A 61902-nucleotide genomic window follows, 5' to 3' on the forward strand; every position below is an offset into this window, starting at 1 on the left:
AATGTTCCAAACCACCTTTCCAAATTCTAAAAAAAAGCGTATTTAAAGTTTATCAACTTTTCGAGTAAGCTTTATGCCCCTCGTTCATGTTCAGTCTCCTCTTCCAAGTGTTCAAAAATATATTCTAGAGGCCTTAACACATTCCACACTGCAAGACTCAAACAGCTTCGCCTTGGACAGACATCCTCATCACACTCACACTCTCGAAAGAAAAATGCAAGCTCGGCCAACCTGAAAAGAAAACCTGTAACAGATACAACACCTTTAGGCAGGGGCAGCGGGTGACAAGGGAAGGAAATACCCGAGGTGACTCCTGATTGCAGCTATAATATTTGATTTTTGCAAATTTGCAAAAACGAATGGCCATGGGAACACATTTGTCCCCTCCCAGTCCTTGGAAGGACCCTGAAACAGAATCTACAGGTTATCCCAACAAGGGGATAACATCGACAGAGGCCCCAGGGGCTTGAGAGGCCACGACAGGGTTCACAGGACCGCGGCAGATGGGCCCTGCCAGCTCAGGGACACTGACAGAGGGGGAGCTGTGGGTGATGCGATGCTCAGGAGTGTTCGGTGTTTTTTTCAAATGGATGGGGGAAGGGAGAAGGGGAGCTTAGTAATAAATGGGTACAGAGTGAGTTGGGGAAGATGCATAAGGTCTGGATGGACAGTGGGGACAGTGCACAACAACGTGAATGTACTTAATGCCCCAGAACTGTCCACTGAAAAACAGTTATAGTGGTAAATTTCACGGTATGTATATTTCGCCACGCCAAAATAAATTTTAAAACACGTACACGTTCAAACGTTATCAATTTTTTTCGAAAACGTAGTCTGAAGACAGCTGCAAAGGACCCGCCCATCCACACGCACACCAAACATTTTCCAAAGCACGGGACACACTCACACACCTACCTGTTATTTTGCAGTTATGCGTAGATTTGCTTATTATTTCCCAAACCCGTTTAAAGGTGTTGATTTTCAGATTTTGCCACAATGACTACCTTTCAATCAGATAATAAAAGCAGCCAAACGCCTGTAAAAGCGTGCAGAATGGTTCACCATCTGGAAGTGGCCCTGACTTCTGGCTAGCTCGTCTTCCCAGGGACGAGGGGTGTCTGTCGCGCTTAAGTGCCGGCTCTCGGGTCCCCCGGATATTCTTTCATTGAAGGCACTCTTCCACCTGCTGTCTTCCTGGGAGATTCCCTGCCTTCCGCCTGCCCCCGGGTCCCCCCACCCCCAACCAATTCCTCTGCAGGTAACAGGTGGCTGCAGTTCTTCCCGCTGAATTCGAGAATCTCCTTCCTACCAGCCCAAGAGCTGATCCCCTCTAACCCCCCCAAGCTGTGCCTGGACCCCCTCCACGGGGCATCCATCACCGGGCCCCGGCCCTCTGGGGCAGACAGCGCTGACCGTGCACCCCAGTGTGGTCAGCACTCCTATGAGATCTCCTTTGCTCCCTTTACAAAGATTACAAAATTACATTTTCTAAGCCCTTCTGCTCTCCAAATGTACAACACCCGCACCCCAACCCTACCTCCATCCCCAGCTCTGGAATATGAAACCAAGCGAAGCCCCAAGATGGGCAAAAATGCAAACCACGGGGCCTCCCAAGGACGCCGTGCCGCTGGGAAGCACCCAGCTACGCCTTTCAACATCTAACACAGCACACAGTGGGGTATGAATGTGGACTCCAGCCTTGCCTCTGGTGTCTTACAAGATGGCTCCCTGAATATAATTCCAAGGAAATGGAGGTTATTCTTGGGAGGGAGGGAGAGAGGGAAGGAAGAGCAGGCTTGGCCTGTCCTACGACTGAATTGCACTCACCGTTCCTTTGTGGCACAGAAACCGTAGGTCAAATCCAGGACCTTCCTGCAGACCACAGGGAACTGTTCTCCCAGGAATATGAACCTGGCCTCTTACCTCATAATAATACCCCCCAAGTCTCCTGCACTGAGAATCAGCAGAGATGAGCACACAGGGACCCGGGCCCCCTGCCCGCCATCACTCTGCATCATTTAATTGACCGTGTACGTTTCCCAGCTCTGAGCTCCGAGGGCCCAATCGTGCTTTTTCCAACCACAGGAAAAATCACGAAGCTTCGTTTTCCTTAGGTTTATCCTTTTGCCTTATTTTTGGAGTTTTCTAAAATTAAAAAACCCAATGTCCAGACCCTGGCTATTTAAAAACAGGCAAGTTAACTTCCGCTGCAGAAAACGGCCCTTTAAATAATTTCCCTGGAGGCCCCGAGATTCCTAAAATGAAGCCATCTGAGGGAGCTGGGAGGTAGGAAAGGAAAGGGAGAGAAATGGTAATTGAGGAGATACTGCCCTCATTTCGCATCCTTGATTTTCCTTCCAGAATCTTCTCAGGCCTGTGTCAAAGGACCTCCCATTGCCACCGCCTCACCCTATACCACCTCCCACAGCTGTGGGTCTAGGGAGGCCCACCTGAGTTTAGCAGCACTGCCCCCTCCTTGGAGTGATGCCAGGGGAGCCCTATGCCCCACTGTGGGTAAGGAAGAGACCTTCCTAGCGTCTGACGTGAGTTGGTGTCATTATTTGGGGGCTCGCTGCAGAAAGGCCCCCCCAGGCTTCCCGTCAAAACAGAATGTCACAGCCACAATGACATGGAGATCCCATTACTGAAATCAGTAGATCCAATGATTTGGGGAGTTCACAGATTTTTTTTTTTTTAAACATGAAGAAATATATACACATTTGCTAACTTTTGATTGTGCCAAGAAAGGATATTTTTAAAACAACCACTTTCTACTAGCACTTTTTCAGAAGGAATCCTTTACCAATTAGATCTTCAGATTTACTTGAATTTTGTCTTTTAACACTTTCCTGGCAATTAAAACTATCTGAGAGTATTTGCTTTTTTGTCTAGCATATCTCCTGGGGACCTTGTCTTATTTCCAGCTTGTGTTCTAGTGCCTGGAATCGTGTCTGCCACGTTAATGTGCACAATAAATACTTGTTGAGGGGCGCCTGGGTGGCACAGTCGGTTAAGCGTCCGACTTCAGCCAGGTCACGATCTCGCGGTCCGTGAGTTCGAGCCCCGCGTCGGGCTCTGGGCTGATGGCTCAGAGCCTGGAGCCTGTTTCCGATTCTTGTCTCCCTCTCTCTCTCTCTCTGCCCCTTCTCCATTCATGCTCTGTCTCCCTCTGTCCCAAAAATAAATAAACGTTGAAAAAAAAAATTAAAAAAAAAAAGAAAAAAAAAAATAAATGCTTGTTGAATAAACAGAAGAAGAAGAAGAAGAAGAAGGCAGAGGAGGAGGGGAGGAGGAGGAGGGGCAGGAGGAGGGGAGGAGGAGGAGGAGGAGGAGGAATGCTTTAACTCACGCACATACATGCACGCCCACACGTGCAGAAAGAAACTCTCAGAGAAAAGAAGAGCCTGTGAGTTAACAATGAACCTGGAGCTTTCTGAAAAAGCCAACCCCTGTTGGAGAAGTCCTAATTTGGGGTACCAGCCCCCTCCCTTGGCAATGTGTGGGGACCTAGGCTACATCTCCGTCTAGCAAAGACGATGAGTGGGTTTGAGGGCCCGATGTTCTGCTGTGAACTTCTCCAAGAAATGTACCTAAGAATGAATCAACTCCCCCAAAAGTCATCCCCTCCCTGGAGAAAGAGCAGAAACATGAAAGACTAGTGACCAAAACGTGATGCCCATTCCTTACCCACCCCTCACCGCCCACCAGTGTGGGTTTCCAAGGTCGGCTTAAGTCTGAAGCTTCTGATTCCTGGAGATAGAGGCCTGTCCCGAGAGCGGGGCCAGCACTGTGGTGTGATCTGCTCCGGCATCAGCATGGAAGGAAGTGCACCTGCTTTCCTCCTACCGTAAGGCCCAAGTCACTCCAAATGCCCCCCTCAAAAGACCCCGGAAGGCATCTCTAGACCCCAACCAGTCTGCAAAACTTTGGGGGCTCAGTGGAGAGCAACAGCAGACCTGCAGAATGGAGAAATGGAAGCCTTCATTCTGATAAAGACGCTGACGCCCCAGCTTTGTGCCAGGCGGGGAGCCCCATCGTCACTCCAAAGCAATTTGTAAGGGATTGGAGGCCTTTGAAAGGGGGACGCACCGGTGACCAGGGTTGTACAATCCTGGCCTCTTAGTCACAGCTGACTTTTTTTCACAAATGCACCTTCCGAGCATAGGCACTGTCCAATTTATATTCTAACAGGAGGAAGGACAGGGCCCCTTGAGAGCTTGGCGTGAGCGGCAAGAATCAATTTCCCTTCTCCCTGCAAATATTCGCCCACCTGAATGTGTGCTTCTGAGGATGAAGGAGGAACCTGACGACCGGGAAATAACACATGAAGACAAAGCTCTTTTTAAAAGGGGAACAAGGAGATGAACAGGCCGTTAGAAAAAGACTAAAGACCTAAATGCAAATGGCCAACAAACCGATCTAAAATATTTAGCACCACTGGTAACTTTTTTTTTTTAGGGGGTTGGGTGGGGAGAGAAATCAAACAGGGGAGGGGCCGAGAAAGAGAGAGGGTCCCAAGCAGACTCTGAGCTGACAGCATGGAGCCAGACGCGGGGCTCCAACTCATAACATGACCTGAGCCGAAATCAAGAGACGGCCACCCAACCCGCGGAGCCACCCAGGGGCCCTACCAGTGGTAACTTTTTAAAAAATGTGAATCGATACAGTGAGTTACCATGTTTAGTACATCCTGCCTGCAAAATAATGTTACAATAGATCTTGTTTCCTGGGGTCTGAGGAAATCGACCCCACAGCAGGAAGAGAAACAATTACAGTCTTTCTGGAAGTCAGTTTTTCTCTACAGAGCAAACCTCAGAAACATGCCTATGCTTTGACTCCATGGTTTCACGTGCACAAATGTATTCTAGGAAATAATAAAGAACACACAAGATGTCTTTATGTAAGGGTGTTCCCTAAATATCCAACAACAGGGAGTTGTTTAAATCAGCTATGGTATACCTAAGTAATGGAACAGGGGAAGCTTACATGATATGGTAGCTGTGTATTTGTTGAAATGGAAAACAGCTAAGTTGTTAAGTTGTAAAAGAGTTTGAAAAATAGTAAGCTTACATTTTTTTTTGTTAACCCATTATTTCAATCAATAAATATTACTAAGCAAGAAGAATGCATCAAAGATCAAGATAGATAGTTCCTTGGTCTTCTAAAGATTGCGTTTACCAGGGCGAGGTGGGGGGGGCTGTCTGTGGGTTGGATAACAAAAAATAACTAAGTCGGTGAGACAATTATAGTATGAGAACTGCTATACAGGAGATTAGAGTAGGTGACATAGTGGGCCTGGGTGGCTCAGTTGGTTTGAGCATCTGACTCTTGATTTCGGTTCAGGTCATGATCCCGTGGTTGTGACATTGAGCCCTGAGTCGGGCTCCTGGCTCACAGCTCAGAACCTGCTTAAGATTCTCTCTCTCTCTCTCTCTCTCTCTCTCTCTCTCTGCCCCTCTCCCCTGCTCATGCACACTCTCTCCAAAATAAATAATAATAATAATAAAGTAGGTGACATAATAGAGATCTTTCTGAATTTTATACTGAGATCTGAATAACGAGAAGGAGGAAGCAATGAGAGTGTTCCAGACATAGAAAATAGCTCGTGCAAAGGTCTGAAGGCAAGATGGAGCTTTAGATGACATGTTTCGATATAGCCGGGACCTGTGGCTAAAGCAAAGTGAAAGAGCGGCAGAGTGGTAGGTGAGGCCAGAGAGGGGCTAGGGGCTGGATCATGTGGGGTTTGATAAACCAGGGTGAGGAGCTGGGATTTTATTCTATGTGCTATGGGAAGACATTGTAGGGCTCAAGCGGGAGGCATGATCTCATTAATGTCACTAAACGTCACTCTGGCCACCGTGTGAGAGAATGGATTTAAGAGCACAAACAATGGAGGCAGGGACACCAGTCACTGGAGCCTCTGCAATCATCCAAGCCAGGCTTAAGGCAGGAGGTGGATGTGGAGAGAAATGGACGCAGTCAGGATTTATTCTGGAGCGAGTACCAACTGTATCTGCCAGTGGGTGGATGACTCCAAGGACTTCCCCCTCATTCCTCCTGTTCCCCCTCGGATGCTCCCAGCTCTACACCCAGTCCTGTCCTGCCAAGGATCATCGTTACCTCCTGCCTTTGGCTTCTGTGGGGTTCCTTGCCCCATAAACGAAATCTCCCTTTCCTCAACCTACCTCAGGCCGGTCTTCACTTCTCGCAACCCTGACTGAGGCCATCGAACACCTGCTGGGTTCCAATCCTCCCGACAGCCCTTCAAGGACACTGCTTGTGTCCCCGGCACTGGACACAAGCAAAGCTCAGAGAGGTGAGGCAGCCTGCCCCTCTGCCGGCAAGGATTCAAACCCAGGTCTTCAGGGTCCAGGGCCAGCACATCCTCCTCTGTGCCACGCTGGATGACCAAGATGTACCCCGGTTGCTGGCTGACTACCAAATACCGCCAGCTGTGCCCTGAAATCTCAGCTCCTCTGTTCCCCCAAAGAAGAACAATGGCTGCCGCCGACATTAATTTCCCGGCCTCCCTTGCAGCTAGGTGTGGACGTGCTCCTTTCTCCAGTGAACTGTTAGGAGAAATGACATGCAAACAGAAACCTTGCTTCCTCCACCCGCTTTCCCCTCCCTGCAGGCAGCAAGCCAGGCTTGGCGGGAAGCCAGCTTCAATTATGCAGATCACAATAAGGCTTTGGGGGATTGTGGAACAATGACCTGGAAGGCAGCTGAAGCCCTTGAACGACCACACCGAGCTGAGTCTGCCCCCAGCCTGCAAAGCCCACCCGGACCTTTCCGTGAGACAGAAAGCATATAAGCTTTAATCTTTAAGTGATCCTACTGTCAGGTCTCTTTGTACAGCAGTCCTGCCTTACCTTAACCGATGCATCACCTCAACGTGATCTACATATTTTAAATACCAGCGACCTCTCTTGTTAAACAGTCATTGAGCCCCTCATTCAATACTTCTAGAAAACGCACAGATCCTTGAGTTTCCCCACTTCTGTCCATGCCTGAATTTCTCCAGTCTGTGCACTCAAGTCAATGCCTCATGCTCTCCAAAGAGTACCTTTCAAACCCAGTTTGAGTTGGAAACCAAAATTAATAAGACCTCCATCGCCATGCACGAGAAACAAATTTTTTACATATTATTTATAAACAAATAGTTGAAGTATTGTATTCTTTCTTAATAAATGCTCAACAATTGAAAGCAAAATTTAAAAGTCATGCATTCTAATATTAAATCTGCTAGAAAAAAGAGAGTTATTTTTTTTGTTTGTTTGTTTGTTTTGTTTTGTTTTGAATTGGGCTCGTTCCAGAGAGTCCAGCTCTTGGGGGAACGTGGGATCTGGTCTTCAAATGTCAATGAATCATTTCAGTTTTCAAAATTGTGGTGGGTTAGTCAGCGCGCAAGACAAAAACCCTGGTTGATCACGATGAGAATTTATTTATGTCAGCCAGTGAGTTTCTTCCCAAAGTGTCCAAATGGGGAAAGGACAGTAAGAAAAAGGGGGGCCACATGCTTAGTGGGAAATGTACCGGTTTGGGACTCGGATGGGTTTAGATCCCAATCCTGACTCGACTCTGTGCTCATCAACTCATTTAACTTCTTTGAACCTCAGTTCCCTATAAAATATCAGTACTTATACCCACCTCACAGAGTGTCATGGGGACTAAGGAAGCATCCATAACACAGATAGAATGTTCTGGCAGGCTCGGCCCTCGGGAAATGACCGAAAAATAAAACCCAAGCTCATCCTGCCTCGAGATAAGGAACTCAGCAAGCCTGGCCCCTTTGCCAAGTCGCCATGAAGGAACACGGCATGCCAGCTGGCCTCAAGGTCTCTAAATTGTCAAGGACGGGCTTCTGTGGGTGCTGTTGTGGGGCGGGCACATATGCTCACTGACCACATCCCAGCGCTGTCCTACAGCTGTGGCTGCCCAAACCTTCCAAGTATCCTCGTGGCTAAACCAGCCAGCAAAGCACAGCCAAGGCCTCATGGAAAAGTCTGCTTTCCAGTCACCTTATTCTGTTGTCCAAATTCATGAACAACAATGAGGGAAGGCCCTGTTTGCCTTCTACTCCTGAAGCTGATCATTCACTTTTTAACCAAAACAAGCAAAATCAAAACAAAACAAAAATCATGCATTTGCCTTCATTACGGTCCTCACCATTAGAAAACAAATGACTGGTGTCCGGGAAAGAGGCTAAAGAGAGACAATGGATTAATTAGGTCTGTTTTGTAATGGGCACAGGTACTGGGGTTTTAGCTTAAACAGATGTACATAATATCAAATATGGAAAAGCAAGTAATTTCCTCCGTATAGTTTTGAGGCTCCCCTCCCCCTATGCTGAGACCATGATGGTTGGTCTGATGGCCATCACCCCCACTCCTTCCAAGCTTCTCCTCATGACTCCCCAGCCTCTGCACTGAGCACTCACCGTCTCCAGCACCTCGATACCCCTCCATCTCCCGATGAAGCAGCCAGGTGTTCAATTAGCCACTGCTTCCATATGTGTCCTCAGCCCCTTGACTCATGCTCTCGATAACGTCATGCCAAGATTATTAGGGTCTTCTAGCTGGTCTCCACCTCCTGTTTCTCCAAACCATCTTCCATTGGCCTACCGAAAGTGCAGCTTCATTTACGTCATTCCCCCCACTCAATAACCTTCGACGGCTCCCTGTTGCTCATTCCGCAACCAAGATTTTCCAGCGTATGGCGCTAACCTGTCTTCTCAATCACATCTCTCCTCCGGCACCCACATTCCAACCAGACTTCATCACTCACTCCTTACTGAACTTGCCCACCTCTTGCCAACTCCATGCCTTTTTCATGTGATTCCTCTGCCTGGAGTCCTCAGCCTCCTTGCCATTCATTCACACCCCGAACTCAGAGCTAACCATCAGAGACCATCTCAAAGGATACGTCTTCCATAAGGACTTTCTCCATCCTTCCAACCTAACTTCTAAATCTCATGACATTGTATTTGCGCTTTTCTTCTGTCTCTTGTTCCCCTCTACCTTACAGTCAACTCCTAAATGCTTCTGAGCACCGTCTGGTTAGAAGGGAAGGCCTGGAGACTGGGCTTAAACCCCTACTTGAGAAAGCACTGGTTTTACTAGAATTACATGGGAAGGGAGAAGGTCAGACAGAGCGGCTCAGGCACAAACAACCCTCCCCCGCCCCCCGCCATGCCACACAGCTACTGAAGCCTTCTTGGCCTTCTTTTCTTTCTCCCACTGGTCTGCAAGTGCCTTTTTTTTTTTTTAAGTTTATTTCTTTTGAGAGAGAGCGTGCATGCAAGCTGGGGAGGGGCAGAGAGAGAGGAAGAGAGAGAATCCCAAGCAGGCTCCGCGCTGTCAGTGTGGAGCCCGACACAAGGCTCAAACTCATGAACCATGATATCATGACCTGAGCGGAAATCAAGAGTCCGCTGCTTAACCAACTGAGCCACCAGGTGCCCCTGGACTGCAAGCGGCTTACGGGTGGAGGCTGTGTTCCCTGAGGGGACACCTGCTGCAGGGTCGAGCACAAACACCAGCATCCTGACACCAATCGGGTTGGGATCGTAAGAGCAGACACGCCCCTGGGACGCGTCCAGCCTGTGCAGCTTCTTCGGTGCAAAACAAGCAGGTCCCCAGCACCCAGTCCCTCCTGGCGTCTCACCGAGCCCAAGCGGGGGACAGTCTTTCCCTCTTCCTCTAACAGGCTTCTGTGAGAGCTTGTGTCCCGCTCCTCCTTGAAGCTGCCCTTTTCCTTTTGAACCTACCTTTACCCAGAAAAACATACCGGCGTGGCCCCCAATCCAAAGAGACAGCCCCCGATGCCAGCCCCGAGTGAAGGGTCCCGCCAATGCACTCCACGTTGTTTTGTCAGCTGGGAAGAAATCCTTCATCACTTTCCCCAGGAATCCACCTTCTGAGGGTGTGCTCTAGGCCAGCAGGCGCCACCCTGTATTTGAAACAGCCAGAGACAGCAGATCAGCCCACACCCTGGTAGCACCGGTGGGTGTGGTGCCTCGTTCCACCAGCTGGAGCCCCAAGGGCTGGACTGATCACTGTGCCCTTCTCGGCACGCTAACGCTCTCCCCATGGAGTAAGGGCTTCCAGAAGCAGCCTGAAGATACATCCAGCCACTGCACATATCCCTAACCTAAAAAAAAAAAGAAAGAGAGAGAAAGACAGAGAGAGAGAGAGGCCAAGAAAGGGTGGAAGCCACAGCTCTCCCGTTTGCCTACAAAAATGTGAGCCCAGGGCTCATGAGTTCAAGCCCCGAGTCAGGATACCTGTGCGGACAGCTCAGAACCTGGAGCCTGCTTCGGATTCTGTAACTGTTTTTCTCTGCCTCTCCCCTGCTCTCTCTCTCTCTCTCTCTCAAAACACAAACATGGAAAAAATAACAAAAATAAATGTGAGGCCAGATTTTAACCTCTCCCTTGGCAACTCTGCATATGGGACAAGAGAGGAGCTGATACAGACATCACTCTTGTACTGCATTCCATACTCACTTCCCCCTACCCCTTGTTTCTTAATGGCCTTACTTTTTTTTTTCTTTTTCTTTTTTTTTTTAACACTTGAGCCCAGGTTAGCCTGTTTCCTGTTCATATTTGTAAGGAATCCAGGCCCTCGGCAGTAAAGAAAGACAAGCATCCCCTGGAGCTTTATATTAGGAATGTTTCTAGAGTGTTGGTGGAAAGCATGTACATTTGTTAATTTGCACCCTAAACACACCCCATGGCCTCATTTAACTCCGAGTGCTCATGTGTGTCTTGTAACTACCTATGCATGGTTCCAACTTAATCAAGTACTTAATGAGCAGCATTAATATTCGTTGTCATCTCCATGGGAGCCTACGCTCATCAAGGTAAATATCTGTGGGCTGTATCCACAGTCTGTGGTTGAACTAAGAATTGTCTGTCCCCATCCAGACAGCCAACTCTTTGTCCCCCAAGATGGGAAAACCCTGCTGGGTACTTTCCGAAGGTTTCTTTGTAAAAACGAGATGCTTCCACTTACGGATCTTTTGCAGATGCCAAGCGATTTGGAAGAGCGGTAAGAAATCCACTATCTGGGTGGTAGTCATTCGGGGAATCTCGTGGCATGCCTCTTAAGTGCCGGACACTGGGGGTGCGATGATGACCTACCCTCATGGTGCCTACAGTATGGTGGGAGACACCTACATTTATGGAAAGGTCACCGTAAGGAATAGGCGAGATCAGCGTTTGGCAGGAAACACGTGGGGTGCTGGGGGAGCCATTCCCTAAAGGAGAGATATTGGAGCTGAGCTGAAAGATGAACGTGGGGAGAAATTAGTTCTTCAACGGCTATTAGGGCCGGAGCGCGCATTTGCACACAAGTGCGCACGCACACCCACATCGAGTACAACTCCTCTATTTATAGCGGGAGAAACGGGGCCCAGCCAGAGCTAATTATAGAAACCGGCGATCCCAATATCTAATCCCTTCCTGCTAAATCACATGGATTTTATTTACATCCCAACCATAGATTATTTCAATACCTTTGGCCAATAAAACGCAGAATATTGAGTTAAAACCACATCCCTCAAGACCACAAGCATAAATAACGATCGTGTTTTAACGTGGATGGAACCTTTTCATTTTGCAAATCCAAGTTCTCATATCAAAATCCAAGGCAGTTTGTTTTCTGTACGAACGGGAAGGTCATAACCCTGTCTGAAACGCACTGGCAAAAATCTCTCTAACCGTGCAATGCTAATTTGGGCGTGAGCTGTGTGTTGAGGCTGACTTCATGGCCCAGCTGGGGTTTCAGATTCGCACATGGCGATTGGGTGGCTCTCTACCGTTGCACTGCAAGGGTCTCTCCCTGGACTCCGGAAGCCTCCGGAGATTTACCGCTGTTCTCGCCAGTGCGTGCCTGCGTTGCCGCAGGGTGAAACATCCTTTTGAAAGCCCGTGAGAATCCACTTGCAGTCTGTGCGTTTGCCTGTAAGAGCGCAGGGCAGGGACTGGAAGGAAGCACAGAGGAGCCCACACTGACCCGAGGTTACCCCTGGGGAGCTGCTGCCGTGGGGAGGGGATATGACACGGCCTGCTTTTCACTCTAGATATGCCCGAGTGGTGTAAACCTGTACACAAGAACGTGTTTGTGTATTGCACATTGAATGCATACGTATGCATTTTTTAAAAGAAAAAGCTTAGCCTAACATCTCAATAGAACAAAGGTGCGTCTCCGCAGAGAGAAGCGTTTTCTTCTGGATGTGACGGTCTATTCCAGAAACCTCAGAGCAACTCCCCCGCTGACCGGCACAGAGCTGAGGGTGGAAAACGTGCATTCCGCAGCATCCCCGAGGGAAATTTGGAAAGTTGGAGGCGCCTCGAGGGTCGCCGCACTTGCCGCCCGCGCCCCCCTTACCGGTGCATGCCCGCAAGCCTTGACTTTACCGCGTGCGCACCCCCCACCCACCCAGCGGGTGCGGGTGCGGGTGCGGGTGCGGGCGCCGGAGGGTGCGGCCGCTGCCGGGGCGGGGCCAGCCGAGCACGCGCCCCCACCTCCTCTCCCGCCCGCGCTCGCCCCCCGCCCGCGCCCGGGGCGCCCGGCCCGCCCCCTCCCCTAGCGCGCAAACGAACCTCTCGACGCCGCGCGCGGCGGCGGCGGCGGGCGGGGGCCGGGCGAGGGAGGGGGCGGGCCCGAGCAGCCCCGACTCCGCAGTTGTCTCCCGAGCGCGGGCTGCGCCGCCCGAGCCGCTGGGCTGGGGAAGCGCTAGCGGTTGGCTCCCGGGCCGGCTCCTCCAGGCGCTCGCAGGCATGCAGCCCGGGAGCAGGCGGCGCGCCCCGGGCCGGTGCTGAGCCGGCCGGGGCGGCGGGGACCAGCGCCTGCCGAGCCCCTCCCACCTTGCCCCGGGGCCCGCGAGCTGCGCTCCGGAACCCCCTCTTCGCCCGCAGCCCCGCCAGCGCCACCCCCCCCCACCCCCCGCGGGCCGCAGGGGCTCATGCAGCCGCCAAGGTAAGCGCGGGCCGGGAGCGGGGCGGACCCGGCCCTGACATCCCCGAGGCGCCGCCGGCACTTGCGGGTCCTCTCCAGCCCCGCGTCTCTTCTTGCTCCCGTCTTGTCCACAGTTGGAGCTTTGCTGCGCCTCGATCGCTTTAGCTCTTGGCAGCAGTAAAGTTTTTGTGGTTTAGTATTTGCTCTTTTTTCCTAAAATGCTCTCCCCGGGCAGCCGGCAGCGCGCGTGCTTGGACAGACCCGGCGAGCGTCTCTTCCACCGTGCGCGGGCTGGGGGCTCCCTTTCTCCGGCGCGGTCACCGCCCGGCCCGCGCACCCTGGGATGTCCCGCCGTGAACCCCCATTGGCCCGACTCACCCGGGTCCCCCTCCTCCAGCTCCGCGCCTGGCTGCCTAGGCCAGCTGCAGAGCCGCGGGACAAGCGCCGGCCCCCCGGGGGGGGGGAGGGGGGGCGTCGGTGCTGCACCTTCTGGGCTCGGGTCCCAGCGGTCCTTTGAACTGGGAGCATCTGTACGCAGGAAGGTGCGGGACTTGGGTTCAGTGCTAAGGGATCGGACTCCCGAGTGGCCCCGGCGTTCCTAAGTGGAGGGGTGGGCCCGACGGGCGGGGCACGGAGACGATTCCGCGCCCGGCTCGAGCCGTGGCTCACGCCGGAGAACTAGCTGAAACAGGGGGACAGGTGTATTTAGGGGGAGGACCGACGTGTGTTGGAGCGGGGGGCGGGGAGGGGCGCTCAGTTGCAATTCTTGATTGCATCCTGTTAATGTAATTGCATTAGATTTGCTCCGGGGCAGAATCAATTCCCCCAAATTGAGATTTTTAATGGGAGCCTGCGAGTTGCTATTATGTATGTGGTTTCGGAAGGCGTTGGGTTGTATTTATTTTACCATTCGGGTGTCTCGAGGGCGGAGTAGGGGAAATCGCGCCATCTAGCGGAAATGGTAAGCCGCGCGTTCCTTTTCGCCGCGAAGTTGGGTGTTTTCAAAGTACGGGACTCCAGCGCCAGGTAGAGAGGGGGCTGAGCCCTCCCAGGAAGGGTGGTTATCCTAGTTATCCGTGTGTCTACAGTCTGCGTGAGCGGGAGCGCCCCGACACCCCCAGCTCAGTGCGCCAAGCTCAAGGGACAGAATTACAGGTTGTACCGAGTGGCAGGCTGGCACCTCGAGGAGATCTGTCACCTTCTCCATCTGGCTTTAGGGTCCTCCAGCAAAAACAGAAAATGTTACCTTCCGGTAGGTGGACACCCATTGTTCGGGCATCAGTCGCAGGGGGGAAAAAAACATCCGCGCACCTTGCTCTTCTCCAGGACGTCACAGAGGAGTGATTTGTCAGGCGAATCTCAAGCCATGACCCCTAGGAAAGAGATTGACCGAGGACAGCTGAAGGAGAAGTGGGAAAGGGCCTCTTGCAGATCAGGCCAGAATAGCATTTTTTTTTTTTTTACACATACAAAGGGCTTCTGAAAGTTCCACTGCTGCAGCAGATGACAAGCAGGCCCCCTTTACAAGGGATATGATCTCCTGGGAACAACAGGGAATTACTTTGCTGCGTGACCAGCAGAGCGGACAAAGGCTCTGGGTGGAGCACCCACACACCCAGGCGGGCTCCGCGTTCTCTGTGGCTCGTTTTTGCTGCCACCTTACAGGCCAGAGGATATCAGCCACGCGAGCTGGCTTCTCCCTATTCTAAAGGATAGGTTGGTTCCTTGTAGAACAGCACGGTGGTGCCCCTGGGGTGAAGACCCTTGCCCCCTTGAGATCCTCTTCGTGGTGGTGATAGGGAGGAAGGTCCCAGATTCCTTTTGTTTTTAATAAAAATAAATTTTTTCTTACATTTTATTTTTGATAGAGAGACAGAGGACAAGTGGGGGAGGGGCAGAGAGCGAAGGAGACACAGAACCCGAAGCAGGCTCCGAGCTCTGAGTTGTCAGCACAGAGCCCAACGCGGGGCTCCAACTCACAAACCGCGAGATCATGACCTGAGCCGAAGTCGGACACTTAACCGACTGAGCCACCCAGGCACCCCAATAGAATTGTTTTTAACATTTATTTATTTTTGAGAGACAGAGCGTGAGCAGGGGAGGGGCAGAGAGAGAGGGAGACACAGAATCGGAAGCAGGCTCCAGGCTCCGAGCTGTCAGCACAGAGCTGGATGCAGGGCTCGAACCCACGAACCATGAGATCGTGACCTGAGCCGAAGTCGAAAGCTTAACCGAGGGAGCCACCCAAGTGCCTCCCAGATTCCTTTTAACAAGAGCCCTGCCCCTCCCTTTTCCCTTCCAGGTGAAAGACGGGTGCTTACCTTCTAAATAGACATGTAGAGTGGTAGGTGGCGTTTCTGCCTCCCCCCATGCTGTCTCTCCTTTTGCAGGCGTTTATTTAATAACCGGATTTGTGACAGAAAGGGTCTTGCAGTGACCTGGCATCTTATTCAAGGCGGGCTTCTCTGACCTTTGCTAAGAAACGCCTTACAAGGTGTGACTGCTGCCTCCCCAGTGTGTGTGATCTACAGAGTGGAGCCATCAGAGGCTCCTATTTATTACGACCCTTGGCCCGGCCCTTCGGCCAGCCACCCCATGTGGGGCCAAATACAGGACCTCTTAGATGAAGATGCAGAATAAAATGATAGGCACTGAGCATCCCTGACATTGGGACAGGAAGTTTTTTCCAGCCATTGTTGTAGTGATGCTCACCAGACTAGTGATGGCGTCTAGATCTCGCTAGAGAAATGGATGTCCAGAGAAGTATAGCCCAGGTTCTGCGGGTTTAAAGTGCTTTTTTGCCTTCAACCTTGCTGCTAAATGAATTAAATTCAAGCATTTGCTTTTCCCACGTGTGGTCCCCAAATTCAGTCATGCCTTGGGAGGTATGGTCACCGATCTCTTGAGAAGCCTGCCATCCAGGGAAGATTGGATATCCCCAAGTGAAACCGAGCATAAATAAACTAGGATTACCAGAAACCGGTGCAGGCTCATATGAATCTGTTAGTTCTGTGAAATGAAAAGGCACTACTCCATAAAGATCGTTGTTCTAGAACCTGACTTATAATAACCCAAAGGTAAGTTCAAATAACTTTTCAGCATCAGTGGTGTTTCTGTGGCTCTTTCGGAGGATGGCTTCGCTTTTCAAACAACATGCATCATTTATTCATTCAACAGACTTAACATAAATTTAACCCGAAGAAGGAAGGCTCCAGACTCTCCCACCTGCCTGGTATCCAGCCCTATTCAAAGGACAGACTCCTGTTTTCCTAATTTTGGCCCAACGGCCGTGCGTTTTCAGCCTCTTTTCCTTTCACAGCAACAGAGTTAGGACAGAGCAATGAACAGGGCAGTGGAAAAACTAAGGACTGTCTCACCCGAGTGTGCATACACGGTCAGGCGGAAGTCGGTCTCCTTGGTGACAAATAAACATCTTTTAAAAGGATCCCCGGTTTCTTAGCCAGGTGTGACCCTATGAGTAGAAAACGCAGCATCAGGATGCCTGGGTGGCTCAGTCAGTTAAGTGTCCGACTTCCACTCAGGTCATGATCTCATGGTTCATGGGTTCGACCCCCGAGTTGGGCTCTGTGCTGATATCTCAGAGCCTGAAGCCTGCTTCGTATCCTCTGTCCCCCTCTCTCTCTGCCCCTCCCCACTCACGTGTTCTCTCTCTCTCTCTCTCCCATTCTCTCTCTCAAAATAAATAAACTTTACAGGGAAAAAAATGCAGTATCATATTAGAGCCTAGGGGTCGAGGCAAGAATGCCTACTGAGTGAGATGTGAAATCTTTTATAATTCTAAGGGCAGTAAGAAGAGGAAATTTTGAAACTTGGGCAGAAATTAACAAAGCAAATGCAAATATCTTTTATAGCCTCATTTAAAAAATTTCAAGGCACTTCTACTTGATGGATGTAAAAATGCCCTACATACTTACTTGACCTATAAAATTATATCCAGATGACTACAGTAAAGAACTAAAGTGTAGCAAACAGTGTTTATGCAGAAAAAAATTAGAGAACTACTGCTTGAGTTTACTTCGTGTCCTCCAGTTGTTTGTTTAAAGCAACACCACGAGGTGAAGAACTTTCTAGAATCAAGACACTAGATTTGCCAGAGTCTGGAAATCTGGCAAAAACTTGAAAACAAAAGCTTCTGTCATCTGTCTGGTAGACCAAGGCCAATTCCTGTAGATTCTGTGTCCTCCACGGGGCATAGCGGAGATCAGCAGATAGGAGTGAAAAGTGCCCTAAAACTTACTGATTTGCATCTGTGAGCAGGCATTGCTGAGTAATCACCAGCCCTTGTGGCTGCCACTTTGTATGTTTCATTTTTCCATCTTCGGGAACTCTCCCACTCCGGGTCTTTGCCTGGTTGACAGCAACATTTTGGCTCGTTTCCTGGTAATGCTCAGCTCTTGTGCCCTCGTGAGCAGAGATACTCTGGCCAAGTCCTCGATAAGAGTCTCAGTACGGTTATTTTATTCTTAGTATGCTGTTCCTCTGAAGATGGACACAGACCATTTTTTTCATCCTCTTTTGGAGTTGTGAGGACTTCTCTCCCTGATGACTTTTTGAAACGAGATTAGGTGGAAATGCACAAACGTACAACGACTTGCCCCAGTGGCCTCCTGAACGTTCGTGCGTAAGCCTTGTCGGCCACAACGCAGACGCTCTACCTCAGAGTTCAGTCTCCTGCGAGTTTTTGATACGTTTCACTGATCCGTACCACGTGGATCTCTTCCCTCCAGTTAGCTATTTAAAAACCATGATACCTTGGGGCGCATGGGTGGCTCAGTCAGTTAAGCATCCACTTCCGCTTAGGTCATCATCTCATGGCTTGTGAGTTTGAGTCCCCCCGTCGGGCTCTGTGCTGACAGCTCGGGGCCTGGAGCCTGCTTCGGATTCTACGTCCCCCTCTCTCTCTGCCCCTCCCCCACTCATTCTCGTTCTCTCTCTCTCTCAAATAAAAGTAAACATTGAAAAACAATTTTTTAAACCATAATACCGCATTGTTCCACACACTTCCACAAAGCTTTATCCTCTGTCAGAGTCTGATCCTCTTGTGAGATCCCAAGATGTTGCTAGTTACCCCCCTGCCGGGACGCTGTTTCACTGGCTCTCAAAGAGGCTTGCTCAGAAGACATCTGCTGGGCAAAAGTGACTTCGAAATTTGCTGCCAGTGCCCATTTTCAGCTCCTGACACTGACCCTGGCATCCTGGAGAACGGATTGCTTTCATAAGAATATGTCCCCTGGGTGTGGAGACTTTAGGCTACTCCGTGGTGTTAGGGTCTCTGCAGCCGTTTGCTTTGGCCACGTGACCTGTGGGGATCTTAAATTGACCAGAGCCCCCTTGTGCGAGGGCATGCCCTAGATAGCAGCCACAGAGTCCCAAGCAAATGGAACTCCTGATGACTTCCCCCACGGCCCCCATGATAAACCATCTCCCCCACCTCCCAGGCCTTTCTCTTTGTGCACCCCTTAGAAAAGACCCCCATGGGGCTCCACAGAAGCCCACTCTTTTGGTCTGAATTGACCGATCTAGCCTCAGCACAGAAACCCTCAAACGCTCTACCGTGGACCCTAATAAAGGCATGAGCCCCAGTCCTGCCTCTCTCCCCACACCCTCCCTTGACCACCCCACGTGGCCCCTCAAGGTATGCGGCACGCTTTGTCTAGATCTGTGAATAATAAACGCCTCCATTTTAGTTTCTCCTGTGGTCCATCGTTGAACTGTGGCTCACCTCCCGTGGCCCACTTGACGAGGGTTCATTTGACAGATTCATACCAGAAAAGCACATGGAAATGCGTATCCCCCCCCCCCACAGAGCCATAAACGCTGTAGGGTTTCCTCAACCCAGTTGGTAGCTTGGAAACAATACGATGTAACGTGGGTTTGGAAATTTGGGTGTGTACTTTCATTTACATTTAATTTAATATCCGTTATGGAAAGCGGTAGAGTATAAATAATAAATAGACTTTTTAAATGCAATTGCATTTTCCCAGATGGGCTTCCATTTATGCAAGAGAGGCAAAACAGCAAGAAATATAGAGCGTAGAGGCCAGGCTTACCTGTAGACATTATGAGGTTCACGATGGCATCCCTTCACAGGTCCGGACCCACCAGTAACCCCCCCACTGCTAAGTTTGCTAGGTCATTTTGCCTCAGAACAAGGGAATCACGGGACATTAATGTATGGCGCTTCATGTCCTTTTGTGCCGCTAAAATAGTCTGATACGCAGAACACTGACTTCAAAATCGCTTACCTTCCTATCCTGAAGCACACATTCGGCTTTGTATCTTCACGTATCTCAAGAGCATATGGTAGGGAAAAGCCAATGCCACCCTTTTCTCTGCTGTGAGGGTTTTAGCTTGCTTTTATTTTCCTCTGCTAAGAGCATGTTAAGAAAGGAGATCCCTGGGGCGCTCAGTCGGTTGAGCGTCCGACTTCAGCTCAGGTCATGATCTCGCGGTCTGTGGGTTCGAGCCCCACATCGGGCTCTGTGCTGACAGCTCAGAGCCTGGAGCCTGTTTCGGATTCTGTGTCTCCCTCTTCCTCTGACCCTCCCCTGTTCATGCTCTCTCTCTCTCTCTCTCTGTCTCAAAAATAAATAAATGTTAAAAAAAAAAAAAAAGAAGAAAGAAGATCCCTAAAGTCCACGTGTCTGATTTCTTTATGTGTAAATGGATGCTATTGGCAGAATCTACAGACTTCAGGCCTAGTTAGAAATATATTTACCTCCCCTGAGCCTGAGCCAGGAGTCAATGAGGACAAAGCAAACCCAAACCAAGATGGCGCCCAAGCCCTGCCTTTCTGGGTCAGTGACCAATCTCTAGGGGCAGGAGCCCGCCCGGCTTTGAATTGGAGACACGGTCTGAATGGCTTGTTATCTGAAGGGACTGCAATGAATTGAGACTATAGATAGTTTTATCGAAATATCCTGTTGTGTAATATTTACCTGTCATTCAGAGGCTACATCCAAGTAAGCACTCTGTGAAAACTTGCCCCCCAAATACCATTTAGTATCCTAAAGAAAGGAAAGGAATTCTATAACTCTTTCAACTTCCTAAATCTTTAAAGGGGAGGGGGAGATTGTTCAGGCAAATTGTTCTTTTCTGAAAACATTTTGAAAATTTTGTCTCTGGAAGACAGCGTATCTCCAGACATACTCTCATTTAACACATGACCCACTATTCTATAAATGGAGCATATTATTTGACCAACAGAAAAAAGTAAATGCCAGGTGAAGATGAGAAGAGATGAGAAGCAGCTGTAGTTTGGTGGGGAAACACTGAACTTGGCATCACAAGGCCAGGTTCTGAGGCTCTCCCTGCCCTCGCTATTCTTAGTGACCTTGGACAAATCACTTAATCTCCCAGAGTTTGGGTGCCCTCGTTTGTGAAATGGAGACAACTGTGCCCGCCACACAGTTGAGATGACTCAACGGTTATGTGGGAGACTTTGTGTTTTAGTGGTTGCTCAACAGAACTTGCGTATAGCTAGTAATGCGCTTAGAACCCACCCAGGAGTCAAGGTTATCCAAGAGTGCTTGGGGGATTCTGCAGATTTCCCCCCAGTTCCCACATGTACGAAGACTCTAGCAGAATCGGGCGCACGGTAGACACTCTGTTATAATCCAAACAACGGTTCGTGTCCGTGATGTCGTCAGCTACTTAGCCGCACTTACTCTGTGCCAGGCATCTGTCCTAAGTGGTCTGTCTATATTGTGTCAACTCATTTACGTCCTCGCAAGAACCCTCTGCTGGAGCTAAAGCTTATCCCCACTTAACAGATGTAAAGGGTCGGTGTTCAGACAGCATGTTCTTAGCCAGAAGGCTGTATTGACTCTCTCACGTCCAAGTGAAGCCTCCAACAAATGTAAAAAAGAAAACAACGGTGGAGGAGGAGGCTGTCACATAAAGCAACACATTTGTTCTTGCTTCTGCATTGGCGCTCGTCCCCACCTCCCATCATCCAGTGATCTTCGGTATTTCAGCTTTGCATTAGCCATTCTAAACAGTTTTGAATTTGATGAATAACTTGGTTATCTGTTCCTATTGCTAAATGTCTATGGTATTTGTGCTTGGCACCAAATTGTTCATTAATCCAAATACTCCAGCCTTCTGCTGGTGGAGAGAGAGAGAGAGACAGACTCCCTGTCAGTTCAGACAGTTGCCATTTGGTGAATAAATGGTTCCAAGCTGGTTATTCTCCCCAGTACTTTCTGGAATGGGGAGAAGTAAACACTGGGTGGTCTGTTCTCCATTACAGGAACCTGGTGTTTCTTGGTATGAGTACCCAAAAGTTTCCTTAAAACAAGAGGTTATTACATGTTCGGAAGGCATGGTTTCAGGTGCAGGGTGGAATTGCTGGGGATTATAGCTGAAGAATTTGCTCAGCCACGTTTTTACTTGGGGAACCCAGAAATGTGACAGAGGAGGCCCCAGAATGGCTCCTTGGAGTCAGGTGTAGGCAAAGCCAGTTAGTTACAGAGCTAACACCAGTTGACTGGATCCTTAGAGACCCCTCCTGGGCGGCCAGGCCACAGTTCTGCAGATTGCAGTTGCGTCTGAGGGTCCAGAAACAGGACAGAACATTCAGGGGCCACAAAGTTAGAGGTGGAGCCACCCCAAATGCCCCGTCTCTCTCTTTCCCCAGACCCACTGCAATGTCTAGAAAGCCTCAATCTCGACGCTGACAATTAAGCACTTCACAAATGCTATCATTTTCATACTGGCTTTGTGGGCAGAAGAATTTGTAAGCTGTAGACCAGATGGTGGGTGTGCCCCAGAGTCACAGTCCCGAGACCCAATAGGAAGCGAGACTTTCGTAGGTGACACTCCAGTTATACACTGGTTTGTAATCCCTGCAGGGAGAAGTGGGAGACGGATCAAAAGAAAAAGTGTTGGCTTCTCCAAGCGTTTTGTGAGAAACTCAGAAGTCAAGAAAGAGAGGCGAGGAAAGGCAGAGGGGCTGCTCAGATCCAAAGACCATGGAAATGCACCGCCAGAAACTGTTAGCAGGTGATCAGGAGGGCTCCAGCCCAGCCTGGGTTAGGCAGAGACGACACAGAGGGAGTCTGAGCGAGAAGAGGCAGAGGGAAGACGTGACATCGCTGAGCCTGGGAAGGAGTTGGTGAGCTCAGCAGAGGTAGCGTGACAGCCGTGAGTCGCCCAAACCCCACTCTGCCACCCAGCCAGCTGGGTGACCTCAGACAGGTTACCGACCTTCCGCAGTGTAAGTGGGGGTAGATGTGAGTTGTCTGACTTCCAAATGACAGGGGATGGAATAAGCATCTTTAAACGGGAATTGAAGTCCAGGAAGAGGAAAGGATACAATCTATCTGTACGTACATCCGTCAGTCCCCCTTGGCTGGTGATCTCAGTTCTTCTCTGATTGCTTAGCTCCTACCACGATGGGGAAGTTCACAGCACTATTTAACAGGAAATACCTACTGGGAGAGAGCAGTCAGAAGGTTGCTAATCGTTCTTGGCGAAATGATAGCGAATGAGCTAGGCTGATTGATTTTATATGTGCTTACATGCACATGGAAATATCTGGAAGGATGCACACGAAACTGTTAATAGTTATTGCCTCCAGGGAGAGTCACCTAATTTCATTTGACAGGAAGTTGATTTGTTTGGATCATGTGCCTATATTGCTGTTTGAATTTTTTTACGAAATTTGATGCTAGACAGAAGGAAATGGAAAGCCCAGAAAATTTGTTCCTTCTAGCATTTTCTTTTTAAAAAAAAATCCCTGGTGTATCTTCCCAGCACAGTGACTGTGCCCATGCCTACCATCAGGGGTGAGTTTCCGGGAGGTTCTAAGGGGGGCACTCCATACCGATGTCCCAAGCCCAGCCAGTTCTCCAGGCTCTGTTCCCGAAATTGGAATCATGAGTGGAAATGCTAGCCCATGGGACAGTCTGTGTAGATTCCTAACAGGCGGAAGTTTGACAGAAGGTGTTCCAGACAGGGTGAAGCTGATGGCAATGTGGATGTCACCAATCTTTGCCGTCGCTGGTCCTGTTTGTTAAGGAAGTTACTGACAGAGACTCCCCCCGCCCCCGCACACCAACTCTGAGACACTCACCCGTTCTGTAAAGGCCCTAGTTGATGTGCAGTAAGGATGACGGGGAATCGATGCAGGGCTCTCAGCTCCTGAGACATGGAGAAACCGCATCAACACCCATCTCAGAGTTCTGAGCACATTGTAGTGGAAATCATTTGTCTCTACACCTGACTGCTCCCCTGGGCTGCCAGGAGGGGGCCAGGACTGTCTGTTGCTCATCTGAGAATCCCCAACCACCGCCCCCCCCCAATCCCAGAGCTGAGTGTTCCAGTACTTGGTGAGTGCTCCTTGAGTGAGTAAAACAGAAACACAATAAATAAATAAAAAGAATCTCCCTTGTGTGGGGGAAGACAGTGTTACTGATCTGATCACGTGCATTTAAAGCCATGTCCAAGAGCAAATAAAATCTGCTCATGTATGAAAGTCGTAAGAAAGAATCCAAAGAAAAAGTGAGATACTTCTTCAGTTCCTAAAGAGAGCTGTTGGAATGTCAGGAAATTCTATTTCAAAACACCACTAAAATATTGGAGTACAATCTCTCCATTTTATTTACCAAGAATAAGCATCCCTCGTGGTGAGGGAGGCAGCACAGAAGCACACGGAGAGGAAAGGAAGCCTGCAGCAGAAGCGAAGAAAACAAGGTGGGCCAAAGAAGGGGGACACTAAGACATTCTGAGATCTACAGGGAAGGGGTCCCTCCCTGCCAGAGTCTGAGACTCACAAATGCTTGGGAAGAAGAGAAGCAAAGAGAGGCCGTCTCCTAACGTCATGGAAACAGGTCAAGGAAACTCTATGGCCACCAACCCCCAACCGTCTGGACAGAGCGGAGCAGGGGTAATTAAAGATGGCAGCCACGTCCTGGTGGCCAGAATGCGCACTGAGCTTCCACACCGGGCCTGCGCCCAAGGGCATACAACCCTGGTCTCCCTGCCCACAAAGGGAGCCCACCCATCTAGGAAGGGGCCCTTTTCATAGCCACTTTGTGGAACATACACTAAAAAAGTAATATCACCAGGCACGTTTTAAAGTCCCAATGAACTGGACAGAGCACAACACACTTCCTGAAAAGAGAACATGAAACCAGAGAAATCTATTAGCATTCTTTGAGGAGGTAGAAACAGGCCCGGAGACGAGGGAGAAACCCAGGGATGAATTATGTTTAGACTTTCAAAATTCCTTCCGACTAAGTTCCACCCCGGGGGTCATTCGCAATAGTTAAGTCGCTCCAGAATGTGCCGGGTGGGGAAGGTGGGGGGAATCACCACAGATTGGAACTGTCCTCAGAGACAGGAAACAAAAGATGGGATAATCAGGTACTTTTCTGGATGAAGAATTATAAACCGTGGGGATCCCCAAGGATCGCTGGTGCTCCCAGACTTAGCTTAAATGTCCATAGATCATCTGAAGGAGCGAATGCTCAGATGCTTCCAGGCCTGTGGATGAATTGAAGGGTCCAGAGACAGATGGAAAAACAAATAGTGGATAAGCTGGAGGACAAGTTTACGAGTTAGCAAGCAAATGCATATTTAAGCTTGGGGGGGGGGGGGCAGGCCTCAGTTGGATATGGGAGAACATATCCCAATCATAGCAAAATGGACTCTATCCAGTCTGTTGATAGCCCCAACATGGGATCTTGGGGGTCTTTGCAAAATGTTTGTGGGATAACGATCGTGCAGGACCCAGTGTTCAGAAGGTGCTAAAATGCTTTCAGAAATGGCATTGGGAGCTAAGCCAAAGATAGGATTCTCCCTGGGCTGTACCCAAACCTGGCGGTTTTACGACTTTGCCCTAGAGAAAAATACCGCAGAACTGTAGAAAGGTTAAGTAATCACCCAGGTAGAAGACTTCCCTGAGAAGCTGGGCTGCTTTGTTCTTTAAGAGCTTTAGGGTGGAAAGATGAAACCCCAAAGATGATATGGTCAAAGTCTATAAAACTTTGGAAGTTACTGTGATGAGAAAACCAACTTTAGTTTTTCTGAGTTGCTGCGTTTTACATTATGAGAACCCTGCTGTGGACATTCAGGTAAGGACTCAAGTTTAGGGTTCCTGCATTAAGCTCCTGCTTTGCCAGGGTACCTTTTGAAATAACCCTTAGAGTTGAGCCTAAAGAAGAGTTAGTGACCTTCACCTCCACCCCCTTATATATAAGTGCCTGCCACCCCACCGTCTGTCTCCTGTTCACGATCTGGGATGAGGGAATGCCCCTGGCCTGGCCCACTGTGCACCCCACCATCCCACTCTTTCTGGGGCCTGTATGCAATACATCTCACGACTCTAATTCTTTTTGTACATTATTGAAACTACACCTTCCATCAAAATGACTTTATGGGTTTCACTTGCCCAAAGCGGGGAGCTTGGGTGCTGAGGGAACTCCCTGCCTGCCGACCCCATGGGGGTGCTTTTGCCTCCCCACTCAGCCAATCATAAACTGCATATTCTTTTTTTTTTTTTTTTTAGTGTTTATTTACTTTGAGAGAGAAAGAGAGCGTGAGTGGGGGAGAGGCAGAGAGAGAGGGAGACACAGAATCCAAAGCAGACTCCAGGCTCTGAGCTATCAGCACAGAGCCCGAAGCAGGGCTCGAACCCATGAACCGTGAGGTCATGACCTGAGCCAAAGTCAGACACTTGACTGTTTAACCGACTGGGCCACCCAGGCGCCCCTTTAATATGCATATTCTTGGGGCGCCTGGGTGGCGCAGTCGGTTAAGCGTCCGACTTCAGCCAGGTCACCATCTCGCGGTCCGGGGGTTCGAGCCCCGCGTCGGGCTCTGGGCTGACGGCTCAGAGCCTGGAGCCTGTTTCCGATTCTGTGTCTCCCTCTCTCTCTGCCCCTCCCCCGTTCATGCTCTGTCTCTCTCTGTCCCAAAAATAAACAAACGTTGAAAAAAAAAAAATTAAAAAAAAAAATATGCATATTCTTAATGCAACACACCAGCTCCGGCTGCTCAGCACTGTTACAGAGAGAGTGAACAAGGTCTAGCTCATCAAACCCCAGATCCACGGGAGCCCTTGAAGTTTGAAATAAGAACTTGAGATTAAGTTTTATTTCAATTAAAGAGGAGTGGGTCCCCCCCCCCCAGTTGTAGGCAAAACCAACCGAGCTCCTCAAGACTTGGTATAAGCAAAATCTGTTCAAAGGTAGGGGGTGGAGGCAATAGGAGTAGACCCAAGAAGTTCTTCCGGTAAATGAATGAGTTGGGAGCCATTGACGACATATCCCTGGACTTGTGAGGTTGGCGAAAATACTTCTTGGGACCAGTGTTGGGCCATCAGCTTCCTCCTTGTTACGAGTCTGTGCACACAAGTGAGAGAAACCTAAATCAAACCAGTTTCGGCAAAATGAGGAACTCTCTTGTCTCCCGTAGCTGGACCAGGGAGGAGGAGCTACAGGGAGAGTGGCATGGGGAGCCCTGAAAATCTCCAACCGTCCCAGAAAAGCTCACCAGATAAAATGCGATTTTAGTAAAAACAGCACGCTAACTCTGCAGACCCATCCTCCACCTGCAACACTCATCAACACTGGCCTTCACATCAGATTGCTACCCGCAGACTCATCATGTAGGGATCAGAGACCGGGATGCGGCTCCCCCATAGCAACAGTCTCAGGACAGATTCTGATTGGTCAGCTTGGGTCATGTGCCAGTCACCACTTTATTGAAAGTACTTGTTAGGTTCTCTGCCTTGCCTTGACTTTAAATCCAAGAGGATAAACTGATCGACTCAGCCTGAGTATTAATGTGCACCCAGGGTTGATGAAGCGTGATGCAACTTACAAACCTAGCGAATCCCTACACGTGAGTCACCTGGGAGAGCTCATTAAAAATGCTGATGCCCAGGCTGTACTCAGGGATGCAGATTCAGCTGCTCTGGAATGGGTCCTGGGCAGTGGTACTAGTTAGCCCCCACAGTGGTCTCCCAAAAGAATACGTCTCTCCTCTTCTTGAGACCTCAGGTGGGGCTTCCAGCTGCGATAAACAGGGACACCCTCTCAGAGCCTGTGCGGGCCATTCTCGAGCTTTCTCAGGCTCCTGTTCTGTCTTTCTGCAGCTTAGTCTCCTCCTACAGCCATCCTCAAGCTTTCCAGCCCCTCAGGCAGGCCACACCTTGGCACATGTTATACTGAATGTTCCTTCCGCCTGGAATCCTTGCCCTGCCCCCCCTCCCTCGCCCACCATCTCCCCCAGCACTCTCCCACACTGGGAGAAACTTCCCTCCCCACCCTGCACCTGGGTCTGGGCTGGAGGCCCCTGGCGCCTGTGTTCTGTGTCTCTGCTGTCAGAGTCTGTGTTATGCTTTATTGAAAGTGATTGTTAAGTTATCTGTCTAGCCTTGACTTTAAGCCCAGTGTGGACTTGCATCACTGGAATTAATGGCACATAGAGCACATCAGGCATGGGCTTGGTGTATTCCACTCTACAGTTTATTAGCCAATAATTGGGTGAGTACTTAACTGCACTCAGCCTCAGTTTCCCCATCTGCAAAATGAGGATGACACTAGAACGTACCTTCGCTTTAAGTGTCTAGAAATGTAAAGTACTTAGCCAGCCCTGGACATAATGTGACAGCACAGGGACACCTTGGCCATAACTGCTGTCATTCTTATAAAAATGAATCCTTCAAGACAACTCACAGGACACACCATCTTTTTGGTAAAGCCTTCCCCGGGCGGTTGGCCGATCACCCCTCACCTTCCTCTATCATCTGTTTCTACCAGCGATTCAAAGATAGGAGCTGTCTTATTTCTTTAGCCCCCAGGGACTGGCATGCAGTAGTCCTGAGTATATATTTATTGACTGATGACTCAGACCCTGGATTTGGGAACACCCTGTCCGTACCCAGAGGCAGGGAAAGCTAGAGTCCCTGACACCCCTCACTCCTGGGAGGCATTATTAGCCTTATTCAGAACCTTGCCTTTCAGAAGCCCCGTGCCCCTCCCCCCACAGCCCCACTGCCCGGAACATGGGGCTGGGGCGAAGGGTTCAGTGCTGGGGCCTCCACAGCTAGGGCTGGGGAACAGGGAGCAAGAGCCATGCAAGGGAAAATCTCTAACCCGAAGCCCAGAGAACAACCTACGGGAGAACCCATAAGTGGTCAGACTCTATAATGGGAACTGTCTGTATGAAGTCAGCTACACTTTGAGTTAAGTCAGTTTCTGTGGCGAATGAAGTGCTGAGTTCCATAACCCAGTGGTTCAGGGATTTCTTATTGCAAAGACCTGGGGAGTTGTCAATAAGCTGGTTGGTTTGGCCAGTACAGACAGATTGTTCCAGGTCAGCAAAACCCCATACTGCTCTACTGGGGGCTGGATTTCTCTTGATAGTCTAAACTATGTAAAAGCCAAATCTCCACTTCGGTGATGTCCAAAATCAGCCTCACACATCTCTCCTCATGAGGGGGAAAAGAAGTCCTTTGCGTCCCTTTCCCAGATTATTTGCTTACGTCATAAGAATTGGATCTCCTTACAAAATGGCGGCCAGTCTTGGAGCAGGAACTGTGGGGAGTTCCCAGTGCCTCTCCCAGACTGTATTCAGTTGCAGCCGCTGGGTGACAATATTATCAGCCTGCCCCTTACAGACAAAGAAATTGAGGCGTAGAGGCTCCAAGTCCTGCTTCCAAAGGTCTACCCTCAGGCCAGGACCGTGTTGGAAAGGCCTGCGTTGAGGTCTTCTGAAGGCTGCACAGCCTATCTGCCACTGGAGATGTTGCCTCAGCAGCTGCGATGAATTCACTGCTGGGGATGGCTGACGGATCCCTTCTCTCTCATTAGTGAGAAGCTTTAGAACTAACCGTGAAAGGCACAATCCAGCAAACGGTGTTCATTGATGGACCTCAAAGGTGCCTCTGTGCCGTCTGGCTCCGTGCCTGCCCCCGTGTGCCAGTGTTATCCTACCATTCTGTGGACTGAATCCTTAGGTCTGGCCCAAGGACAGGCCCCGCTGGAGAGGAATGCCATCAGAGCCCTGGATCGTGAGGTGCTGGGCTCTCACTGGGCAAAACTGCGGTAGTTTTGCAAATCAGGGCTTAAAGGGGACCCCAGTTTGGGGGAGCGATGGATAATTGGAGCCTGTTGGGCTGAGAGCTAACCATTTGGGGGAAAAGCCGCGGCACTATCACGTTAAAGGTGAGCAGTACCTTCGTGGCATTTGGAAATGCCAAGGAAAGACAGCTTCCTTTTGTCCCATGACATACCTGGCTGAGAGACATCAGTCCCCTTTCTTACCTGGTCTGCAGATGCCAGATTCAGAAGCACTTGTGCTTGGCATGGGACCTCAGGGACTTAGGGCTTTCTTCCCCTTGCCCAGAGCTTGCTCTCCAGAACTGCCCTCCTGGCAGGCAGCGCCCCAAGCAGCCCTGCAGCCTGTGTGGCCGTCTGCGAGTGAGGACTGCGATAGTGCTTAAGGGAAACATCAGAATTGGATAAAAATTCAGATTTTTTTTTTTTCCCCTCAAAGAACCAGATGAGTAGGCTTGGAGGAGAGGTGAGGGGGGGCCACGGGAGGAATTGGTTCGACTCAAAACACTTGCTCTGGCCTATTTGTGTTCTGTCCAAAAGATGTTTCCCAGGGAAGGTTGCCAGTCGCTTAAATATCCCAACCAGAGGCAGAAGAGCCTCAGGTCCTAGGGAACCTTGGGGAGGAGACATATTTCTCCTGGAAAAATAAGCGACCGAGTTAAGGGAAGTCACCACCCTGATGCCCTCCCAGGAGCGGCCTTGGTGGCCTTGCCCTGGCAACCCCAGGCGGCTGGGCCCTGTGCACCGCGGGGACCGCAGCATCCACACCTCCTCCGGGGTGGCAGCCGTCCTGCCGCCTCCGTCAGGCTCGAAGGCCCCCAACTCTGGAGTGCAGCCAGGGCAAGTACTGGCGAGGCAGCGAGGTGCTAGAAGGGGATGCCGGAGGCCCTGAGCCCAGGCCGGGTGGGTGGCCCGGCGGGATCTGGGAGGGAGCCGCGAGGTGCGTTAGTGGCTGAGACCCAGCGGGCCATCCCGGACACCCTCGGATTTTTCGGCCCCCTGCATGGGGGACCCATCTGAGTAGAACAGTGAACCAGGGGGTGTCAGTGGCGGCTTCTGGACGCAGTCTGGTTGGAAACGGGGTCCTGGGGTTTGGCTGCAAGCGCAGTGTCTACCCGAGTTGGATATTTACAGGTTGGATGGGGGAGGGGGGCTCTCGGCAGGCGGTCCGGAGGCTGGGCCTCTTCGGCCTGGGCTGCCGCTGGGGTCGGGGAGCCGGGGCGCGCCCTGCGCCCCCGGGCCCGGGTTCCCGAGCTCCCCGCGACCAGCGTCGGAGCCCCGCCGCCTCGGTCCCCGCCCAGCCTGCCCCCCACCCCACGCCTCACGCGCCGCGCTGAAACCCGAGCTCGAGGGGGCGGGCCGCGCGGCGGCTGGGGCGGCGGGGCCGCGCCGACATTGGAGGGGACCCGGGGGAAGGGAGGGCGAGGGAGGGGCGCGCAGGGAGGGGGGGGGCGCGCCGGGCGCCCGCGGCCGAGGGGGACCGAGCCTCCCGGCTCGCTGCTCCCGCCGGCGGAGCGAGGCTGCCCTTTCTCCGCAGCGTGATTGATTTTCCTCTTCTTTTTTTCTAAACTCTTCTTCCAGGGAGAGGCTAGTGGTAACAGGCCGAGCTGGATGGATGGGTATGGGGAGAGGGGCAGGACGTTCAGCCCTGGGATTCTGGCCGACCCTCGCCTTCCTTCTCTGCAGCTTCCCCGCAGGTAAGGCACTGCCCCTGGCGCGAGGATGGCCGGCGGGGCCCGCTCCCCGGGCCTCGTCGCTGCGCTCGGCCCCGCGTCCGGGAGCCAGCCGGAGCTGAAATCCGCCGGCGCCCCCGGGACCCCCGCCTCCCGGTCCGCCTCCACTGGTCTTTGTTTCCCCCGCGCCCCGCCGAGGGCGCGATGCACCCCCGAGGGGACCGGGGAGGTGGCAGGCCCCCGCCCCGGCTGCAGTGAGAGGGAGCCGGGAGGTCGCAGAGGCCGGGGGCGCCTCCCTCCTTGCGGGAGAGGGGGTGCCGGGGACGCGCCCCTTAGGGGCCCCGAAGGAGGGGTGGGGTGGGCTGGGGAGCACCGACTCGCAGCAGGGGGCACTTTCTCCCGCTGCTCGCCCACCAGTGTGCAGACCTGCCGTGTGCCCAGGGGTGGAGCCGGGGCCGCCCCGGAGGTCCCAGGCGAGTCCCCGGCCGCCCCCTCCTCCGGGACGCCGTCCCGCCCCCACGCGTCGGCCCACGCGGGGATGCCCACGGCCTGGGCTCCCGCGAGCCCGGGTTCCTGTTTGATAACATTCCGCGTCGCCCCCTGTTTGTTTTTATTGTGTCAGAAAGGGAGAGAATTTCAGAATTAAAGCTGAAAAAGCCATCTGTTTCCAATGAATCCCCCATAGTTTTTCACAATGTTTTTGGCAGATCGCTGCTTTCAAATTCCTCCGAGCCCGGACCTCTTGTTTTTGTTGGGGGAAGGGAGACCAACTCCACAGAGAAGCATTTGTTCCTTCCCAAACGCTCCAGTTTCTTTACTTTTTTTCCCTCCCCCCCTTTCGGGGGGAGGGGGAAGGCACGAAACTTAAATCCCCGGTCTGTTTTCCTTATAATGTTTCATAAAACTTTATTTCATTTTGGCCATATGCTACTCACAGCCTGGAAACGCCAGTTAAACCCTTTATACCCACTTTTCTCTTGCTAAAAATACAAATAAACCCAGTGTCACGGGCCAAATGGCCCCCTTTTGCAAGGCGGGATCTGCCGGCCGCGTCCATCGTGTTGCGGGGCGCAGAGGTGTCTTTTCGGCCCCGACGCCCCCGCGCACCACCGAGCTCTTTGCAAGAAAGGATTTCAGTTAGCCTGGGATTGGGTTGTTTTGTTTTGCTTCCCAGCCAACTGGGTTTCAGGAACTGGCGGAACTGGGCAGTCCGGGCTCGGCCTGGCTGCAAGTTGGGGCTGCGGGCGCGCGGGCGGGCGGGCGGACGGACCGTGCTGGCAGCGGTAAGGGCCAAAGGATCAGTTTACCTTCTCGCCCCAGCCCCGCTTCGGGGCCTCCCGCGCCAACCCAGTCCAGCGCGCCCAGCTCACTCAGCAGCTGCCGGCGCCCCAAGGGCGTCCCGGACAGCCTCAACCTGCTCCCAGCTGTGGATTCCACCGGGGAGGCCCCGGCTGAGGACAAGATGGGGGGGGGGGTGTCAGTTGCCCCAAGGGGCCCCCCCGCCCCGGTATGTTAACACCTCTGTAGTGAGTTCAGCAGCCGGGTGGCCTACTCCTTCTTCACACACACACACCTTTTAAAAGGCAGTTTCCCCGTGCACAGAAAGGCTTGGCTGAAAGGCTGATTTGGTTCCCTTACCAAAACTGAATAAATAAATAAATAAATAAATAAATAGGACCGTCATGCTTAAAAAGAAATCCACCTTCTGGAGAAGCAGGACTGTGCAATGCGTGTGCATCTCGGTTTGGTCCAGATAAAGATCCAGCCCGTTGGAAGTTTTATCAGATGGGTTGATAAATAGCTTTTGTCCCTTGGCTGCCTTGGGGGATGTGATCTCAGCTCCGAGCTGAAATTGAGAAGGGGGGCTTAGAGGCCCTTAAAACAACACCTTCCCGCTCTTAAAGGGGCAGCACTTGTTAACTTCTTGAATTGGGGAGAGGAAAGGGAGGGCTGGTGGGAGGTACTCAGCAGTCCGGGCGGCTGCCAGCACCCCGGTGGTGGTGTTTTTGTTGCTGCTTTCACATCTCCAGCTCAAAACCTTTATTTTAAAGTATCCCCCCCCCCCCGCCGCCCCCAGTCAGAGCAAAGCTGGTGGGTTATAGAATTCAGAATGCGAATTCCATCACTTTTGTTTCCTAGAAGCCCATTTCTTTTTTGGCTTCAAGGCTGGTAACTAAAACCTGGCAGATAGAACAGATAGCTGTTGCCCTGTCATGCCAGCTGGCTCCCGTTTCTTCTAATTTGAGGACTTGACAGCTGCCTTTAGTCAAAATTGCCCACCTTACTGAAAACAGCTTCCAGGCCTCCCCAAACCAAATGCACCGGGGGCTCCAAAAACTTGTATGCTCAAGAAACCTGGGTCAGAAGACCGTTTCCTAAGTAAGAGATCAAATGGGTCATTTTCGCAACGAAGAGATGGACTGTCCTAGTCTTTGACCCAAGGACAGAGGGACTGTTTTGGAAGAAAGTCAGAGACACTGCAGGTGTGGCAGAGGTCAGGGCAGGGAGGGCCTGGTGGCTGCTGGGGAAAACACAAAGCCTTGGCCAGTGCAGGCACAGAGACTCCCAGGGGCCCTGCGTGCTGCCCACTGAAGGCAGGTGGAATCCAGCTCGAGCAGCCACGTGAAAGCATAGGCTTGTTCAGGGCTGGTGAACTTGAATGACTGCCAGGAGCAAACCCATAGGAGTGCAACTCAAATTGGACGTAGTTATGTGGAGAAAGATGCCTTCACCTCCGTGGACTGAGAGGGTTTGTGTCTTTTGAGAGTGTTCACGTGGACTTACCCAGTGGGTGTGACATACCTGCTGTGTCCCAGACTCAGTGACGGCAGTCGGGGCCCTCCTCCATGCAGGGCCGGCCGAACCCCCAACTCCTAAAGGGTGAGGGGTCTGCAGTGTCCCTTGGGCGCTAAGGGCATGCGCTTGGACGATGCCGTGCCCACAATTGATGGACCGGTGGCCTCGTCTAGCTGCGGCAAGGAGTGGGGTGGGAAGGAGGAGGCCCAAAAAAAGGCTTCTCGGGAGGAATCTTCCACAAATAACAGCTTGTTCAAGACCCAATTAATAGATCCTTCTTATTCTTAGACTTTGAAAGCTTTGTGACTTAATACAACAGATTTTTTTTTTAATTTTTTAATGTTAATTTTTGAGAGAGAGAGAGCGCGCACACAAGCGGGGGAGGGGCAGAAAGAGAGGGAGACACAGAATCCAAAGCAGGCTCCAGAGTGGTCAGCACAGAGCCTAACGCAGGGCTCGAACCCAGGAACACTAGATCATGACCTGAGCCGCAGTCAGACGCTTAACCCCCTGAGCCACCCAGGCGCCCGTCAGATTTCCAAGAGAAACCCATCAAAGACCTATGTTGTAGATACGCTGGCATGCTTCCCGTTAATTTCATGTGGATGCTGTACTCCGAGCACAGTGGTTCCTAAAGTGTGGTCCCTCCTCCAGCAGCACCAGCCTCCCCTGGGAGGCTCCTCCTCCCCAGACTCACTGAAGCCATGCTCCGGGGGTGGGACCCGGGTTCTGTACTTCACCAGGCCCGCTAGGGGGTTCTGATGCACACTCAGGTGTGAGGGCTGCTGTTGTAAGAATTATTGCCCCGCGGCCTTTCTCTTTCCCTCGTTGCTTTCCCTTTACTTTTCAATTGCACCTGTCCCAGAAATGTTAATCCTCAGGGGAGAAACTCCAGCTTGGGGAGACCAAGGCTCTCTGCTATGTCCAAGTGCATCTCTGTCATTATAGAGATGAGAATAGTTCCGCCAGAGCTGCTGTTCAGAAATGTGCAAGCAAGTCAATTTGCGTACCACATTTTTGTCTTCCCAGTGGGACTTCGTGTCCCAGAGGCAGAGAATGAAGTGATGTCTGGTTGCAAGAGCCAGATGACAGCTGAGCCAGCTAGCAGCTAAGAGGTCTGCAGGGATGAGCATTGGCTTCCAGGCAGAGTGAGACGGAGAGTCCTATGGACCATTTGCCCCCTAACCCCTGAGGTGAGGAGGTGGTCTTGTGGTTGAAGAAGGGAAGCCTGCCTGCAGGGTTCCAGTCATTGCTAGCGATCGCCCCCATCTCAGAGGACAGGTGGGGACAGGTCAGATAAGGATGCTCCGGGAGGTGGGGAAGACGGGGCCCCAGGACCCTGTGGAGGTAAGAGGACGGGGTGGGGCCAGTTTATGTGTTGGGGGCGACGTGTGGTTCCTGTGCCAAACCCTCTCTTGAGTGAAATGTGCAAGGCCCTGGACAGAACTGGGCTGAGAACCCCAGCTTTGTGCTCTGGTCGAGTGGTTAGCTACCGTGCTGTTTTCCTGCTGAATTCAACCTGCCTAAAACTGCAGGCGCTGTTTCTTCTAGGGCGACCAGCTCATCTAGTATCTCCCCCTGGACTCTTACAGGTTTAAAGCTGAAAGTCCCAAGTCCTTAGCAACCCTCTCAGTCCTAGGCACACCAAGATGCTTGGTCACCCTCCACTCCTCCCCCTACCTGCCCCCCGGGACTAGTGCCTGGTTTGAGTCCGTTAAGGAGCCCGCTGCCCAGAACGGTGAAGCCCTGAATGTCCGATGGGCCTCTCCATTCAATGCAGTTGCTTGGGGCTGGGCCTCCTTCCTCCACCTTTTCCTGCCTATTACCGTTGTCACCTTGCTACAAACAGCTGACCAGCCCTAGGACCTTCCTCTGGGCACCCCCCCCCCCCAAACCCCCCTTTTAGAACAAAACTCCTGCTCAGGAACTCATCCCTCCTCGTAGCCCTCTGAAGCATCCAAAAGGGAGGACCCTCTGATTTCTGGCCCCACACTTTTCCCGGGCCTCATTTGCATGGCTTCTGGAACATCCCGAGGCTCCAGGTCACCCCTGCCTGCCCCCCTACTCCACCACCACCCACCCACCTTCCCAGGCCTTCCTTGCCCAATGCCGCTGCCCACCTAATCAAGGCCCAAGTTCAGTGCTGTCTGTTGGGGTCCAGTGCCATCCCTCCTAGGGATGACCTAGACACCTGTCCCCTTGGCTGCAGACACCTGTGCTTCCTCCCAGTTTCGCGGCTTCGCAGGTCTTGGGGTTTTGCTCTCTTCTAAATCACCAGTTCTGTCTATAAGGGCAGAACCGCATTTTCTGTTCCTTTATCCCCTTCTCCTTTCTGGACACACTGAACACACCCAGCAGCATCCTGGGAATTGGAGGGCCCTTGGGTGTTTTTGCATTTCTGTTACGTGTTTTCTCAAGAGACAGAGACCACAGGCTTTTTTCCCCCCAGATTCCCCAACCTTTTTTCTAAAATAATTTTTTCGGGGTTATAAAAGCAATACTCATTTTCAAAGCTAAAAACCATAAAGGGCAAATAAGTACGTGAGAATAACCCAAATGCCGACCTCCCACAGACAACCTATCACATCACTACTTAAGATTATGAACATCCTTTGAGATGTAATACCTTCTACTGTGCTCTCCAAAGTATGATCGTTTGAAGGAGGACAATCATTTTTAAAGCTCTCCTCGTTTATTGAGCGGCCACAGTATCCTGGGCACTGGGCCAAACGCTTTGAGTACAACACCTCGCGAGATCACCACACCTTCCTCACGGAAGAGAAAGTACCGAAGAGGAAACAGAGGGTCACAGAGGTTGCCTGACATTACATTACACAGCTAGCCGGTGACCAAGCTGGGAGTAGAACACAGACCCCCGACACTTTTCCATGTCCCATATTGTGAATAAACATACTCCTTAGATTTGCTTCGGAGCATATTCCAGTTTGTGCTGTGCAGCATATAAGGCTTCAAGGTGGTGGGGGGAAATAAGACCCCAAATTTGGAGGTATTAGATAGCAGAGTGAAAAGCTGACCACGGATTCTGTGGACCTAGCGGTTTTTTGGGGTGGTTTTGGTTTTTTTTTTTTTTTTTTGCCTCCTCCCAAAGGCCCTCTCTGCTCCCTGTCTGTCCCTGGCTTAACATTTCAAAGAAGATGCCACCCAGCCATAGGTCAGGCAAAGAAGTTGGCAAGGGCTGTCATTGTGCAAATTTTCCCAAGTCAGATTTATGTCTTTTGGGTTTTGCTTATTTATTCATTTCATGCACCATTTCACCCGAGCAGTCGAAATACCGAGACGCCTATTAAAGTGATCCGTCTGCACCCAGGTCCCCGCAGAAAGGAGCCCATTATTGGTTCGCATGCTAAGGAATGTCCCATGAACACAGGCTCACACACGTGTGCGCCAGCCGGGCGTGTGCCCAGCTGGCATGCATTTGCCCTCCCACTGCATGAGGAAGGTGGAGGAGGGAGGCCCGCCTGCGGATGGCGGTGAGGGAGAAAAAGCCACTTCAAATGAATCTAGACGTGGAGCGGCCAAGCAGATGAGCCGAGGGTTGCAGGAGGCAGAGCCAGGATGGAAAATTATCATTTCTAGAGCCAGCCCTGGACTCGGGAAAAGGGGTTATGCCTCCGAGCGGGAAGAACACATTGCTCACCTGAAAGCTTCATTGATATCTGGAAAGTGATGGCTTTGCCCGTAACCGCTCTGCTTGTGGAACCTGGAGTAGCTTCGTTCTGTGCCCTAAGACAAGATGGTATTGGCCTGGAATCTTGCGCCCGGCTCAGCCCTTGGTCATCATGGGTCCCTCTTCTAAGTTTTTGTTGTCATTGTTGTTTATTTTGAGAGAGAAAGAAGGAGACAGACGATCCCAAGCAGGCTCCACGATGCCAGTGCCAAGCCCCAGGTGGGGCTCGAACCCACGAACCATGAGATACCCACGAACCTGAGCCGTAATCAAGAGTCAGACGCTTAACCAACTGAGCCACCCAGGCGCCCCCATCAGGGCTCCCTTTTACCCAGAAGCCCTCAGCCACCTGATTTGACAGGCCTGCTTGCGGCCTTAGTGAACACAGGTGCTTCTGAATGTCCTGTCTGCCATTGATCTGGTTCCATGTGGCCCCAGTGGGAGTCAGGGGAGGGCGCCCAGTTTGGAAAGCTGCAGTGTGCCCTTTTCCTTGGCACTCGGTGTGGTTTCTTGTAGCAACTTGGCGTGTGTGATGGCTGGGGCAGAGCAGCCCTGGCAGAGTGTGACAAGGGGCAGTGCCTCCTGCCTCAGCTCAGTAGGTGGCATTCGGCCACCTCTTCCCACACTGGACAGTGAGTTAACCCCCAGCTCCCTGGCCTCCCCACCTCCCCTTCCTAGAGCAGTCGAGACTCTCTGAGAACCTCCCTCTTACCTGGTTCTTTATCCTGTAGGCCAGTTCCCGGACAACGGGGTTTCCGGAAAAGTCCCAGCACCTTTGAGGGACTCACAGGCTAGGCCGGTTTCCCCCGGACCACCTTGGGCTGCATAGGGAGGAATGCTTTTTTAGGAAGGATGATCACTTCTGACTTGCAGGTTAAGTGAGGTGAATTGTGCTGTAGCTGACAAAATCTTCAGTCTGTCACCTGGCTGTGTTCCTGTAGGAATCTGATGTCAAACACCTGGCACCAGGAGTGACATGATGTCAAACACCTGCAGGAGTGACATGAACAGGCAGCGTTAGACATCTCTCTCTTTAAAAAAACAAAGTAAAACATTTATTTATGTTTGGGAGAGCGCCTGTGGGGGAGGGGCAGAGAGAGGGAGACAGAGGAACCAAAGCTGATGTAGGACTCAGACTCACAAGATCATGCCCTGAGCGGACGTCGGACACTCGATTGACCCACCGAGCCACCCAGCTGCCCAGCTTTAGGCATCTCTTAACTCAGGAAGACTCCAGAATACCGCGCAGGCCAGAGTTTGCCACATGTTGGCACTAGATCTGATCGCGTCCCCCTCCTTGATTCCCCCAAGTGGGTGGGGAGTGACCAACTGTCCCCATGCTGAGTGCAGGCAGGCTGGCGCTCCTGGTTAGGTGCTGCCCTCCCCTCCTCCTTCAGGACCCCCTGTCACAGCTTGATGACAAGAGAGGGGAGCCCCAGGGCCTCTGCTGTCCAGGATGGATGTGAGACAGGCCGTGGGGACAGGAACAGGAGGTCTCGGGCTTCAGTGCTGACCTTGGCACAGAGGTTGATCAGTGACTGCTCATTCTGCTTCTGCTTCTGCTCATTCTGTGCTCTGCCTGCTTCTACCCGGACTAAAGCCACCACCTCCTAAAATAGTATCGTGATCATGCCATGCACTTCCTGGAAATTATCCCGGGGCTCCCTACCATCAACTGCATCTAGTCTGAAATCCTTAGGCTGGTAGGTCAGGGTCCAGTCAGGACAACAAAACCGCATGGGGTATTTCCACGGAGGGACCTTCATGTAGGGGATTGTTGGGCGTTTGTGGGAGCACCGGAAAGGCCACCGGGGACCACAGAGGGACACACACATTGTAGGAAGCGGCTTCGCTTGGGAGGCAAAAGGAAGAGAGAAGAAGCTGGGGGCCAGGTCTCTAGAGGAGGGTACTTTGAAAGCACAGTGATGGAAACAGCCTGGGGACAGCGCCCCCTTGTGGTGGAGTCTAACGGAGCTGGGGGACGAGAGGAAAGGGGTTTGAAGTCCCTCCGGTCCTCCCCCCACCTCCCCACAGCGGAGGAAAGCACTTTGGAGCTGAGCGACATTGGCTACCAGCATGCAAGCAGCGTGTCCCCTCCAGCCAACCTCAGCCGTTTCGGAGGCCCCTGTGCTTCCGCGTCTCTGTCTCGCCTCAGCTGGCAAATCCCACCGGCCCTCCGAGACCTGGCTGAACTGCCCCTGGTCCCCTCTCGTGCCTCCACCCTTACATCTTCCTTGTGACTCAGTATTCGGATGCAATGTGTTGGCTCCGCATTCCAGAAGTTTGCTAGCTGTCTCCACCTGAGCAGAGAAACCACCTGAGGCTTGTTGCAGGAACGGCGTGAAGCCCAGGGTAGGGTCTAGAACTTCCAGCAAGTAAATGACTCCAGGCAGGCAGGGCTATGCCAGCCACCGAGTGGGACAGAACCAACTTGACCGTGGGGCGTGTGTTCAAAACGAGCCTTACCCCTTTAAGAGGAGGCAGGTTTCCCCCTTTCCCGGCTCACCCCGCCCCTCCTCCTGCACAGCAACTGAAACCTGATCTAATCCCTTTGCACGCGGGTAATTTATTGGTCTATTGGGCTTTTCTTGGTGGCAAATTGCATTGTCTTTATTCCTGGGTTCGGGCCGCGGAGCGGCTCGCCGCATTCCTGAGACTCGCTTCTCAGGGCGATCCTTCACACCCCCTCGGTGCACAGTGAAATAAGTTTTATTGGGCTTCTTTGTTATGCAAACAGGGCGGTAATAATCAGGCTATTCTTCTGAAAGATTGGGCTTGATTAACAGTTCAAAGGAGGTCTCTGAAAGCAGCTAATGCCGCACTGGTGCATAAATATTTCCCTCCCGCCCGGGTAAGTGCAGCTGATACTCCGAGCGCCCAGCCCCCGTCTGTTTCCGAGAGGCACTGGGCCGCTAGTTAAAGGAAAGGAATTCAGTCGCGCAGGCTGTGAGGCTGTGATTTCTCTCGCTGGCACGTCTCCGTGCACAAAGGAGGAGGTCCGGAGCCGACCTCCCCAACAAGTGAGATGTTACATATGTGGGGTGTCGGGGCACGTGGAAGCCGCCAGCCTCCCCCGCAGACCTAGCAGAGCACTGGGTTGGGGGCTTTAAAAAGGCATCCAGTCGAGCGCCTGGGTGGCTCAGTCAGTTAAGCATCTGACTTCGACACACGTCATGATCTCAGGGTTTGTAGGCTCGAGCCCCGCATGGAGCGCTCCGTGCTGACAGCTCGGGGCCTGGAGCCTGCTTCGGATTCTGTGTCTCCTGTGTCTGCCCGTCCCCTGCTCGCTCAGTCACTGTCTATCTCTTTCAAAAGGGAATAAACTTAAAAAATAGATAAATAAAACGGCATCAAATCTCCCAAGATGTTTTGAGAGTAGGGTGTGGAAAATGAGGGACCCCCTACTCGCGGGGCCTGCGGGCAGGAGGGGGACACCTCAGCTGGGCCCTCCATGGATGACACAGACTGTTCAGTGAGGCCCACAGCAGCCAGGGGACACCCAGGGGGAGCTGAGGGGCCATCTGCAAAATTTGCAAGGTGGTTAACACTTGAGGCTTTTCTGTGTGGCTCTAGAGGAGAGCTGAGGCCCCTCGGCCATCCCTGGAGGCAGATGCGGGTCCACAGCTGGAGCTGTCTAGCACAGGAGGGGCCAGCCCTGCCCTGGCAGATCTCTGGTGGTGGTGGAGGCCGGATGCCCACCGGGGAGGGATGTTACAGGGAGGGAGATTCCATGCTTCTGCCGTGGAAGCTGCCTGGAGGTGGAAACCAGCGACCAGGGACGCTTGGTAGCCTCAGGCCCCGGGCTCTAAAACTCCGTGGGGCACCTTGAGAAGCCAACATAGTTTGGTCACCAAGTGTTGAGTAGATAAAGTGATCTTGATTAAGTAGGTTGCACAAAGAGGCGAGGGATTCCAGCCCCAACTGCAGTTGGAAGCAGATGGGTCTGATGCTTGCCGGGGTGGCCGTCTGAGACCCAAGGGGCCACCCACCCTCTAGGCTTTGCCTACACCCCACCCTTAAAGCCAACACGCCCACCTCAGGGGCACTGGAGGGAGTTCAGGGGCTCCCTGTCGTGAGTCCCAGCCAGCCACTGTCTTCGCCTCTGCATTCCCCTCGGTTTGTCCTCCGCTAGCTCATCCTGAAGTTCTCAGTCTCCCGAGGCCTGGGTCAGACCCAGACAACGCAGATTGTGCTTCTAAGGAGCATAAAGTTCTTCTGTGCGGCACCTTTGCATTTCCCTGGGGGTCTGAGGTGGAGCCCCAGGTCCCAGAGGAGCCTTGCCCGAGGACTAGAGTGGCTGAGATAGAAATGAAATTCAGGAGAAATTCTTACTTCCCATCAGGTTCTTCCTCCCCTGGCTCTGTGCATATTGGCTGTCTTGGGTCCGCCCAGGGGTAGCCAAAAGGGCCAGAAGGGTCCGCTCTGCCGCCTGCAGGAACCAGGCAGGGAGGGGGCAGCCGGGGCCTTCTCGTCACCCCAAAAGCGGCAAGGGGTGGCTCTCCCTGCAGAGCTGGCCTCCCCTTCTGCCTGTGTGAGTTGCAAACACACTTTCCTCTCCTTGCTTCCTTCCTTGGATGTTCAGAGCAGAAACAAGTCCAAGGTTTCCTGCCTGGAACGAAGTCTCCTGCTTTTTTCTTCCCTTTTTTTTAAAGATACGGTACATAAAAATCAGTCCCTCTGTGGTTTCTTTGGCAGGTGACACTGTGGCTACAAGCTTTTCCTTTTGATGCTGGGCCAGATTACATCCAGGTCCCTGACCTGGGGTGGCCTTCAGCCCGTGATTTAGTGGAGTGGATACGGGGCGGCAGGATGACTCCAGTGAGGGGTCAAGGGCCCCTCAGCTCGCCACCCGTGGGGACCGTCCAGCTCTGGCATGCCTAAAGCCCTTCTGTGACCCCCAGGAAATGACAGCTCATGCATGACCACTTGAGGCAGACAGGCCCAGGAGAGCTGGGTTACCACCTGGAGAGAAGGCAGAGGGGCACGGGAGCCCCTGACTCTGGTCCTGGGCAGTCACTGACCCCCCAACCCTGAGCTATAGCTCCTCCATCTACGGTGGGAGGTACTTGGACTTGCCCTTAAACTATCAGGAAGGTGTGAAAGGCTGGCTCAGAGTCCCCCAAGGGTTTGGGGCAGCCAAGGAAACCCAGCAATTGGCAGGGGGATCATTTTGCATGAGGACTTGCTCCTGGTATCTCCACGCAGGCCTTTCTGCAGGGAAGGCTTGCCATCCACTTGGAGGGTGGTCACTGCCCTGGGAACAGACAGGTAGCGATGACTGTGTGTCAGGAACTGGGCATGGTCAAAGAAAACACATCTTGCTTTTGGGGATTTCAGGACCTGGATCATTCTTGGCTGGTGTCCCAAGAAAGGTATGGCAAACGCACTTTGAAAAGCATAGGAGGAGGGGCGCCTGGGTGGTTCGGTCGTTTAAGCATCCAACTTTGGCTCAGGTCATGATCTCACAGTTTGTAGGTTCAAGCCCCGCATCCAGCTGTGTGCTGACAGCTCAGAGCCTGGAGCCTGCTTCAGATTCTGTGTCTCCCTCTCTCTCTGCCCCTTGCCTATTCACATACTCTCTCTCTCTCTCTCTCTCTCTCTCTCTCTTAGGTAAATAAACATTAAAAAAATTTTTAAGAAAGAAAGAAAGGCATAGAAAGAGCCCCAAAGCCTGTGGCGGTGTGAGCCACATGTATGTGCGTCTATCAAATGAGGATAAAATTCCTGCCCGTTGATTCAGAATAGCAGTGAGGGCCTGGCCTTCAAGCAATTTGTAGTCTGCACAGGTTCAGGAAGTCCGGGCGTTATTACCATTATTTCTTTCTTGGAGGTGAGGCTCCACCTGTGTGTCCACCCCTAGCTGTACCCATGGGTGCACCGCCCCTGCGCGCTCAACCCCCCGAAGGGCAGAACCTCCTCTTTATTGTCTTTGTGGCCTCACAGCAAATGGGCTCAGCCTGGTGTGTGTGTGTGTGTGTGTGTGTGTGCGCGCGCGCGCAGGTACAGAAGGTGAAAGAGGAGGGGGAAGCGGCTGGGGGGCTCTGTCAGAGCACCTGGGAGGAGGGAGCTATTTAATGCCTCTAGGACTCAGTTTGCCTGTCTGTGGAATGGGGATAACAGATCGTCCTAGGGCTGTCATAGGTGAATGGAGGTCCGTGTGCAATGCGCTGTACCTAGTAAGTGCTCAGTACACATTAGCTGTTAGGGAGACCTTAGCCTCCCCCACAAATTCTCATTTAACCAAAGTTAACACAAAGCTGCCTTCCACCGAGCTTCCTTCCAGTGTTCTCAGGGTTTGCTGCCGTCAGCTCCGCTGGTCCCTGAAGTGTATACTGAGAGCAGCGCCGTGTGGCCCGTGGCCACACAGCCACTGAGCTGCACAACTGCACGACTCGACCACGATCATCTGCCCCCAGGGCACATCCCCTGAAGCCCTCCCCACCACTACTGCCTCCCAAAGCGAGGGCCCCCGTTTCCAACTCGGCAGTGCCCAGTGACACAAAATCTGTCACAGGCAGCTTGTTGACACTGACTTGGCCCCGGTCTGGTCTCTGGATGGCGAAATTGCCAGGGCCTTCGTTCTTCTGTGTCTCACAGAACCCGAGGTCTGTGCGTTTGTTCATTAACAAGAGTAAAGGCGAATTTGTAGAAATTGTGCTTCGGGACCCAAAGTTTCTGATTGCGCCATCTCCCAGGAAATGGGTGGAAGAGGGATTGTGGGCGCCTTGGCAACAAGGGGGAAAGGGACTGTGGCAGGAGGAAGGGCCACACGTGGAGACTGGGTCACAGAGGCTGGCAGGACAGAGGGACACCAGCAAGAGATGAGGGCTCGGTTCGTCTCTTCCTCCTGGATGCCCGCTCCGCCTTCAAGAGCCAGGAGAGTCGTCCCAGCCTGGGTCACCCCTGCGACCACAGGTCCTTGAGAGGAGAAGGGACAATGGAATAGGTGAAGTGGAACCCACCTGATTTTTTGGCCCCTGGCCATGAGAACGTCTCCAGTGATCCTGGCTTCTGCAGGGGGGATGCGGGAGGGCCCAGGAAGGGGAGGAGAGACGGGGGTCAAGGCTTGCAGTTCTGGAGGCTGCAAGTCGGGGTGCCAGTGTGGTCGGGTTCTGGTGAGAGCTCTCTTCCTGGCTTGCAGACGGCCGCCTTCTCGCCGTGTCCTCACGTGACAGTGTGTGCCTGTGCCCCCGTGTCTCTTCCTAGAAGGACCCTAATCCCATCATGGGGGCTGCACCTCACGACCTCATCTGACCCTAATCATCCCCCCGAGGCCCATCACCCCCCATCCAAGTGCCGTCACACTGGGGTCGGGGCTTCAGCGAAGGAATTTAGGGCAAACACATTCAGTCCACAGCACCCTCGCGAGAGGTGGTGAGCAAGGTGGCGGTGAAGCTATCCTGGGTGCCCCCCTTGGGAAGTGTGGCGGCCAGGGAGGGGTAGAGGGAGGGATGCTCCAGCGCCCTTCCTGTCCCTTTCCTGTCCCCACCTGTTACTTCTAACCTCTTACCTCACGGTGGGGCGGGGGCGGTGTTTATCTCCCTCTGGGACCTTTGTCAGGGCCACTGGGTCCCAGGCAGATTCCGTGCATCCTGTTTAACCCTCAGCAGCTCTCTAAGGCGGTTGCTACCCCCGATTCACAGATAAAGACACAGAGGTAGAGCCGATTTCCCACAACTACTGGCAGGGGACAGAGTGGGACTTTGAACCAGACACTCTCCCTCCAGTGCCCACTGCCCACCACCCCATCTGGCCATTGTCACCCTCACACCTTTGCATTTCTGTCCTAGTCCCGGGTGATAGCATCGGGAACATTCTGCAGATGGCTGAGAATTGGGATGGGCAGCACTTAGGGGGAGGGAGGGGTTGGAGGAGTCCCAGGTCACCTCTGTGTGGACCCTGCCTCAGATGGAAGGCCTAGCTCCTGGGTGCAAGGGCAGCCCAAGAGTGACCTCAGGGTCGCCCCCTGCGGGTGGTGGGCGGAGCTGGCTCTTCAGAGGCGGAGGCGGGGTGGCCCTGTTCCTCTGTGGCTCTGGGAGGGGGAGGGGAGCAGGTGAAGGAGCCCCTCGGAGTTTGAACTGAGAGGTGAAAGGCCTGGTCTCCGAGGGCTGAGGGCCTGGGGTTGTCCTGGGCTGCTTAGGGTTTGCTCCTTTTGGGAGAGCTGTCTCTTCTCTTTGCCCCCCTCTGCAGCCCCCTCCCACCCGAAGGAAATGCCCATTCACACACTCCAGACTGGCTGGTCTCCAGCGGGGTTCCAGCTTGGCCCTTCTGTGACCGTTTGAAAAGAAAATGGCCCAACTCTAAAGAAGAGTGGCCTGCGGACCAGCAGCACGGGCCTCCCTTGGGCCCCTGACAGACACGTCGGGCCCGCGGAGGCCTTGCTGCCCCAGCCCAGGCCGTTGGGGTGCAAGGCGTCATCCCAGGAACGCTGCTCTGAACAGAGTAGTAAGGGCCACATCCGTGGTGACCCCAGAGCATGCAAGGGACCCCCTTTCGGGGCACCTCGGTAGGACTTCAGGCATGAACTCCAGACACACTGGAGAGCTCTGCAGCCGGGACCCTGCTCGGGGCCATTTTCAAGGCTGTGAAGATACTAGACTCTCATCACCCCGGGGTGGGGGGGGTCCCCCGTTTGTGGGGTTAGAGCCACCAGTGGCAGTCAGGAGTGAGACACCTTGCCTATCCCACATTGTCTGTGTGCGGGCTGGTCCTGCCCTAGGCCCCATTCCTGACCCCTGCCTTCCAGCCCCTGCCCAGCCTGTGGGCTGGACCCTGAGCTGTGGCCTCTGGGAACTGGGGGCAAGGCCACGGAGAGCCTGCGGACCACGGGCCTGCCAGCTGGTGGGGTCCTCGGGGAGAGGCTGAGGGTCGCTTTGCAGCAAAGCGTGCCCCTGACCCACTCGGCAGCTGGCAGGGGAAGTCGTGAACATGCTATGTGATGACTTTTGGAACTGTCCACTGCATGGGCTCTTAGGCCCGACAGGCCAGATTCAAGTCCTGCTTCAGCTTATTCAGGGAGGCCTCGGGCCAGAGAAGCAGCCGTGCTGAGCCTGGCTTTGGCCTCGGGGCTGCCGGGAGGGCTGGCTGGGGTGAGGCCCTGGCCCGAGACTGAGTAGCTGTGACTTCACCCTCTGCCGTCCCGGGTCAGCTTCGGCGGGAGCTGAGGCCGGTGCAAGTCGTGCTCGGGCTGCAGTGGTCGGTTATAAAGGGGCTAGGGGTCTCCTCTCTCCGCTTTGGGCACGGTGAGGGCCGGAGGGGCACCCACACCCGGCTGCGGGCCGGGTTCCCGAGGCTGGTGGGCAAGCGGTGGGCGTAGCCCAGGCGACTGCCACTCAGCAGCGGCCTGTGCCCCATTCAGACAGTTGTCTTTGATGCCGTGTCTCCAGGATTCTGAGAAAGCAGCGTCTCGGGTCAGCACACCCGGAATGGGTGAGGCTGCCTGAGCGGGCGCTGCGGAGCGCCCTCCCCTCCCCCTCCTCCCCTCCACCACGAGGGGCTCCTCTACCTTCCCCCACGTAGGCCGCGTTAGCATTTGGGGTAGGTTGGGTCTTGGGTGTCTTCTGTAGGTTGGCGAAACACGAAGACGACAGGAGCGCCTGGGTGGCTCAGTCAGTTAAGCCTCCGACTTCGGCTCAGGTCATGATCTCCTTGTTCCTGAGTTCAAGCCCCACGTTGGGCTCTGTGCTGACAGCTCGGAGCCTGGAGCCCGCTTCGGATTCTGTGTCTCCCTCTCTCTCTGCCCCTCCCCCACTGGTACTCTGTCTCTCTCTCTCTCTCTCTCTCTCTCAAAAGTACTAAACATTAAGAAAAAACTTGGGAAAAAAAAGAAATAGGAAGACAGCATGGATGGAGACTCTTCCAACTGCCTTTCAAAGGACACCTACCCCCAGGAGCAGGTTTCTGTGGGAGGGAGACCATGCAGGGTGGGGTGGCTGTCTCACCCACAGCTTTTCCCGTGTTCCCCCAGGTGCCCTGTTGTTAGCCAAGTCTGCTGAAGTCAGCACACTTCTTCAACTTGAAAGCTATTAAAATGGAAAATCCGCGGCTCTTCTATTCTGTTGGTTTTATCTGTCCTCATACACGTTGAAGTAAATATGTGACTTCTCAAAAGAAAAAAAACGCCCACCCAGATTCCACCTGAAACAACCGAATTGGCCGGCAGTGTGACAAACACAGGAGAAGTTAGGGGAGGGGCCTGAATTTCAGGACAAGTGCTGGCTGCCCTGCCCGTACCCAGGTGTGTGACCTGGCCAGGTCAGCCTCAGCTCCAGACAGGTGCCTATGGAGGTGGCAGATCTCCCAGAGATGGGCCATCCAGGTGCCCACGCACAGGGCAGCTGTTCAGGTGCCTCCCCGGCGTATTTCTGTCCCAGGTTTTATTTGCAACTTGATTTTGTAGGTCAGAAGCCAGCACCAGAGAAGCAAACTGAGTTTTCCAAGGGTTCATGAGCCAGGCTAGTGGCCTGGGCAGGACTGGCTGAAGCAACAGCCCCGTTCTCCTGCTGATCGTTCCAGCCCTGGGCTGCAGCTGCCCCCCTCCCCCCCCCCCCACCTCCACTGGTCCGCCAGCCCCTTTCACTGCTAGAGGCTGCGTAGAAAGTTCTCTCCTGCTGCTGGGCTGCATGCCTGGCCACTGAAGTCACTACAGACTGTGCAAAAGAATCTGGGAGGCCGGGAAAGGGCAGGTTCTACGTGTCCAGGTACAAGATGCAGGTGTGTCAAAGCCCCAGTTTTTCAGGCGCGGTCTTTTGTAGCTGATTATCACTAAGGTCTCAAAGCTTGTCAGTGACTTTTTTAAAAACACAACTTAAGGCAGATCCAAGGTTATTACTGTCGGTTGCTTCCCAGCGTCCCCTCCCGAGCAGGATAAAGGAGGGATGGAACTGTGGCGACCAACAGGGAAGCTACTCTTGCTTTGCAGACAGGGTGACGGTAACCGGGTCTTCTGTGACCAAAGCTCACCGTCAACTAGCCAACATTGATGGAGCTTCTGATCTACGTCAGTGCCCTCCTTAGTGCCGTAACACTCTGAGCAGCCTCATAAGGTACATGCTACCATCATCCCGTTTTCTACAGAAGTATAATGAGGCACAGAGACGTCCAGTGATTTGTCCGAGGTCACACAGTAGCAGAGGCCAGGCCACATACTGAATAGTGGGGCTTAATTCCCAGCCAAATTTCTGTTGCTTTTGCCAAAATGCTTGCGGATCGCTGTGAAAGCATCAGCAGATGTCCAAGGCGGCAGGGTGGCTTTGTGAGCTCGCAAAGTCTTGCTGCCCAGAAACACTGACCACTCCTCTTTAGAGGCTGGGGGCAGTGGGAGGGGCCTCCACCGGCCCTGGTGGCAGGCTGGTCTGCACGCCTGGCCACTTGGGGTCATTCTGGGCGGAAGGCTGGGAAGGGCAGGCTGCGCACTGCACTTCCACCTGCGGGGACTCTTTGCCTTCTACGTGCAAACGTGCGGCGCAGGTGGCGCCCACTGGGAAGGGATGTCCTTGTACGTGTGCCCGCGGCGCTGGCCCCCAGGGGTGAGGGGGCGGAGCCCGCCCAGGGATCTTGACCGCGTGTCCCTTCCTTTCCCCACAGCCACGTCCCCGTGCAAGATCCTCAAGTGCAACTCTGAGTTCTGGAGCGCCACGGCGGGCAGCCACTCCCCCACCTCGGACGACGCCCCCGAGTTCTGCGCGGCGCTGCGCACCTACGCCCTGTGCACGCGGCGCACGGCCCGCACCTGCCGGGGCGACCTGGCCTACCACTCGGCCGTCCATGGCATAGAGGACCTCATGAGCCAGTACAACTGCTCCAAGGATGGCCCCACGTCGCAGCCGCGCCTGCGCACCCTCCCGCCGCCGGGCGACAGCCAGGAGCGCTCCGACAGCCCCGAGATCTGCCACTACGAGAAGAGCTTCCACAAGCACGCGGCGGCCCCCAACTACACGCACTGCGGCCTCTTCGGGGACCCGCACCTCAGGACTTTCACTGACCGCTTCCAGACCTGCAAGGTGCAGGGCGCCTGGCCGCTCATCGACAACAATTACCTGAACGTACAGGTCACCAACACGCCCGTGCTGCCCGGCTCGGCCGCCACCGCCACCAGCAAGGTAAGCTGAGGCTGAGGCGTGGGCGTCCCTGCTGTGACCAGGGCCCAGACCAGACACCTCCTGCACCCTCCCAGTGTTCTTATTTTCAGTAAATGGGCTGATGACTTAGGAATGTCCAGAGAATCTTTGTCCTGAGATAAACCAACCAGGAACCCCCTCTTCATGCCGCCTGGAGTCTGGTATTTCTCAAACTGCCGGATACTGCCCACCAGGGGCTTGTGACATCAGTTTTCTGGGGTCAGGAACCAGCATACAAATGTCACCTTTTTTTTTTTTTTTTTAATTGGGCAGGGTAGAACAAGATGGCATAACCCAACACCGATAGAAAAGGCAGGTTGTGAATGCATTGTACGCGGTAAGGGGACACGTTTCAGGAAGCTCAGTATGTGTGCACGCATGTATGCATGTCAGTGCAAATGCTGGGTCCGGCTGTTAACGTGGATTTCTTACTGGGGTTATTGTCCACAACTTTTATTTATTTGTTTATTTATTTTTGAGAGAGAGAGACAGAGCGTGAACAGGGGAGGGGCAGAGAGAGAGGGAGACACAGAATCCGAAGCAGGCCCCGGGCTCCGAGCTGTCAGCACAGAGCCCGACGCGGGGCTCGAACCCACGAAGCATGAGATCATGACCTGAGCCGAAGCAGGTGGCGCCCCCATCCACTCTGCACTTGTCCACAAATTTTAGAAACACTCGCCAGGGTACTCGGTTTCGGACTTTGGGGATATTCCTTTCTTGCCCCCAGACTGTATGGTGGTAGAATTCCAGTATTAAAACCCAACGAAACAGGAGCCTCTCTACAGGTATGTTTCCATCATCACTCTCAAGGAGGGTGAACTCCTGTCCGCCCTGGACAAGTGTCCCCGACCAGCCCCTGGAGGTGACAGTCCTGCCCGGGGCGTCTCACGTGGCTGCACTGTTGCAGCGTGAACAGATTTTAGAAGATGGTGATCCTGGCCCCACCCCCACCCCCTCCAGGCCTGTGTGACACCAGATCTCTGGGTTGGGTCAGGCACGTGTTCTTTTTTTAAAGCCCCCAGTGTTGGCTCGTGGAGCAGGTGAGGGACGCCGGGTTGGGGGCCAGGGCTATAGGACGCTGATGGGGTCAGCAGGGCTGTGGGGTACCGTCCTGCCCTGTCTTTGCCCCTCGCCTATGTGGAGAGGCCGCAGCTCCAGAGCAGAGAGGGCGGTGGGGTCTGGGAACGGGGGGGGGTGGAACAGGTGAGGACAGAGAAGCAGCTCACAGAGCACCCCAGGGGCCACCCACACAGCTTTCCTCTCCTCCCTCGGGCCAGCCCCCAAATGGGACGCACCTCTCCACCCAGAGTGCAGTCGGCTGGGAACAGCGAGCTAGCGTTGACCTGGGCCGGGTGGCTCTAGAAGTCGGCCACATTCTCGTTGCCATGAGAGGCGTTTCCCAACCATCTGGAGCCCCAGAGGCCGCTGAGAGCCGGTCGTCTTCTGACCCAAGGAGGCCTCAGTATCTGGGTGGCAAGATTCAAGTCCTGCTCACAGGGCCACAGCCAGAAGCAGCCACAAATGTGGCCTGTGGCCCAGGCCTTTGGACATCCCCATCCTCCACAGACCCTCCCTCCCCTCCCCACTTCCAAGAGAGTCTCCCGTGGCCTCCTCCTGAGACTGGGCCAGGGGGCGCAGCCTCAAGGCCAGGAGGCTGGTGGGCTCTGGGAGCCCAGGGGATGGGGATACGTGTGCCTCCTCAGGGCCTGGCCCACCGCAGCCCCCTGGGCTTTCCGGGTTGGCAGTGAGTCTGTTTTCCTAGGAAGAGCACGTTGCAAAGCGGCACGTTGGGCAATGCCAGGCTGGTCCACAAGGGCGTTTCTGTTCCTTCCTGTCCCTCCACGCCCAAGAGGAGGACAGTGAGGTGACCTGGCAGCCAGGAAAATTCCCGCCATCTCCCCCTGCTCCGGTGGCCCTTGCTGCCTCCAGAGGGTCTCTTCCCGGGCCCATCTGCAGGGGCGGCAACAAGTGGGTCTTTGCCCCGTGGCTGCCCTAGCAGGGTCCTGGCACCAGGCCGTGAAGCCTAGTGGGCGGCAGGGTTGTGGCCAGCGCCCTCTCCACCCCGTCCGCCCTCTCAGCCCTCCACGGAGAGCAGGGCCCACGTCAAGGACCCAGCCGCCTTCCCTGCGGCCCCTGCACCTACCCACCTCCCTCCTTCCCTAGAGCCAAGATAAATGAACGCCAGGAGCCTGAGGCTGCAGCTTCTAAATCCAGCAGCAAACATCCCGCGGGAGGGGACCTCGCCTCCCTGTCCCGTCCTGGCAGGGCCACACAGGGGAGTCTGAGGGTGTGAGAGCGACGCGGGCCTTGGAAGCCCTGCCCCTCCTAACCCGGGGTGGTGTGAGCACCAGATGTGATAACAGAGCCAAGCACAGACCTGGGAAGAATTGTGGGAGGAATCGTGGGCCTCTGCTCCCCACTGCCCCGTGGGGGTGGGGGAGGGGGGCGTGACAGGCTGAAGCGAGAGCCTTCAGGCCACTTCCCGTTGGGTCGTACAGGCTGGGGTGACGTGCCGGGGCTTAGAACCCCTGGATGCCACCCCCCGTTCTTCACTGGCACACGCTGGGACCCCGAGCCCAGCAATGCTGTTCCCAGACCAAGTGGATCAGTCGCCCATTCGTTCTTGTGTGCTATCTATTCAGACGCCCGCCGTGCTCCAGATGCCCGCTGGGCCCTGTGGCCGGGAGAGGTGCCCGGACAGGGATGGGAGCACCTCTCGCCCTGTCCGGGCATGGAAGTTCTAGAAAGTAGGGAGCTCTGCAGCAGAGCTCGACTGACCCAGCCCCCTTCTGCTGTGACCTAGGGTCACCTCGGCCATCCGGCAGGCTGAGAGCCCAGCCACCTTCTGTTACGCCCTCATCAGCCAGGAGGCAGCAGGGGGCCTGGCCGGACACCCGGCTGTGACGGGCTCGGTCTGTCTCAGGCCTCGGGGCAGACAGGGTACCCGGCTGAGAAACATCGGTGGCCGGTTTCCCGCGCCCTGGGCCTGCCCGCGCCTGTTTTTTTAGGTCTCCACCACGCAGGTGTGTTGGTTTTGTTCATTCATTGATTCGGCGAACGTCGACGAAACACCCCTTTCGCGGCAGCCTCGGTGCTAGGTGCCTCCTCCCCTCCTGGCACCTCCCAGGCCGAGGATGGAGAACAAAGCTGGCCGAGGGGTGCCTGAGGTGGGTGCAGGATGCCGAGTCCCTTGGGTGCCCCCGGCTCTGCCCAGAGCACTGGGCGGGGCCTCCTCCACGTCCTTCTGCGGAGCCTGGCATGGAGGGACGGGAGCAGAAGCCTGGGGGAGAGATGGGAGGGCAGCCTGGAGCCTCGGGGCAGGCAGCGGAAGCCAAGAGGCTGTTATCTCTGAGGGCCTCCCCACCAGAGCCTTCTGCCCACTTGAACCCGCTGTTCTCGGCCCGCCCCTCACCCAGAGGGCCTTGGCTCGTTTCCTGTGATACAGGCATCATCCAGCCCCGCCCCGTGTTCTCGTAGGTGATCAAGATGTAGGGTTTTCCAGCCCAAGCCGACACTGTAGCCAGCTTCCCGCCCCCACTTCACCCGGCTTCCTTCTGTGCCCAGCCCCCAGCTTCACTGTGCTGGTAGCGCCCCATTGCACAGATGTGAAAACTGAGGCTCAGGGAGGAGAGGAACTGGGGTCTCTGCCCTGCCCTCCCCCTCCCCTCTAGAACTTACCATGTGTCCCACTGCCTCACTCATCTATTTGATGTGTCACCCCTAGAGCGTGAGCTCCTTGAGGACAAGGGTCTTGGACTGTTCAGCCCCCTCACGTGGATACAGCTCCCAGTGCCAGGCCTGGTGGGGGGGGGCCGGTGGGGGGGGGGCTCAGACCCCTCTGGGCAGGGGGGCAGCAAAGACAGGAGTGGCAGCCGCACCCGTGGCCATGCTGGCAGCGAGCCGCCCGGCTTTCGACAGGCCCCTTCATGCTGTTACTTGTGGTTGAGTCCCTGGCACTGGTACCAAGAAGAGTCTAGCAGCCTGTCAGCCTTCCAGGAGTCTGTCTCCACGAGAGATGACGGTTAGAGGGAAACCAGCCTTTCCTGTTCCAGGAGGCTGATGGCACTTGGAAAGCAGCAGCACCCCCCTCCCCACCCCACCCCCAGCACACCAGGCAGGGACACCAGAGCCCCTCGTCCCTCACCCCCTTCCCAATGGCAGGACCACCCACTGTCCAGACCACCCTGGCTGCACCTCCCGGCCCCCCACAGGCAGCCTCCACATCAGGGCGGGAGCCGCGGGATGGAGAGAAGGAAACAGCAGGAGGTAGAGGCAGGAGGTGGAACTGTGAGGTCGCCATTTTGGTAGGCCGGCGAGGGCAGATGGCAGTGGCCGAGGCCCCCCCCCCCCCGGGGCTCAGAGAGTAGGGTTCAAAGCAGGATGGAGAAGCCATGGCCACCTTTGACATCCCACAGCAAACCAGAAGTGCGCTGCTTCCCGGGACCAGGCGGTGACCTCAGAGGGAGGGTTGGGGAACTGGGGGCCAGTGCCCGATGAGCTGTGCACAGCCGGGCCTCTGGTGCGGCGCTCCACGGACTCCGGCCGGGTCCCCAGCCTCCAGCCTGGGAGCACCGGCCCCTCCTTGTGTCCCGTGTGGACAGCAGAATGTGCCCCCCTCCGTCCTGACACAGGCACAGCACCGCGGGCCCCAAGACTGCCGGGGACCCGCGAGAAAGCTTTCATTTGTTTTAAAGTTGGAAGGAAAAAATCAGCATAAGCCAACCTAGACTGTCTTGGCCTGGATCCCAATACAGTCACAAAATGTAGTTTTAGTATTTTGGAGGGAGGAAGGGGCCCACAAAGGCCCAAGAGCCTGGAGCCCCCAAAAGTCCAACTGTCCATCTCTCCTCACCTTTCTGAGTACTGGGGTGACAAGGGGGAGTTTCTCTCTGAAGGCCCAGGCCCTCCTGCTCTCCCAGCCTGGTCACCCCTATGCTTTACAGTGTGGGGGCGCCCACAGAGCAGCGATGAGACCGCCCTGGACACCTCCAGCTGGGCCCTGGCTACCGTGTTGGTTTGCTCAGCCTAGAACTTTCTGTGGCCCCTGGGCCACCCCGTCCAGTCCTTAGTCTGTTCCCCTAGCTCTGCTCCTGAGGCCCCAGGCTGATGGCTCTCTGCCGCGTCCCCCTCAGCCTCCTGTCTGTGCCCCAGGGCCACGCCCGCACCCCCGGAATTGCAGCCGCACCGTCTGGCCTGGGGCCGGCTCCAGACCCCACCCTCAGCCCTGGCCTTTCCCGCCCCTCAGCCTGAGCTGAGGTCCTTCACAGCTGTCCTGCCTCCCCCTGCCGGTAGGACCTGCTTGCGGTTTCTAACGTGCCTGGGCCTCGCCCTTGTCATACACCCACTGTTTGACCAGAAACTCCCGTAGCGCTTCACGGCGTCACCCACCCTCTACCCCGAGGGCCCCCCTAGGCAGTCATCCGCTGCCACGTCGACCAGGGTGCCAGGCACAGAATTCAGCCACAGCCAGGGCGTCCGTGTTGTCAGCAGCGGCCTGCCTCTTACCAGGGCCCCCTGGACCTGCGGCCCCTCTGACGTGTGTTACCCCCTCAGCTGGCGAGGAGGGCAGCTCCTGAGGGGCAGGAGGTTGGGGCTTGGTGGCTGGGGAGGGGAGAAGGGAGGGACAAGTTCTAGGAATAGTGGCCAGGGGTAGGGCAGGGATTAGGGGTGGGGGTAAGCAGGGAGCCCCAAAAGGCCTTGGGTGCCATCTTGCCCCATGACCCCACCTGCCTCCCTGGGTTTGGTCTGGAGTCCGGGTTCCAGCTGCCCTTGGCTCAGGGGGCAGTGGCCTTAGAGGCACCCGGAGCCACCAGTGGTTAAAAGCTGGCACCTGGGAACAGGAATGAAGGAGGGGTGGTGGTTGCTCTCCCAGATTTGACTCATGTCTCCAGCCTATGCCGTCTTCCCGGTTGGGATCATGCAGGAAAGAGCAGGGAAGGGAGCACCTCACCCAGGACAACGCGGGGAAAGCACTCACTCCCTCGTCCGTTTGTCCCTCCTCCTTCTCCCAGGCCTCCCACCCCGCGGGCTTGTGGCTGAAAAGAGCCCAGGGGCTGGAAACCAAGAGACTAAACCCAGCTCTGCCTTTTGCTGCCTGTGTGAGCCATTGTACCTCTCTGAGCCTGAATTTCCCGCACCGTAAATGGGAGGTCCTGTCCTTGTCCCTGGCAGTGACACACAGGGCTAGAAGCAATACACACAGGGCCCGGCACGGCAGATGCAGCCAGCGGCAGTGCCCATGTCTGTGGTTCCCAGGAGGACAGTTACCGGTGGAGCCACACAGCCACCTAGCTGCCTGCTTCTCCCCCAGCAGCTGCCCCTCACCCCCCAGCCGCAGGCACCAGCAGAAGTGGGCCTTCCTCCTCCGGCCCTGGCCAGGGCTGCATGCTCAGCATGGAACCCCACCCCCGTCTTCCTCCCTCCACTTCCTCTTCCTCCTGCTCACCTCCAAGGCCCAGCTAGGTGGCCCTCGGGGCAGCCCTGCCACAGTAGCCTCTGCCGGCCTCTGCCTGCTCGTTCTTTCTCGGTTATGTTCAGCCAGTGGCTCACAGTCCTCTCGAAGGAATTTGGCTGCAGGTCCGCCGGCGGCTTGAAAGATTGTGCTAGATGATTGTGGACCGTATTCGTTTCCTACGGCTGCTGTAACGAATACCACAAACTCAGTGTTTCAAACAAGCAGAGATTTATCTCTCGTAGCTCTGGAGGCGAGAAACCTGAAATGAGTCTTTCAGGGCTAACATGAGGGTGTTAGGAGGGCCAGTCCTTCTAGAGGCTCCCAGGAGAATCTGTTCAGTGCCTCTTCCAGCCTCTGGTGGCTGCCGGCACCCCTGGGCTGTGGTCCCATCCCTCCCGTCTCCGCCTCCGTGGAGAGAGCCCTCGCCTTTTCTGTGGTCAGATCTCCCCCTGCCTCCCTCTTAGGAGGATACGTGTGATTATATTTAGGGCCCACCCAGATAATCCAGGATGACCTCTCCATCTCAGTATCCTTAACATAATCACATCTGCAAAGTCCCTTTTGCACATAAGGTAACATTCACAGTTGCAGGGATTAGGGCCTGATATCCTGGGGGTCATTACTCATTACACTATTACTATAGTAGATAATGAACTTTTAGGGGCGCCTGGGTGGCTCAGTCGGTTAAGCGTCCGACTTTGGCTCAGGTCACGATCTCGCGGTCCGTGAGCTCGAGCCCCGCATCGGGCTCTGTGCTGACTGCTCAGAGCCTGGAGCCTGTTTCAGATTCTGTGTCTCCCTCTCTCTCTGACCCTCCCCCATTCATGCTCTGTCTCTCTCTGTCTCAAAAATAAATAAATGTTAAAAAAAAGAATTTAATGAACTTTTATTTTTAATTAGCTATGCTTTTCTTTTTATGGTTCACCTCTCTATGTAGTAAATGATCTGGTGTCCTATTTAGGGTAGTGATCTAAAGTTCCCCTTCTAAGTCAGTTGTTTTGTTTTTTTAAAGTAAAACAAGTGTGGGTTTTTTTTCTTTACTTCGTTTTTAACTTTAATTTTTTTAATGTTTATTTATTTTTGAAAGAGAGGGACCGAGTATGAGTCGGGGGTTGGGGGGCAGAGAGAGAGGGAGACACAGAATCCGAAGCAGGCTCCAGGCTCCGAGCTGTCAGCACAGAGCCCGATGCGGGGCTCAAACTCACAAACTGTAAGATCATGACCTGAGCCGAAGTCGAATGCTTAACCGACTGAGCCACCCAGGCACCCCAAAGTTTTTCATTTTTATTCCAGTATAGTTAACATACAGTGTTACATTAGTTTCAGCTGTACAATGTAGTGATTCAAGAATTCTATAATCAGTGCTCATCATGATAAGCGTATTCTTTTTAAGTTTTTTTTTAAATGTTTTAAGTTTATTTATTTTGAGAGAGAGAGAGAGAGAGAGAGAATCCCAAGCAGGCACCACACCATCAGCACAGAGCCCAACATGGGGCTTGAACCCACCAACCATGAGACTGTGACCTGAGCCAAAACCAAGAGTTGCGCGTTTAACCGACTAAGCCACCCAGATGCCCTATTAAGTGTCCTCTTATTTCCTATTTCCCCCATCCCCCCATCCACCTCCCCTCTAGTAACCATCAGTTTGTTCTCTAGTAAGACTCTGTTTCTTGGTTTCCCTCTCTCCTTTTGTCCCCCCTTTGTCTCACAGTAAAACTAGTTGTTTTAAGGAAAAGTACTAAGTACATAATAATGCAGGTGGCACCGAAAGGTGACCAGAATGGGCAACCGGGGCATCTTGGGGGCTCCTCCTGTTCCCAGCATCGCCAGCATGGGGCTGGGCCTTCCCCTCTGACCCCCCGCCGCCACCATCTCAGCACCGCCTAACGCCCTCTCTCCACCCCTTTCCTGCCCCCTCCCCCCCAGCTCACCATCATCTTCAAGAACTTTCAGGAGTGCGTGGACCAGAAGGTGTACCAGGCTGAGATGGACGAGCTCCCGGCCGCCTTCGCCGACGGCTCCAAGAACGGTGGGGACAAGCACGGAGCCAACAGCCTGAAGATCACGGAGAAGGTGTCGGGCCAGCACGTGGAGATCCAGGCCAAGTACATCGGCACCACCATCGTGGTCCGCCAGGTGGGCCGATACCTGACTTTCGCCGTCCGCATGCCGGAGGAGGTGGTCAACGCCGTGGAGGACCGGGACAGCCAGGGCCTCTACCTCTGCCTGCGCGGCTGCCCCCTCAACCAGCAGATCGACTTCCAGGCCTTCCGCGCCAACGCCGAGGGCCCCGGCACCCGCAGGCCGGCCGCCGCCAGCCCCGCGCCCGCGGCCCCCGACACCTTCCCGTACGAGACGGCCGTGGCCAAGTGCAAGGAGAAGCTGCCCGTGGAGGACCTCTACTACCAGGCCTGCGTCTTCGACCTGCTCACCACGGGCGACGTGAACTTCACGCTGGCCGCCTACTACGCCCTGGAGGACGTCAAGATGCTGCACTCCAACAAAGACAGGCTTCACCTGTACGAGAGGACTCGGGAGCCGCCGGGCCGGGCCGCCGCGGTGGGGCTGCCCCCCGCCCCCCGGCCGCTCCTGGGCAGCCTCCTGCTCCTCACGCTGCTCCCCGCCGTCCTGGAGGCTGTCGCCGCGTAGGGCAGAGAGGCGGGCGCTGCCTGTCCCTGAGCCGGGGGGGTGGGGTGGGGGGAGCGGCTGCAGGGAGACCGGGGCCGTCGGGGGGAGGGAGGGCATCCTCCCGGGGGGGGGGGAGGGGTCAGGAGCCGAGGCGGCCGCTGGCCAGTGGACTGTGGACGGTCACCTCACAGCTGCCCTGGGCCGTCTGCCGGCAAGGGCTGGGGCAGGGGGGCGGCCTCCCCCCCCACTCTGCCCCCAACGCGTCATTGTCATCGGCGGGGAGGCCGCGAGAGGTTGTGGTGACCGGTGCTGTGATGTTTGTGACAATAGAGCTGTGTGAGAGGGGGAGCCGCTCCCCTCCACCGCCCCGCAGTGTGAATGTGCAAAACAGAGCCCCTCGGGCCGAAGCCCCCCACCCCGCCCCGCCAGAGACACTGGGATCGATCAGAGTCGAGCTCCTCCGCCCCCTCCACCCCGCAATGCACTGAAACAGGCCCAGCTGACTGCTGCCCACGCCCGCCACACGCACACACACACACACGAGCACACTCGCGCACACTAAGCTGAGGGGCTGAGGCATCTGAGAGGCTGGACCCCCTCCCCAGGCAGGGCCTCCTTTCCCCCTGGGCCTTAGGACGACCCCCGGGAATCGTGACCCTTTGAGAGGTTGTGCCCACCTGGTGCCTTCCTGCCCGCCCGTGGCCTCCCTGTGAGCCGAGGAGACCGTGTGCAGTGTGGCCGCTGTGCCCCTGCTTTGGTTCCCAGGCCCCCTGCCTGACAGCCTGCAGCTGACGCCACTCGTGGGCTCAGGTGCCCTCCTCTGGTTCCTTCCCTCCCCGTCCCCCATTCTCCACCGTGCTTAGGAGGTCTCGTCCTCATTTCTAAATGTCTAAACAGAACTCTCCCCGCCCCCACCTCGATTTCTGTTCCCTTCTCTCCAGCAGGTGGCAAGAGCCTCCTGGGTGGGGGAGCGTGGGCTGCAGGGCGTGGGCAGGAGGCGCAGTGGACGGGGCCAGCTGGCCTGCCCTGATTCTCTTCGTCCTCCTCACCTGCTCCCCCGGAGCCCTGCTCCCCGCCCGTCCACCCAGGTCTGCGTGCTGGGGAGAGGAGCGGGGTCTGCCGGTCAGGGTCAGACGCTCCCTGCCCCGAGCGTCCCTGGATGGTCTCGTCCCTCTAGTCCCCTCCCTTAAGCCCATGGCCGCACAAACCAGGAGAGGCTTGCCTCCGAGAGCCCCGGCGCCCACCTCCTGTCAGCCCAGGCCGCCGATCCGAGGAGCCCCGAACCGGTCCCGCCTCTGCTGCTGTTCCGGAGAACCCAGGGACCGGGACCGACACCGGGCTGGGCTCCACGCCCGAGGGTGCGGTGCCCGCGGCGGGCGGTTCCCGCAGCCCCGCACTGTCCGGCCCCTCTGCTGTTCCCCAGGGACCTCTCATACACTGGCCCGGGAGGCTCCCCGCCTCCTCCCCAAGAGGTCCCCTCTCTCTGCCCAACCCCGGGCAGGGCAGGCGGGTGGGAGGCACGGCCCCGGCCCGCCCTGCTGGTCTTTAGATGGTCCCTATGTCGGAAGTAAAAAGTGAAGCACTTTATTTTGGTTGTGTTTGATCGCGTTCTGCTTGGAAGTGGGGACCCCTCACTGCGTCCTTGTGTCTGCGACCTGTGTAGAGTGTCACCGCATGTACATATTGTAAATTATTTATTAACGGCTAAATGCAAGTAAAGTTTGGGTTTTTTTTGTTTTGTTATTTCCTTTTGGACTGCGTATTGGAGTTTGCTTTCTGAATAGACTGGATCCTTTGCAGGGGTGGAGAGTGGGGCACACTGCTGGGCGTCCCCTCACCGTGCGGACATTTGGGTGGGGCTTAGCGCGTATGTGCGCATGCGCTTACGCGGCAGTCGTGCATGCTTGTGGAGGGGAGAACAGTTTAACACAGGATCCCTACTTCTCTAAAATTACTTTTTCTTCTTACGGGGCATGAGGCGTCCCAAGTTTTCTTGCCCTGGTAAGGCTGGAACAGTGTTGGAGACAGATGGCCACGTGGCAGAGGAACATGAAGGGGGTGGGGGGCGCGACGTTGGGTGGGCTGGCCTCAGATCCAGGGTGACGCCCTCTCGGCCGCCACCCTCCCTGCAGGTGCCCTACTCACATAGCCCAGGTACGCAGTGATGGCTCCACAGAGGGGACCGAGGCTTGCTTGGGGGACCAGGTTCACCCCTGGCTGTCATCACATTTCATCTCTTAAAACTACCCAATGAATCAGGAACAAATTCATGCCCATTTCACAGACAAAGAAACAGAGACTCCAGAGAAATGGATCGACTTGCCTAGGGTCCTTAGCGAGGGCAGGGCCACGACGTATAGACCTAGGTCCGTTTTGCCCCGTGTCTGCTCTTAACGCCAAATATGAGGCACGATAGCAGCACTGTTAAGCTAGGCCACATCCTGGGCTCTCCACTTTCCTGGCCCTGTGACCTTGAGCAAGTCACTTCACCTCTCTGAGCCTTTGTTTCCGCCTCTGTGAAGTGGGGAGTATCTATCACACAGGGTTAATTCCTATCAAAGTACGTGGGGGCGTCCAGTGGGGGCGTCCAGTGCTGATATCGCTGTTTCCCCAGAGCAGGAGGGGTCGCGTGAGGCACTGAATGGGAGGAGAGTGGGGAGGGCCACACAGGCCCTTGGAACCTTGGGAGAGAAGCAAACCGAAAAGCTAGCGAGGGAAGGAATCCACTGAATGAGCATGTAACCCGTCCAAACGGGAGAGGAAGGTCAAAGGCAGGAAGGGAAAACTTTCTAGAACCCAGCTCTCACACAGGCTCCCAGAAGGAACACGGGACTCCTGGGCTTTGGGAGGAAGAACCAGACTAACAAGACCAAACGTACCTATGCATCTGACCCCATTGACCGAACTGTCAGCACCCACAGGCCTCTCTGTCTGTCAGTAGCAGCCGGGAGGGAACGACACGGGGCCAACAGAGCCCCTGGCACTGGGCCGGCGCAGAAGAACCGATTACTGAGAAGCCAGGGCGCACAAGATTGAAAATAAAAAATCCCGTTCACCATCAGATGAAAATGCGACGGCCCTTGCCAGAAAGTATTCTTGGTTTGGAATCTGTACAGGCCCCTAAATTTAACCAGCTGGAATTCTTTCCCAGTGCCATGCTGGTAGTTGCCCATGAACATGGAAATTTGCATTTCATCATGAATATGGAACACAGTCTTCAGCTAAAAGACGCCCAAGAAGTGGCTTCGTCTTGCACCGCGGGCCGGGTTCGGAGCGCGGCGTCCTCTGTGGCCGTGGGTCGGAGGCCACCCGGCCTGGAGGGAAATGCGCTGGCGGATGGAGGTGCGATACCTCGCTGCGTCCCGGCGTTCCGACGTGTGGCAGAAACTCGGAGACGTTGGGCGGCGGACTAGAATTTGTAAGGAGAGAAGACGGGAGAAAGGAAGGGGGGAAGCAAATGAAAGGAGGGTGCTGTATAACGAAGGGGGCGGGTT

At 54.4% G+C, this 61902-nt stretch overlaps 1 protein-coding gene across 1 annotated transcript; it reads left to right on the plus strand.

Annotated features, from left to right (window-relative positions):
• The first annotated feature begins 30518 nt into the window (after nucleotides 1–30518).
• On the plus strand, nucleotides 30519–58429 carry RGMA (repulsive guidance molecule BMP co-receptor a). Its single transcript, XM_047086835.1, has 3 exons — nucleotides 30519–30747; nucleotides 48794–49308; nucleotides 57707–58429. Exons 1-3 carry the CDS (start codon nucleotides 30666–30668, stop codon nucleotides 58427–58429), a joined length of 1320 nt encoding a protein of 439 aa, XP_046942791.1. The 5' UTR covers nucleotides 30519–30665.
• The last annotated feature ends 3473 nt before the right edge of the window (nucleotides 58430–61902 follow it).

Source organism: Lynx rufus, unplaced genomic scaffold (genome assembly GCF_022079265.1).
Source record: "Lynx rufus isolate CCGP_SWC_20201006 ecotype Redwood Valley unplaced genomic scaffold, mLynRuf1.p SCAF_21, whole genome shotgun sequence".
NCBI classification, from domain to species: Eukaryota; Metazoa; Chordata; class Mammalia; order Carnivora; family Felidae; genus Lynx; species Lynx rufus.

What these genes read in the sequence shown, in the direction of transcription:
- RGMA (XM_047086835.1), top strand. Translation starts at nt 30,666, where the DNA reads ATGGGTATGGGGAGAGGGGCAGGACGTTCAGCCCTGGGATTCTGGCCG. An exon ending in TCTCTGCAGCTTCCCCGCAG is followed by an intron (nt 30,748 to 48,793) that starts GTAAGGCACTGC and finishes CTTTCCCCACAG; the next exon opens with CCACGTCCCCGTGCAAGATC. An exon ending in CCGCCACCGCCACCAGCAAG is followed by an intron (nt 49,309 to 57,706) that starts GTAAGCTGAGGC and finishes CCTCCCCCCCAG; the next exon opens with CTCACCATCATCTTCAAGAA.